The sequence below is a fragment of the Helianthus annuus genome, chromosome 8 (genome assembly GCF_002127325.2).
Source record: "Helianthus annuus cultivar XRQ/B chromosome 8, HanXRQr2.0-SUNRISE, whole genome shotgun sequence".
NCBI lineage: Eukaryota > Viridiplantae > Streptophyta > Magnoliopsida > Asterales > Asteraceae > Helianthus > Helianthus annuus.
The window spans coordinates 85,997,921-86,058,246 of record NC_035440.2 but is presented as its reverse complement, the minus strand read 5'-3'; the positions used below and the strand labels follow the sequence as shown (position 1 = coordinate 86,058,246).

Sequence of the window (60,326 nt, the reverse complement as noted above, 5' to 3'; positions counted from 1 at the left end):
GATTGTAAGTGTGAATATTGAAAGTTGAGCGATAAAAGTATAAAAAGTACAAAAATACAAAAGACAAAAAGGCAAAGGCAAAAAGAAAAAAAAAAAAAAAACTCAAGGCACTATTCACTCAAGTTGGTAATGGTAATTGTATTATATATTATATATATAACTAGTAAGATTACTCACACTACGTTGCAGAGATTCGATCGATATATGTTTTGGTTCAATGTAGCAATCGAAAGAAATATGCTCAAAAGAATATTTACACATGTTTTACATCCACTGAAAACCATAGAAATAAATTTAGGGGGTGTTTGGGGTTGAGTTTTGAAAATAGATTATGCGTTTTCAATAATCAGAATCAGATAATTAGCTGTAACAAAACGTGCTACAGAAAGATAGTGTTTGGATTTGATTATGTTGTTTGATATCACAATAATCAGATAATCAACATTGTTACTTGTAAATGGAAACGTGAATGTTATCTTAAATATAACTTTAATGAAAAATTATGTTAAAACGTAAACCGACTTAAATTTATGCTGACACATGCATACAAATAAGCACTTAAGAAAAAATTAATTTTTTTAAGTTAAAGAATGGTACAGCGTGTTACGGCGGTGTCGAAACATAAAGTGACTTGAATTTATATCGTCTAATGAAAACATATTATATTGTCTCGAGTCGTTTCCGAACAAAATTTACGTCAAAACGTAGATCAATTGAAAACATACATAAAAATAAGCATGGAAACGTATTATATTTGACCCGACCCATTTCCGGATAAAAAATACGTCAAAATATAGACTAACTGAAAACGTACACAATAATAAGCATAAGAACATATTATATTTGACCCAGCTCATTTCCGGGGAAAATTTACATCGAAACGTAAATCAACTTAAATTTATACCGACACATACATAAATATAAGCACGTAAATCTCGATTACAAAGTCTTTAAAATATTAAGGGGTTATAAATATTAAAGCTAAAAGTTGAAGGGTAAAAGTATAAAATATCCAAAAAAAAAAGACAAAAGGTCCAAAAAAATTTCTAAAAGCGGAAATACTTTTCACATAGTTTGTTAATCATATTATAATTAACTAGCGGTAAAACCCGTGTGCAAACATGGGTCGTTTCTTAGAAAACCATGCATAGTCCATATTGACAGAGAGTAAAAAAATAATTAATGCAGACTTATAAAAGAGATATACACTAATGGTCAATAGGCTTATTCAATAGCAATTCCATTATGTTGATAGCAAACTACTGTTGTCTATTAACTGTTAAAAAATTTCAGTTGCTTTCCAACAGACTTTCCTAAAAAATGTTATCCATTATCTCCAACAGAGCTTACCAGATGGATAGCTTAAAGTGAAACCACTGTTTTCAAAACCATCTGAGATACTATATTTTATTAACTTTAGATCGAAGACAATTCTTGCAATAAGAATGAGAAATATACGGTACTTGTAATTTAAATTCAAATAAAGTTAAAACCAATTTTTGCAAATAAAGTTGACCAATTCCATTGATGATTGCTTAAAGTGAAAGTACTGTTTTTAAAAACTCTGTTTGACCAAAGTCAAACCACTGTTGGCAAAACTATGATTCTTAGTGGTTCAAAATCTGTTTCACTTTTGGTCAACATCTGCTTATCTGTTGGTCAACATCTGTTTGATTTTTGGTTAACAACTGTTTGACTTTTGGTAAACATCTGTTAGACTTTCGGTCAACATCTCATTTAGAATTTTTACAGAGAGTAAAAAAATAATTAGTGCAGACTTATAAAATTGATATACACTAATGGTCAATAGATTTATTCAACAGTAATTCCATTATGTTGATAGGAACCTACTGTTATCTACTAACTTTTAAAAACTTCTGTTGCTTTACAACAGACTTTAATAAGAACTGTCATCCATTATCTCCAACAGTGCTTACCAGATGGATAGATAGGACATATACATATGAGTATTTCCATTATCTCCAACAGAGCTTGCTAGATGGATAGATAAACAGATATTAATAGAACATATACATATGTGTAGATATTGTACCAAAACGTGTTATCTATTATAGCTAAAAGACATCTATTATAGGTAAAAGACAACTATAGACATGCATCATCAGTTAATATATAACATACATATGAGTATTTCCATTGTACTATCCACAAAAAAAAGTAGCACCCACCCATTGACAATGAAACTTGTTTATAGACATAACTACGTATAGAACATGTCTAAGAAGCAAAATTAGTACCAGCAATGAACCAAATGTACAACCACAAACAATCATGACATGAAACTAAGAGGACTTTATCTTTGTCACGATGTGCACAACTTTTTTTAACTTCAGCAATTGAGTAGACTTGTGAAACTCTAACGAAAGTTCATCACCAAAAGCAATATTGCAAGATTTCAGATAAGAAGACCATCCAACAACAGCATAGTTGAATCCAGTATTGGTTTTTTGAGATGTTGTAAACAATTCCTGGACTTCACATTTAAGATTATGGATCTTGATAGGCTTAGGATTATCAGTATGCATATCCAACGTAGAAGATACATCTGATGGCAGTTGCTAAAAAACAGAAAATTGAACCATGAATTTTATAAATATTGATATATAACTGAAGTTATTGAAATAACGAAACAAAGCAATGACTGCAAAAGCTTACAAATCTGTCTTCAGCATGTGTGGTGAAGTGTAAGACTGATTCTGAAGTGGATGATACTAAACGAACCTTTCGAACTTTACATGGTCTATCAACACTTGAAGAAGCAGAAATATCACGAACAGGAAAATCTTTAGACTGTAGTTGACGATCGTTAACATCATCAGCTATTTTTACAGAATGATCTTCAGGCTACAACAAAATTTAAAAAAAAATCTTCTTATACTTACAATACAATAAAATATATGCGTAGAAAATTATAAATTTACAGCATTTTTAACATCTGACTATCAACCAGACACGCAATCTTTGAATCAAATAGCCCATCATCAGCAAACTATATTTATAAAAAGAATCATATATAAGAAACCATATTTTAAATCATAATAATATAAAAATATTACATGTGTATATATACATTAAAAATATCCTCAAAACTCATAAGCTGCTTAGGATTACCAACCAAAGCTCCAGCATCCTCATCATCCAAAGCAACTTCCCCGGAATCCAAAAGCTGTTTGTGTTTAACCTACAAAATGAGATTTCAACAGTTATTAGCATAATATAATAAAAGTCACTTATCACCGTCATGTAATCAAACAATGAATTATATCATCAAAATTTTATACCGCAGCCAATAAATCAAATCCGTCATCTCCATAAACTGAATCATCCAAAACAACTACATCAGCCTTCTTGAAAGAAACCTCAGTTCCAGTCTCGGAATGAAAAACGGAAAGCACAAATGTTTTAGATGCAATCATGGTGAAAACCAACCAAGATTCAACTGGTATGGGAACTTCTTCAATCAACTCTGACCATCCATCAGTAAATCCGCATCCATCAGTCCATCCTTTCATCATCACATTCCAAAACCTTTCGCCAACATAGATAGTTGCCATCCCATACTCGTAATTTTTACCATAGAATTGTTTCCAAAATTTGTCAGCAATTAGCTATAGAATAAGCAAAGGAATATTTAGCGCAGACTTGCAAATTTGATATGAACTATTGAGCAACAGAAGTTACAATGGATTAGTCAACAAAAGTTAAAATGAGAATTACTCAACAGGGTTAGTCAACAGTAGTTACAGTATTTACACACAACCTAACCACTGTTTGGCTATCAACTATTACAAACCTCTGTTGCTATCCAACAGAGGTTAGGTAACAACTGTCATCCATTATGTCCAGCAGATGTTGCAACGTGGACAGATCTTAAATATCATATGTTAGTCAACCGAGGTGTAACACCTCGAAATTTTGCGTCCAATAATGTATTGACACGTGTCATAAGTTCACACGTGGTAATAAATACTACAGAAGGACTAAGGTTGACAAACATAGAAAGTGTGTGAATTTAAGGATTCAAAATGTCAACAAGGGATAAATATACTTTACAGTAACCCTAAATAATGCTCGTACCTTCGAACGAATGAATCATGGATCATACGGAACGAAATGTGGAAGAAAGTGAGAGATTACAAACTACAGGGGTTAAATGTGTCAACATGTTTAAGTCATACCTCTGAGTGACCCTTTAACAAACCCGAGGCTTTGTAACGATAAAATATGCTCACTAGAATGCACGATATAAATTCCATCACGTTCCGTTATAAAATGAGAAAGTTATGATCAAATTCGTATGCGAGGGGTGAAAAGCGTCAAACATTGAAAATTATGACTTTTCGGGCAATAACAAACTAACCAAGGATTTATAGGATGGGTAAAAGTCGCGAGGCCCTTATACGTAAATAAGAGAGGCCCAAAATGCAAAGTTACCCCTTCGAAACGCCAAGAGCCGACGATAATAATTGAAAAAGATTTGAAAATCTTACAGCAGGCCTCAGGCGGGCCGCGTAAAGGTTGCAAAGGGCTTTACGCGGGCCGCGCTGACAGTGAAAGATATGGGCTCTGACAAAAGGATTCATACGGGCCGCATAAAGGTTAAGAGGACCCTTACGCGGGCCGCGTCAATGGCACAAATGCAGAAAACGTGGACAGAAGCACTGTTTGTTGTTTTAACCGACTTAGGAGCCATTATGAGCAGCATGGGCGCCCCCTAAACGACCCCTAGTACTCAGGGACACATGTTGATGATCAGGGAACCCTTGTAGACCTTGTTGTCATGACCTAATTCATCCAAGATTGCTATAAAAGGCCACTCATGTTGTAACAAATAATCACACCTCATTTCTTCTCTCCTGGAGCTTTCTGGAGCAGAAGAGTCATCTCTAAGCATCTCTGGTTGTTCACTAGACTTCAGTAAGTGTGCCTAACCCTTCTTAGTTAAGTTTTTGCTTTGTTATAGCTTAAAAGTCAATCCGTCGTAATTAACGATTGACTTAACGGTTAATCACAAATGGTCCAGTGATTAGTCGAATCAAAGGTAGTTACATGTTGGTAATTATGTGGGCATTAAACCCTTAAAAGGGCTCCCTCTGATTCCCACTTTAACTAGTCCAAATGTCGTGTCAAAGTTGCTTAGAAAAAGTCAACAGAATGCTAATTTTCGGTTTAATGCATAATTAACAATGTAGATGGCATGTAACCTGTTTTTAACACTCATATAACATGATAATAAGTATTATAACTGGTCTAGGCTTGTTTGATCCGACCATTTACTGTTTTGACCCGGTTCGGAACCGAAAGTCAAAACTTTGACTTTTGCTTTGACTTCAGTTCTGACCCAATTTGGTATGATTTAGATATGCCTTAGGACTCTCTTAGGACCAGGTTACATGATGGTATAACCCTCTGTGGCTGGTTCGTTGCTTGTCCGAGTCGTTTGCACATTTCCGTTATATGCTTAAAAGTTGACCATAATGCCCTTTTGCCTTTAAAACGAGAATTTCAGATATGTGAAAGGACAGTAACCTTAGTTACTGATTTCTAAACATATCCCTAAAATTTCATGTCAATCCGAGGTCTAGAATAGGAGTTACGCTAAATAGCGCAATTAAGAAAACTTTAATAATTAAACGGCGCAATTAGCATAAAGCCTATCTAAACCCAAATTTCGACACCAAACCTTTTACACCCTGATGTAATATAACATTTTGGGATTTTTAAAAGATTTTTAATTATTTTTAACCTGCGCATAACCTTCGGTTATGGCATTGATTCGGTAAATACCGAATGTACCCTTTTCGAACATAAAACGAGTTCTACATGGTATTTTGACCCGAATCTAGTTGCTACTGATTTTAAATAATAAATAAAGTATTTTGAACTTTATAACCTGTTCAGAAAACTCAGATTTCCTGTTAAACCCGGAAATCTCTTTTAAATGACCAAAATACCCCTACGGGGCGTATATTGGGATTAAACTCATTATGGGCATAATGGAAGGTATCCTACTGATACCTCAACCTCTTTAGAGCATATTGACTTAGGAAACCTGTGTAGGACTCTTACGGTTACCCGTTACGCCATTTACGCGTTCGGTCCGGTTTATGTAACTAGTTTACATAAATTAGCCGAAACGGGTCCAACCTTGATGTTTTTACCTCAAAATTCAGAATGTGTTTAGTTTACCCATAATATACAAGTCTCCGAACTTGTTGGGGCCAAACCACATTCCATTCCCAGTTTTCGCCTTTCATGCGATTAAACCGTATTTATCCTTTGAAACTAACCGGTCTAAGCTTAGGCTAAATTAAAGACCCGTTAGGATTCTAATAGGTTATTATAAACCTTCATTCCAGAATAGGAGACCAGTAAAAGATACTTGCATTTGCTTGTTGTGGTTATTACTTGCTCAGGTAAATACTTTTAACTTATTTCCCCTTATACGGGCTTGGGATATGGTATATAAAATACCGCTTGGTCGGGCAGTTGACCCTAACTCATTAGTAGTTGGGTATTATCAATGTGACCCGTTTAGAAATTTGTTTTGTCGGTTTTACGCCTTTGGGAGTTTAATGACCATGTCCCGGATATCCTTGGCATCATTTTACGAAATGGCCACGACCTTAACACGCGGGTGTAGGCGTACACCCGACAGTGTGTCCATACTTATAAAGGTATAACCGTTGGTTTTCCCGCCGCGATTTTATACTATGTGGTGTGTCAATTAACCTTAAACCCAGCACGAACCGGGCAACTGAACGCATAACGAACATGTAATTCTTTTACAAGATTAGATTTGATTAATTATCCCAAGTTATAAAAGTTTGTGCCTTGTGCATTTAAATCAATTTTATTAAACCTTTTACAAAAGTGTCGGTTGAATGTATTTACCAGTGTAAACTGACGTATTTTCCCCAAAAAGATTAAATGCAGGTTCTACACGAAATAGGCTGGCCACTCCTTAGCATCGTTAGAGTCTCGCAAGCTTGGGATGCCATTATCTGTTGAACATTATTTCCTATTTTTGATCCCCTGTGGATTATTTCGACAACTTGTGATACTTGGATATTACATATGATGGTTGAAATATATCTATCTTTATGCTTCCGCTGTGCATTTAAATATTGTGTGGTTTGACTATATTGTTGCCAACTACGTCACGGTAATCCCCCACCGGGCCCACCGGTGAAACGTGTGGAAATCGGGGTGTGACAGGTTGGTATCAGAGCCAACGTTGAGTGAATTAAACACTATCCTTATATGTTTAATCTCAATGACACAATTGCACATACTCGAGTCTAGACAAGAACATAGGACAAATTCGAATTGTTGTTCTAGTTTGTCTTTTATTGTTGTTGATTTAAAAAAAAAAATTTTAAGCAGGAAATATGCCACCAGCAATCAGAAGAGGAGGAAGAGGCAAAGGGCCGATCACTACCCACAATGATCACGAGGCCGGACCTTCACACATGCGAGCTCCTTCCAGCACAAGGAGTGAAGAACCTCAGAGGCGTAGGAGGAACCTCTTTGAGCCTGCTAGACGGTATACCTCGCACAGTTCGACACCTTCGTACCGTCACTCTTTTGGACCGAATTCGGAGAACGAGCCCAGTAACCCTCAACCTTCGTTCATACATCTCCAGCGTTCTGTTTCGCACCATTCTTATGGCGATCCCACTCCTTTCTTCCAAGGCCAGTTCAACCCAGCAGACTATGTCCAAGAACCAGTAGGTTTTAACCCGCTAGGACCAGAGGACCATTTCTCCGAGGACAATGCGATGGATATGGACGAGGACACGGATCCCATCGAACCTGCAAGAGGTACCCCCAACCATCCAATCGAGATCTCTGATGGGTCATCCTTCCACGGAACACCTTATCAGGGTCCCGACAGTTACCAGGCGAGGTTCAACCAGTGCGAGTGGTACTTTACACCCTCTCACCATTCTTCACCTCATCAGCAACAACAGCAGCAGCAGGATCCTTCCGAGGATTCACGTTTCGTGGCAGTTACACCACCGCCTCTGCCGCCACCAGTTCAACAAGCACCTCCGGATCCGCCAAGGCGTAGGAGATCAGGCGCGCGGATATCCGCACGAAGAGGGGATTTTCATTTTAGCACCCCTCGACACTCAAGTGGCAGTCATTTTCCGCCACTGCCAGAAGACCCACAAATGGGTGGAGTCTAGGGATGGGATTGGTACAGTACCCGTACTGTCACACCCCTAATTTCCACGTGTCACCGGTGGGCCCGGTGGGGAGTATCGTGACGTAATTGATATCATCATAGTCAAACAACACAACATATAAATGCACAGCGGAAGCAAAAGACAGATTTATTTCAACTGAATAAATTGTAATGTTTAAGTATCACAAAACAGTCGAAACAGATCCACAGGCGGATCAAATAAAAAGGAAACTGTTCAACAGACTTTGACATCTAAAGCTTGCGAGACTTGAGTAATGATGCCTGGAGTAGCCAGCCTATTTCGTCTAGTACCTGCACTTAGCCTTTTTGGAAAATACGTCAGTTTACACTGGTAAATATAACTTAACTGACTCATTTTGAAAAGAGTTTGAAAATTGATTTGAATGCACTTCGGCAAAAATATTTTTATACCTTGGGACAATTATTCAAAATAATCTTGTATACAGTTTTACTCATTTGTCGTCCATTAGGGCCGGTTGCAAGGGCGGACTTAAGTTAACTGACACGCCACAGGTATAATGCCCACAAGGTCGATTCCTTATAGTGGGATACCGGTTTTTACATAATGCATCTGTCAGGTGTATGCCTACACCCCGTGCTTAGGTCGTGGCCATTTCTTTGAATGATGCCAAGGATATCCGGGACATGGTCATTTAACCCCCAAGGGCCATACACCAAATAATACATATCAAACAGGTTATGTAAATACGTCAATCACAATACGATTTAAATGACTACATACACCCGAACAAGCGGTACTTTTATAGTACCGTATCCCAAGCCCGTATAGGGAAAATAAGTTAAGGGTATTTAACTGAGCAAAGTATAAATCAAAACAGCAAGTGCACGTAGCTTTTACTGGGCTCCTAATCTGGAACGAAGGTTTTTAATAACCTATTAGAATCCTAACGGGTCTTTAATTAAGCTTAGACTTAGACCGGTTAGTTTTCAAAAGGAAGACACGGTTCAAACGCATGATAAAGCGAAGACCAGTTTAGAATGTGGTTTTGACCCGACAAGCTTGTATACTTGTTTAATATGGGTAACTTAAACACATTCTGGATTTTGGGACAAAAATGATATGGTTTGACCCGTTTCGGCTAATATATGCAAACTAGTTACATAAGCTGATCCGAACGTGAAAAGTGCGTAACGAGTAACCAAATGAGTCATATACAAGTTTCCTAAGTTAATATGCCTTAAATATGTTGTGATATCAGAAAGATATCTTCTATTATGCTCTAAATGAATTTAAACTCAAATTATGCCCCGTAAGAGCATTTTGGTCATTTAAAAGGTTATAAAAGAGTTTAATTATAATTCTGAGTTTCGGGTCTGATGTAATTAATAAAAATACTTAATTTACTAAGTTATATCAGTAGGGTATCACCTATATGTGAAATTTATCATTTCTAACCATACTATGCACCAAAGGGCATTTTGGTAATTTCACCTAAGGTTTAAAGGTCAAAACTGGAAATCTGACTTCAAAACTTTTACTTACTGATAAAGTATAGAAATTTACTTAAAACATCAGTAGGTATCAAGTCTTGTATATCTAATATGGTTTTAATACATACTATGCGTTTAAAACGCTTAAAAACACTTAAAATGGCGATTTTGAGCTATTTCCGGGTTCTTAAAGGAAAACTGATATTTTTACTATTCCAGAAGGTTTAAAAATATTTTATTGATCATATTAGATCAGTAGAAAAAGGTTTGGTATCAAAAGGTTTGGTAAAACTCATTTTATAGCTTAAAAGGCAAAACCGACAACTACCGAGTTAAGCTTAGAACTCTAGGTTATGATCAGCCTAAAAATAAATAAAAATCTCCAAAAATCCCAAAATATTATTTTACATCAGTGGCTAAAAAGTTTGGTATCAAAAATTGGGTTTAGATAGGCTATATGCTAATTACGCCTTTTAATTACTAAAAAGCTTTCTAATTACGCTATTGAGCGTAACTCTTAATCTAGACCTCAAACTGATGTCAAATTTTCGGTACAAGTTTATAAATCAAACTATGCGACTTTCGGTCCCAAACCGAGCCTAAACTGAAAATTGTCGAGTTGAACATGTTTAGACATGTTCTTACATTAATTACCAAGTTATATAAATGACAAAACAGGTTGCATAGCCTTTACATTGCTAATTATGCATTTATTTGAAAATAGGCTTCCTGTTGACTTTTTATAATCAAGTTTGACTCGACAATTGACCTAGTTAGAGTGGGAATCAGAGAATACTCTTTTAAGGGTTTATTGCCCACATAATTACCAACTCATAGGTACTTTCAATTTGAATTTTGACTGGACAAATTAAGGTTAATGACGAAGTCAAACCTTAATTACGACGGATTGACTTTAAGCTAATAAACTAGGCTAAACCGAATTAAGGAAGGGTAAGGACACTTACAAAGGTCCTAAGCACGATTAATGATCACTAAGAAGAGGACTTGAGCTCCAGAAATCTTCAGAATTGAAGTTGTGAGAGTTTTCAAGTGGGTGTCAAATGTTGCAACAAGCATGCTCTTTTATAGGACTTTAGAACTCACAAGATCAATCCACCAAAGCCTATAGATGATCCTTGATCATTTACAAGTGTCCCTATGCTTGAAAAACCATTAAACAAGTCCCTAGAATTGAATACAAGGCTTCTAAGGCGGTGCAACCTGCTGAAACTCACATCTGTGCATAAATCTGTCCAGCTCAGGTCGTCGCGTAGCACTACGACAAAAGGGGAGTTGCTCGCGCTACGCTAGCAAGTAGGTAACCAGCCAAACAAGTTTCATCTAATTACATTTCAGCCCCTGGTCCTTCCAAACATGGTTTTAACTTTGTTTATTGCATTTTCAACCCTCTAACTTTACTTTTAAGGGCTCCAAGGCATAACCAAACACCGTTAAGTCCTCGGTTAACTTTGTGATCACCCGTAAGGCCTTATATTTCAACTTTGACGCTTTTAACCCTTCGTATACGAATATTGTCATAACTTTCTCATACTTTATCGAAACCTTGTGAAATTTTTATCACACATTCTCGTGAGTATAATTAACCATTACAAATCTACGGGTTTGCTAAAAGGTCACTCAGAGGTATACTTTAAACATGTTGACACATTTAACCCCTGTAGTTTGTAATTCCTCACTTTCTTTCACAATTAGCTTCGTATGATCCATGATTTATTCGTTTAAAGGTATAAACATCATGTAGGGCTCTTTAAGGATACATTTATCCATTGTTAACACTTTGAATCCTTTTACATACGTAGATTCTTTGTTTGTCAACTTTAGTCCCTCTAAAGTAATCTCTTACACGTTTAAAGTCCATGACACGTGTTGATATAATATTGGTCATGAATTTTCGAGGTGTTACATCCTCACCCCTTAAAAGAAATCTCGACCTCGAGATTTGCTAAAATGCTGGAAGTTCTTTTTGTCGCATAATGGACTTAACTTCTATAGTATATCTGGAGCCTCTCCAAGCTCCCAAGTTGACCTCTATAATAGGTATATGTATCCTTTTTGGAGCTTCTTAACCTGTCGATCCTTCATCGATACAGGTTTCTCATCATATCATAAATTTGCATATCATTATGTGATAATGCTTCTTGACTTATTGATGAAGCATATCCTTAAATCATTAGTGTGTAATACATGGCAATCTCCGCCAAGCTCTTTAAGTAGGTTTTAGCTTATAAGCTATTTAATCTTGATACATTCGATTCCTTCGAATGATTTTATATATTCAGAGCTTAACTAGCCTGATAATTAACAAATTGGCACACCCTTCCAGGGTGATATCTTTTGTTGAACCTTATTCCTTAACAAGAACTCAGGAGGTTCGCGACTTTCATTAGTCCTTGATTTTCTGCCAAATATTGGAAAATTTACAGATGATTATGGATTTGTTTGATCCTATTCGTTGTTTCCAAGGCAACTTTCAGATCTTGATAATTGGACTTACAAATCTTCTGTCTAACATTAGATGTTTAACATTCCATCTATACAAGGTCTCCCAAGGAGCAACCTTAATACTTATACATCAACTATTATAGAAAAGCTTATCTTAAGGTGAAATGGTTATTCCAATCACTGCTTAAAACTAATCTTAAGGGATAGCTAACCCTTGCCGTTAGTCGAACAAATCGACGATCCTGGGCAGCTAATGGAAATTCCTAATTGTTGCCTAATTAGGGTTGCGGTAATCAAATGCATAAGCAAAATGAACCGTCTTTCTTATTTGGCTATACCGAATTCTCAGAATATTGAGTTAGGCTATATGAATCCTCTATTTTAAAACTTACTTAATCAGGGTTTCGATTATTCCAATGATGGTACTAGCCGTCATGGAGATAATAATAATAATAATACAGCCCTAAATGGGATATAAATCTTAATTCTACTTGCCGCTCAGGAGGTAAACAGGGTAATCTTAGGAGAAGATAATCAAGATACAAGGAGGTTACATAGATTTTCCAAATCTCAAGCTCCAGTTTTTCCATCATTGCTTGTGTCAAATAAGTTACACATTTAGGTTACAAGTCCACGAATTCCTTAATCGGGAACATTTACTTGGAAACTTCCATTCTGGATATCTTCTTTGAATACCATTAGTTGACTTTAGTACCATATGACTATCGGGGTATCTTTGTGGTCCCATGCATTAAACCTCCATACTGATCAGGCATGGAAGCAATCTATGGAACATATTAAGATACACAAATCCTCATATGATGCTTTTTATCATACCGTATGGTATTCGTAATCGATAGAGATCAAAGAGATATCAACTATATATGCCGATGCACTTCCTCTAGAGAGAGGATACTTCTAGAATTCTACGATTGGATGTTTCTGACAGGAACAGAAGGAATGGTTCTTATGGGAAAATTTCTAAAAGTTTGCTAAGCTTATGGTTTTATGAGAGACTTAGCAGCATCTAAAACCAAACGTAACTAATAAAATCACAATAAGGGATTTATCTGATGTCATTATTAAGGTGAACTGCCTCTAATCATACATCAGGAGGGTTAAACGCCTCCATTCTTAAATCTTTTAAACTTAGCTGCAAAATCTTTGACAAATTCAGGGCAGTCTCAGCTTTGACTGGTTATTTATAAAACGTAAGTAGCTGAGGTAGATCCATAATGGATTTATAATAAGCAGGCTTTGAAACCTTAATGTGCCCTCTTATTGTCGTTACTAACCACCAATAGTTATTACATTAAGCTTAGATTTCTGGGTAAATTAAATAGAGCACTATCTCAGTCAATGAATCAACATTTGTAACATACTGTCGACATCCTAGAACTTTTATGGCGAGAGTCAGAAAATTTTTATTCCATTTTTTTTCCATTTTGATGCGAATAATAGGTCTTTCTAATAAGGTCCTTAAAACTTGGACCATCCCATAACGTATAAGTGGATCTTTCTTGTGGACTTCATTAATGTCCTTACTAATCAAGGGTATTGCCATTGAATGACTGTGACGCATACCTCACCGCGTCCTTTCCAACATAACCGCTGATACTCCTAATGGTTTCTACTTCATCTAACAATTTCCTGCAATTGATGGCCCCTATTTACTATTGAAGTCTCTTGACTTCCAAGAGACGAAGTACTTTTAAGTATATCCTAAAAAGGATGGGCTCCTTGCCATATATGCTTTTGCTGGGTTTATTCTTCGCATCTGAAGTATGAATAAAGTTCTTCTCATGAGCAGCGACATGTGTTTTAGAGCAAACAACATTCAGCTTCTTGAACCTTTTTATGACTTTTCTTATAGCCTTTCTAACAGCTGCGTTATTCACAGTTTTGGCGATTAACTCCCTTAACATTGAGGTTCATATTTGATGCACTATTAACATTTGTCGCATTTCTAGCATCGCGACTTTTGTTTGTCCCTTCTGAGTTCCATACTCATAGCTTTGGTATTAAATACCAAATTCAGCAGGTACATAGGCAATCCATACCATGTGTCTCCTTGAATTGTCAAAGGCTCACCATAAGGAGTCTTGTTAACTACTTGCTTCTTATTGCCCACAATATGGGCTTAGCTATAAGATGACCAATCCATTCCTATCACTATATCGAGTCCCTCTATTTCAACAGAAACAAGGACAGTGGAAGAGAATGGTTCCTAATGGATATAAAACATCCATCTAATATTGCTAAAGCAGTCTCTGAGGTAGCATTGGCCAATCCTACTTTATACTTAACGCTTAGAGTTTTGACAGGCAGATTTAAAGATTTACAAAATCCATTGTCTACGAAAGACTTATCTGAACCTGAATCAAATAATACTCTAGGATGAGCGTTATTGATAAAGAAAGTAACTGTTGTGACATTGTCATCCTGAATAGCCTCTTGAGCATCCATTTGAGAGTCTCCAGCTTTGGTCTTTTTATCCTCTCCAGGCTTCTTGGTTTTATTTGGGCAATTAGTTTTGATGTGCCCTATTTCATTACAACCATAGCAGGTTGTGTCCTTTATGTCCTGGCACTCCAAAGTCTTGTGCCTTTCCTTATTACAAATTCCACAAGGCTTAGCATGTGACTCCAAAGTGCATTTCCCTTTAGTTGCCTTCTTTGGGCAGCGGGTCTTTATGTGACCCTTCTCGCCACAACCATAGCAGGTGGCGTTCTTCAAGTCCTTGCATTCATGGGTCTTGTGATCCATCTCTTTACAGATGACACATCCCCTGGTTTGTTCATAGTAACATTTTCCGAAGTGCTTCTTCCCACAGGTTTTACATTTGGGTTTTGCCTCCTTTGGCTTGGACTGGTTACAGTTTGAACCGGTCTTACCCTTTTTATAACCTGTATTTGGGGTATTATCGCACTTTCACTCATTATCCTTAATGCTCGGTCCACGGCTTTGTTTACGGCTGTATCTAACATAGCCTGTAACTCGGTGCCCGTTAAATTCAGTCTTGCATCATTATTTTGATCAACTGGATGATTGTGAGCTTCAGATGAGTCAGCCATGGTGAAGCTTTTAAGGCTATAAACCGAGTAATAATAATTTGCTGAATTGTCGAACTTGATGATTAAATAGCCATGGTGTAAATCAACCATATAGGCCAATAGATAGTATTTAATTTATTTGATTATGTTTTGCCTAGGTTTTTAAATAAACCATCTTTGGCGTTTAAACGGAATATAATCCTTCATATTTATTAGACAGGGGATATAAGTCACGACTGTCAATGTCGTACCGACATTTTATATAGCACAAGGGCTTGTTCCAAAGGACTTTTCGATGGCACAGATGCCTTGTCACTAGGGAAATTTTAAAACATAATCAATGATTCCTTTGGATCGGAAAATTTCATAGTTCATTGTCTTGACAAGAAGTTATGAAATAAAACTATCTTTTTCATGTATACATCCTTGCTCGAAGGTATACATCCCAGATGGATGTTTAGATGTGTACATCATGTTCGACGTTTATTAGCCATGATTCCTATTGATCATTTAGGCTAAATAAGGGGTTTGAAAGTTCCTAATATAAATATGACAAGTGTGATTTTATCGCATCACTGTTGTCGGGAGTGTTAACACGTTTTCAGGTGTTAATAAGGATCTGAATCTCTTTTAAACAGGTTTTACCATCTTAGCCAGGTCTTTAATGACATTCAAGCTAGGTTATACCTTTTAAGATTCTTTTTAATACATATACTGGTAGAAAAGGAATGATATTTATTTTATTCAGGATTTTCATTATAACCCTAAATTTATAAGTTAATAATGGCACAAAAAGGCCTAGTCACGTAGACAAGTTTAGCTTATAAGCCTAGATTTTTATGGAATCGAGGCATTAAGGTTTGAATCAAAGTTCATTACCCTTTTCTTGACATGGAGTTGTAGGCTACCACTGTCTTTAGTCCTAGAGGACGTTAATTATAGCCCGTAGGCACTTCATCCTTAAGGGATGATTATTTTAAATAAGGAAATTTAGAATAACCCTTTTTAATAATGACTTATGTGATTTTATCGAATCACATTTTGTCAAGCACGTTAATATGCTTTCAGATGTTAACAAGGTTTTGAATCTTTTGAATAGGTTATACTATCTTGGCCATGTCTGCAAATGACATTTAGGCTAGGTTTTACCATCTTGACCATATCTGCAATGACATTTAGGCTAGGTTCTACCATCTTGACCTTGTCTGCAAATGACATTTAGGCTAGGTTTTACCATCTTGACCATGTCTGCAATGACATTTAGGCTAGGTTTTACCATCTTGGCCATGTCTGCAATGATATTTAGGCTAAGTTTTACCTTTAAGATTCTTTTAATATTAAACGCAGAGCAATCCTAATTTGAGATGTTAACAAGGATCTGAATCTAATTGAGGAACTACCATCTCGGCCCTGTCTTATAACGACATTTGAGCTAGGTCTTGTCCTTTTTAGATTTTGCCATTTTATCACAATGGTAGATCTTATAATAGGAATGTTATTTTAAATCTAACCATTCCTTTAAAATTTTAAACAAGTACATGGTTGCCCTAAACGGGACTTCTAACTGAAACGATTTACCCATGCAAGGGCAAATCAGAAAATAACAAAGGAAACAAATAAAGGACAAAATAAAACAGCTTACGATTAGTCCTAAGTTCTTTGTCTAGAATCGAGAATCAAAGAATGTGCAATTGTGTAACTGAGATTAAACACAAAAGGCTAGTGTTTAATTCACTCAGTGTTGGCTCTGATACCAACCTGTCACACCCCTAATTTCCACGTGTCACCGGTGGGCCCGGTGGGGAGTATCGTGACGTAATTGATATCATCATAGTCAAACAACACAACATATAAATGCACAGCGGAAGCAAAAGACAGATTTATTTCAACTGAATAAATTGTAATGTTTAAGTATCACAAAACAGTCGAAACAGATCCACAGGCGGATCAAATAAAAAGGAAACTGTTCAACAGACTTTGACATCTAAAGCTTGCGAGACTTGAGTAATGATGCCTGGAGTAGCCAACCTATTTCGTCTAGTACCTGCACTTAGCCTTTTTGGAAAATACGTCAGTTTACACTGGTAAATACAACTTAACTGACTCATTTTGAAAAGAGTTTGAAAATTGATTTGAATGCACTTCGGCAAAAATATTTTTATAACTTGGGACAATTATTCAAAATAATCTTGTATACAGTTTTACTCATTTGTCGTCCATTAGGGCCGGTTGCAAGGGCGGACTTAAGTTAACTGACACGCCACAGGTATAATGCCCACAAGGTCGATTCCTTATAGTGTGATACCGGTTTTTACATAATGCATCTGTCAGGTGTACGCCTACACCCCGTGCTTAGGTCGTGGCCATTTCTTTGAATGATGCCAAGGATATCCGGGACATGGTCATTTAACCCCCAAGGGCCATACACCAAATAATACATATCAAACAGATTATGTAAATACATCAATCACAATACGATTTAAATGACTACATACACCCGAACAAGCGGTACTTTTATAGTACCGTATCCCAAGCCCGTATAGGGAAAATAAGTTAAGGGTATTTACCTGAGCAAAGTATAAATCAAAACAGCAAGTGCACGTAGCTTTTACTGGGCTCCTAATCTGGAACGAAGGTTTTTAATAACCTATTAGAATCCTAACGGGTCTTTAATTAAGCTTAGACTTAGACCGGTTAGTTTTCAAAAGGAAGACACGGTTCAAACGCATGATAAAGCGAAGACCGGTTTAGAATGTGGTTTTGACCCGACAAGCTTGCATACTTGTTTAATATGGGTAACTTAAACACATTCTGGATTTTGAGACAAAAATGATATGGTTTGACCCGTTTCGGCTAATATATGCAAACTAGTTACATAAGCCGATCCGAACGTGAAAAGTGCGTAACGAGTAACCAAATGAGTCATATACAAGTTTCCTAAGTTAATATGCCTTAAATATATTGTGATATCAGAAAGATATCTTCTATTATGCCCCAAATGAATTTAAACTCAAATTATGCCCCGTAAGAGCATTTTGGTCATTTAAAAGGTTATAAAAGAGTTTAATTATAATTCTGAATTTCGGGTCTGATGTAATTAGTAAAATACTTAATTTACTAAGTTATATCAGTAGGGTATCACCTATATGTGAATTTATCATTTCTAACCATACTATGCACCGAAAGGGCATTTTGGTAATTTCACCTAAGGTTTAAAGGTCAAAACTGGAAATCTGACTTCAAAACTTTTACTTACTGATAAAGTATAGAAATTTACTTAAAACATCAGTAGGTATCAAGTCTTATATATCTAATATGGTTTTAATACATACTATGCGTTTAAAACGCTTAAAAACACTTAAAATGGCGATTTTTAGCTATTTCCGGGTTCTTAATGGAAAGCTGATATTTTTACTATTCCAGAAGGCTTAAAAATATTCTATTTATCATATTAGATCAGTAGAAAAAGGTTTGGTATCAAAAGGTTTGGTAAAATTCATTTTATAGCTTAAAAGGGCAAAACCGACAACTACCGAGTTAAGCTTAGAACTCTAGGTTATGATCAGCCCAAAAATAAATAAAAATCTCCAAAAATCCCAAAATATTATTTTACATCAGTGGGTAAAAAGTTTGGTATCAAAAATTGGGTTTAGATAGGCTATATGCTAATTACGCCTTTTAATTACTAAAAAGCTTTCTAATTACGCTATTGAGCGTAACTCTTAATCTAGACCTCAAACTGATGTCAAATTTTGGGTACAAGTTTATAAATCAGTACCTAAGGTTTATACTCTTTTACATTTTCAAAATTCATGTTTTAAGGTCATATGGGCATAATGGTCAACATTTAGGCATTTAACGGAAATATGCATATGAATCGGATAACTAACGAACCAAGTTGTATAATCTCAGAGGGTTATACTTATAGGTAACTTGGTCCTATTAAAGCTCTAAGGCATTCCTAAACCATGCTTAAACGGGTCAGAACTGAAAGTCAAAGCATAAGTCAAACTATGCGACTTTCGGTCCCAAACCGAGCCTAAACTGAAAATTGTCGAGTTGAACATGTTTAGACATGTTCTTACATTAATTACCAAGTTATATAAATGACAAAACAGGTTGCATAGCCTTTACATTGCTAATTATGCATTTATTTGAAAATAGGCTACCTGTTGACTTTTTATAATCAAGTTTGACTCGACAATTGACCTAGTTAGAGTGGGAATCAGAGAATACCCTTTTAAGGGTTTATTGCCCACGTAATTACCAACTCATAGGTACTTTCAATTTGAATTTTGACTGGACAAATTAAGGTTAATGACGAAGTCAAACCTTAATTACGACGGATTGACTTTAAGCTAATAAACTAGGCTAAACCGAATTAAGGAAGGGTAAGGACACTTACAAAGGTCCTAAGCACGATTAATGATCACTAAGAAGAGGACTTGAGCTCCAGAAATCTTCAGAATTGAAGTTGTGAGAGTTTTCAAGTGGGTGTCAAATGTTGTAACAAGCATGCTCTTTTATAGGACTTTAGAACTCACAAGATCAATCCACCAAAGCCTATAGATGATCCTTGATCATTTACAAGTATCCCTATGCTCGAAAAACCATCAAACAAGTCCCTAGAATTGAATACAAGGCTTCTAAGGCGGTGCAACCTGCTGAAACTCGCATATGTGCATAAATCTGTCCAGCTCAGGTCGTCGCGTAGCACTACGACAAAAGGGGAGTTGCTCGCGCTACGCTAGCAAGTAGGTAACCAGCCAAACAAGTTTCGTCTAATTACATTTCAGCCCCTGGTCCTTCCAAACATGGTTTTAACTTTGTTTATTGCATTTTCAACCCTCTAACTTTACTTTTAAGGGCTCCAATGCATAACCAAACACCGTTAAGTCCTCGGTTAACTTTGTGATCACCCGTAAGGCCTTATATTTCAACGTTGACGCTTTTAACTGTAACACCCTAACACGCTTTAACTGAAAAGACGCAGTGGGAAATTCGTACCATAAAATTTCTTTCGTTAAAAACATTTTGACCTACTTGCAAGTTCATTATAAAATACCTTCTTACAATATAGGTATCTTTTGTACACATTTACAAAATAAAAGCATAGCTTATAACTATCATTTTACATAATCAAGGATCCCCGTACAATCTATCTTGTGACTCGGTCTTTGATCGCTACACCTCATGATGCTAATCTGTTCTTCGTACAACCTGCACCCACCACATACATTCACAGCATTAGCATACTTCATATACAAAGAAGGTTCTTAATCATATAGTCTCGTTACGTTCTATCCATATATTCCTTTCATCCCGTTTTCTTTCTAGATCTTGTCATTCCATCCAGACGTCTAATCCTTGACGAACTTCAATATAGTACCTGCACTATGTTTCATTCTCAATGCACACTGTTAATAACGTCAATACTTAAATGTATTGAAACTACGTAAACATTACATACATGACGGTGTACTTATATTCCTACTCACATACATACCTACATACATACATAACTAGATACAAACATACCTTCCCGCATACATACGTGCATACATAACTACATACAAACATACATTCATAAAACAGATCATAACTACACATGTGCGTACCTTCGCTCACACGTACACGTACTTACATAATTACATAAATATATTCATACATACATACTACCTCATATTCATGATTACTTATTATCTTAAACGTATTGGGAAGAAGTTAAATCTATACACACGTACCCACCTACATAGTTCATTACCCCGCATACTCGCTCCCACTTCCTGATCTTACCCACACCTCATAAACGCTCTTTTAATGCTCTTCGGGTATGTTTCGGACCTAAAGAATGAGTTCCGAACTCACCCGTAACTTATCAAGCCTTTCGGTAGGGTTGAGGAACATTATAAGGACTTAACAAGGCTTGGAATGGGTCCACGGGACCCGAACTCGAAGAGAAAACAAAAATTTACTTTTGCATCTGACCTCCACCATAAGCTACGGTGGCTACCGTAGCTTACGGTGGCCCTCAAAACCCCACGGCAGCCTTAACCTGCCTTACGGCAGAAATAACATCCCCAGCACCCACCGTAGCTTACGGTGGGCACCGTAAGCTACGGTGATGCCCAGTTCAGCCCCCATTTTAAATACTAAAATTTGCATATCTGGCTCGTTTTGCATCCGTTTCACTTGAAACTTGTTCCTAAACATTCGTAAAACAATTCCTTACATATTAGACTAAGAATCCTTATCCCGGGTCCTTATTCATTAACAATTTTATTACCGTTACCTCACTATTTCTTAATTATTCGACCCGTTTGATCCCACAACGTACCCTCGACTATCTAGATCAATACTTATCCCAATACCAACAATCATTTCACACCTTACATGACTTCACCTCATTTATAAACGAGAATGTTTTATGCATACTAGGAAGTGAGTTGGATGTCACATACCTTGAGCGTCCAAGTTCAAGCATAGGTTCCATGCTTCCTCTTGACCCGTTAGCCTCCATACTTGAGCCCGTAGACATGCTATCCATCCTTTCATAACCATACATTGATACCCTTGTTAGTAAACAAGGCCACACATAGCATCAATCACGATAAATCTATGCTCAACAATTTACTTTCATTAGTGGATTTCTTGCAACTCATAGCATAGATTAACAATGAGATCCTTTTTACTCGCATAATATAAACATGCCATTACATATCTCGCTATGAATATACCGTACATCACTTTGACTTCCTAAACCGTACATTTATGATAAGAGATCCACCTTACAACATTCCTACCATTGTTGACTTTCCATAAAGTCAACCATCAAGCATTTCAATTTCCAACTTAGACACACATTCATTCACGAATTAACATGTTAGACCATCGTCATTATGCCATCTACGCTTCATACTCATTTTGTAGGACATATTTGGTCGCATAATCAAATAGTTACATATACACATATACATACCATTCCGTTCATAACATCTTCATAGTTATCGCCAATATCATTTAAGTTTACTCTTTTCTAGGATTCTCATTCATTCCATAACTATTCTTAAGCCGAAACTAATATAATCAAACAATCCATATAGATTCATCACATCATTCAAGCGTATAGTACGGATTTTACATATTATTGTCGTTTAGGCATTTCATCAAACACCTTGTGTGCGTACTAACATCTAAGCTTAATGTACAACTAATTCATGCATATCCTTCTAACCTCATACATAATTCACCAAAATCCCTCCTCCTAATCATCATGAATCATTTCTACATAATCATTAAACATACTAGTATCACATTTCTTTCAATTCCTCTAACAAGAATCTATCATGCATGCCAAAATACATCAATATTAAGCAAGAATTGGACATGGGTGATCATTCAAGTTGTCATCATCACCATAACCAAATGGGTTTCACATATAAACATCAAATTAACCCAAACCATGCCTAATTCATGTTCCAAATGAGGATTCTAACACATACTCATACTGAATTTCATAGAATTTCAAACTTTACAACATAACCCACTTCGGGCATGATCATAAATCTAACTTTCAAGACATACCTCGCGATCCCCTTGTGAAGGTGATCAATAATCCGTGCTCGGTTAAGAGTTTAAGCTTCATTTAACCTTTCAATTTGATGATTTCTTGATTAGGGTTCTTGAGCTCTCATGGAGCTTCCTGGCTCTTCCAGAACACACGTACGTGTGTGTGTTTGTGTGTACATTTCATACATATAACCTCATCTTTCATTTTACCTCCTTTTAGTCCCTCATGTTTGATAGTTAAACATAATTGGCACCATTTTCATATTTCCTTAGCTTTTACCTTTCCCTTAACTAGGTTAATTAGCCTAGTTACTTATTTCATAATTTATTCTAGAGGAACATACAAAATATAAACATTCGGTTTTTGGGGTGTTACAAATCTACCCCCCTTAAATGAGGTTTCGTCCCCGAAACCTTTCTCATTTTTATCATACACTTATTATCCTTTCTCCCTACATCATCAACACGACCACTAGCCCACCTCAATGACAGTCTTCTATTCTCCAGAACTTGTCCCGGAGTTCTTATTAGTGTTGCTTTCACTAAAAGTGCTAGCTTCTAACGTACTTCTTAGTTAGTGGTTTATTCATCATTCCAATACTAATTCATCATGTGTATCATATATCTTTTTGTTCATCTCCATATTCTTATTATTTTCGTCAACTATACATCCTTATTTCGTAATTTATACACACACATATATGTCTAACTTTGACTGGTACCTCATCATGATAGGTAACTATCTATCCTTGATTCGTAAATCATTCATATAACTGACTTATTCCTAATAAGCTCTTACTATCCATACCATACTTTCACATAACATTCTCATTTCCTTGACCCGTTCGTAACAGGTCAATATTCATACTTATTCGAACTTGTAATAACACTTATATTCATATGATCTGTTTCTAACGGGTCTAATACCTTTATCCCATCCCTTAAAATTACATTCTATATGTATATCATATAACATTTAGTTCTTGTTTTGTTATCACAACAAAACTATTAGTTCATAGTCACCTATACATGCTTTAACCACAAGGTTAACATCATTCTATGTTTCTATATTTGCTTGTATCATGCATACCCTTACATTACTTTCAAATTATCCCATTCATCTTATGTTACAACTTCTCTTAATTCCTGCATTACTTAATCTACTCAAGTAAACATGCCGTACAAATTCATCATACAAAAGTGTGATAAATACTCAAAATTTCCCACTCAAACTTTTGAAATTTACTTTTATTGACATACTTTCTTCTTATGTCAATTTTTTTTTAAATTAAACCTTACATACCATAACATACATACCCTGTCAGTCATTTAGTAGGTCTTTCTCAACCTACCAATTCATACCTATCCAACATGAATTACACCTTTTACTAACCTCGATTTCGTTGCATAATTCGATAGTCCGCAAACCAGGTCTATCCGTTTCTTCACGAGTACTCGCCATACTCGGCCAGATTTCCTTCATTCGTGTAGTGTGCTTCCGCTCGTGCACATCCTTCCACCAATTCGATTGGTTTCTAAGAATTCTAACATCACCACCTACAAAATTGGCGGTTAGCATATCTTACTCAAATACTGAGTCTACTAGGTGATTAGTCACCTATAATTCTTTTACATATTTCCTGCATACATGCTATAACATATCTTACATTCCGTTTCTTACACGCGATTCTTTCTTTTTAGTTACTTATTTGGTCAGCCTTTGCAGTTTGACCCTTTTAAGGTTAAACTGAATTTTCTTACTTATCATAGATGCATTGAGGTACACATTCGTACTTCCTTCCATTCATGCTTACTTACAAAGAAATCCATTACATCATTTTTATATTCTTAACAAACTTTCCCTTCTTGTTCATACTTAATCCATTGTCTGGGTCATAGCCCGTCATTCATTCTGACTCCTAAGAGTCGATTTCTAGAACATCTACACATAACAGGTTTAAAACTTCTTTCGTTCATTTTAAAACTTAGCTTTGCGTGCCCATTACGATCATTCCTTTGTTCATTTACTTTACATTTATTCATAGAACTCGTTTGACATAACTACGGTCAATTATTGACACAATTCTGATGTGGGTAAATTTTATCCTTTATATGTTTTAAATCTGTCCTGCGGTTTCTAACCTACCATTCATACATTTTCTTCTTTCTATGATTTGAATCTGTCTCGCAGATTCAAGCATGTCATTCCTGCATTTCATTCCTTGAATCCGTCTTGCGGATTCAAACATTCCATTCGAGCCTTTCATTTCTTGAATCCGTCTCACGGATTCAAACATTCCATTCATATCTTTCATTCCTTACACGTGTTGAATCCGTCTCGCGGATTCAACAGATCATTCATACTTTCATTCCTGAAAGTCTTACATTTCCCTTCACCCCCACGCCCACCTACTACCTAATTCTAACGGACATACCTGTAACAATTATCACGGTCTCACGAACGTCATATGTTTCTTGTGTACTGGCCAGGTACACAATCCACATACTGGTTTCGTGTCTTCGTGTAATCGCCACCTTATGTCTGCAGAATTAAGTTTCGGTACGCGTAACATTTCAAAACTTCCTTACTCTGTCATTATTATATTTCATTTAAATTTTTCTTCCGCTTGCTTAATTATACCATTTCATGCACCCATAAGCTAAATCTACGTACCTCGGTCACTATGTCATATTACATACCTTGGTGCCAGCGCTAGACCGCATTTACAATTCATCCTTTCCAAGCAATCATGCTGACCTTACACATAACATACTGTTAGTTATCTTCAAATACATACTTAAGCACATACTTACCTTGGCTTCTGCCCTTAGATCTTGATCGAGTCTTAGATTGTGCGGGTCCTTGGTCACGAGAGCACACCGGTTTGAGTTCAAGTATTTACCTCCTTCTACTTGATTCTCTCAAACCCGGGCTCTGATACCAACTTGTAACACCCTAACACGCTTTAACTGAAAAGACGCAGTGGGAAATTCGTACCATAAAATTTCTTTCGTTAAAAACATTTTGACCTACTTGCAAGTTCATTATAAAATACCTTCTTACAATATAGGTATCTTTTGTACACATTTACAAAATAAAAGCATAGCTTATAACTATCATTTTACATAATCAAGGATCCCCGTACAATCTATCTTGTGACTCGGTCTTTGATCGCTACACCTCATGATGGTAATCTGTTCTTCGTACAACCTGCACCCACCACATACATTCACAACATTAGCATACATCATATACAAAGAAGGTTCTTAATCATATAGTCTCGTTACGTTCTATCCATATATTCCTTTCATCCCGTTATCTTTCTAGATCTTGTCATTCCATCCAGACGTCTAATCCTTGACGAACTTCAATATAGTACCTGCACTATGTTTCATTCTCGATGCACACTGTTAATAACGTCAATACTTAAATGTATTGAAACTACGTAAACATTACATACATGACGGTGTACTTATATTCCTACTCACATACATACCTACATACATACATAACTAGATACAAACATACCTTCCCGCATACATACGTGCATACATAACTACATACAAACATACATTCATAAAACAGATCATAACTACACATGTGCGTACCTTCGCTCACACGTACACGTACTTACATAATTACATAAATACATTCATACATACATACAACCTCATATTCATGATTACTTATTATCTTAAACGTATTGGGAAGAAGTTAAATCTATACACACGTACCCACTTACTTAGTTCATTACCCCGCATACTCGCTCCCACTTCCTGATCTTACCCACACCTCATAAACGCTCTTTTAATGCTCTTCGGGTATGTTTCGGACCTTAAGAATGAGTTCCGAACTCACCCGTAACTTATCAAGCCTTTCGGTAGGGTTGAGGAACATTATAAGGACTTAACAAGGCTTGGAATGGGTCCACGGGACCCGAATTCGAAGAGAAAACAAAGAAATCCACAAATTTACTTTTGCATCTGACCTCCACCGTAAGCTACGGTGGCTACCGTAGCTTACGGTGGCCCTCAAAACCCTACGGCAGCCTTAACCTGCCTTACGGCAGAAATAACATCCCCAGCACCCACCGTAGCTTACGGTGGGCACCGTAAGCTACGGTGATGCCCAGTTCAGCCCCCATTTTAAATACTAAAATTTGCATATCTGGCTCGTTTTGCATCCGTTTCACTTGAAACTTGTTCCTAAACATCCGTAAAACAATTCCTTACATATTAGACTAAGAATCCTTATCCCGGGTCCTTATTCATTAACAATTTTATTACCGTTACCTCACTATTTCTTAATTATTTGACCCGTTTGATCCCACAACGTACCCTCGACTATCTAGATCAATACTTATCCCAATACCAACAATCATTTCACACCTTACATGACTTCACCTCATTTATAAACGAGAATGTTTTATGCATACTAGGAAGTGAGTTGGATGTCACATACCTTGAGCGTCCAAGTTCAAGCATAGGTTCCATGCTTCCTCTTGACCCGTTAGCCTCCATACTTGAGCCCGTAGACATGCTATCCATCCTTTCATAACCATACATTGATACCCTTGTTAGTAAACAAGGCCACACATAGCATCAATCACGATAAATCTATGCTCAACAATTTACTTTCATTAGTGGATTTCTTGCAACTCATAGCATAGATTAACAATGAGATCCTTTTTACTCGCATAATATAAACATGCCATTACATATCTAGCTATGAATATACCGTACATCACTTTGACTTCCTAAACCGTACATTTATGATAAGAGATCCACCTTACAACATTCCTACCATTGTTGACTTTCCATAAAGTCAACCATCAAGCATTTCAATTTCCAACTTAGACACACATTCATTCACGAATTAACATGTTAGACCATCGTCATTATGCCATCTACGCTTCATACTCATTTTGTAGGACATATTTGGTCGCATAATCAAATAGTTACATATACACATATACATACCATTCCGTTCATAACATCTTCATAGTTATCGCCAATATCATTTAAGTTTACTCTTTTCTAGGATTCTCATTCGTTCCATAACTATTCTTAAGCCGAAACTAATATAATCAAACAATCCATATAGATTCATTACATCATTCAAGCGTATAGTACGGATTTTACATATTATTGTCGTTTAGGCATTTCATCAAACACCTTGTGTGCGTACTAACATCTAAGCTTAATGTACAACTAATTCATGCATATCCTTCTAACCTCATACATAATTCACCAAAATCCCTCCTCCTAATCATCATGAATCATTTCTACATAATCATTAAACATACTAGTATCACATTTCTTTCAATTCCTCTAACAAGAATCTATCATGCATGCCAAAATACATCAATATTAAGCAAGAATTGGACATGGGTGATCATTCAAGTTGTCATCATCACCATAACCAAATGGGTTTCACATATAAACATCAAATTAACCCAAACCATGCCTAATTCATGTTCCAAATGAGGATTCTAACACATACTCATACTGAATTTCATAGAATTTCAAACTTTACAACATAACCCACTTCGGGCATGATCATAAATCTAACTTTCAAGACATACCTCGCGATCCTCTTGTGAAGGTGATCAATAATCCGTGCTCGGTTAAGAGTTTAAGCTTCATTTAACCTTTCAATTTGATGATTTCTTGATTAGGGTTCTTGAGCTCTCATGGAGCTTCCTGGCTCTTCCAGAACACACGTACGTGTGTGTGTTTGTGTGTACATTTCATACATATAACCTCATCTTTCATTTTACCTCCTTTTAGTCCCTCATGTTTGATAGTTAAACATAATTGGCACCATTTTCATATTTCCTTAGCTTTTACCTTTCCCTTAACTAGGTTAATTAGCCTAGTTACTTATTTCATAATTTATTCTAGAGGAACATACAAAATATAAACATTCGGTTTTTGGGGTGTTACAAATCTACCCCCCCTTAAATGAGGTTTCGTCCCCGAAACCTTTCTCATTTTTATCATACACTTATTATCCTTTCTCCCTGCATCATCAACACGACCACTAGCCAAACTCAATGACAGTCTTCTATTCTCCAGAACTTGTCCCGGAGTTCTTATTAGTGTTGCTTTCACTAAAAGTGCTAGCTTCTAACGTACTTCTTAGTTAGTGGTTTATTCATCATTCCAATACTAATTCATCATGTGTATCATATATCTTTTTGTTCATCTCCATATTCTTATTATTTTCGTCAACTATACATCCTTATTTCGTAATTTATACACACACATATATGTCTAACTTTGACTGGTACCTCATCATGATAGGTAACTATCTATCCTTGATTCGTAAATCATTCATATAACTGACTTATTCCTAATAAGCTCTTACTATCCATACCATACTTTCACATAACATTCTCATTTCCTTGACCCGTTCGTAACAGGTCAATATTCATACTTATTCGAACTTGTAATAACACTTATATTCATATGATCCGTTTCTAACGGGTCTAATACCTTTATCCCATCCCTTAAAATTACATTCTATATGTATATCATATAACATTTAGTTCTTGTTTTGTTATCACAACAAAACTATTAGTTCATAGTCACCTATACATGCTTTAACCACAAGGTTAACATCATTCTATGTTTCTATATTTGCTTGTATCATGCATACCCTTACATTACTTTCAAATTATCCCATTCATCTTATGTTACAACTTCTCTTAATTCCTGCATTACTTAATCTACTCAAGTAAACATGCCGTACAAATTCATCATACAAAAGTGTGATAAATACTCAAAATTTCCCACTCAAACTTTTGAAATTTACTTTTATTGACATACTTTCTTCTTATGTCAATTTTTTTTAAATTAAACCTTACATACCATAACATACATACCCTATCAGTCATTTAGTAGGTCTTTCTCAACCTACCAATTCATACCTATCCAACATGAATTACACCTTTTACTAACCTCGATTTCGTTGCATAATTCGATAGTACGCAAACCAGGTCTATCCGTTTCTTCACGAGTACTCGCCATACTCGGCCAGATTTCCTTCATTCGTGTAGTGTGCTTCCGCTCGTGCACATCCTTCCACCAATTCGATTGGTTTCTAAGAATTCTAACATCACCACCTACAAAATTGGCGGTTAGCATATCTTACTCAAATACTGAGTCTACTAGGTGATTAGTCACCTATAATTCTTTTACATATTTCCTGCATACATGCTATAACATATCTTACATTCCGTTTCTTACACGCGATTCTTTCTTTTTAGTTACTTATTTGGTCAGCCTTTGCAGTTTGACCCTTTTAAGGTTAAACTGAATTTTCTTACTTATCATAGATGCATTGAGGTACACATTCGTACTTCCTTCCATTCATGCTTACTTACAAAGACATCCATTACATCATTTTTATATTCTTAACAAACTTTCCCTTCTTGTTCATACTTAATCCATTGTCTGGGTCATAGCCCGTCATTCATTCTGACTCCTAAGAGTCGATTTCTAGAACATCTACACATAACGGGTTTAAAACTTCTTTCGTTCATTTTAAAAATTAGCTTTGCGTGCCCATTACGATCATTCCTTTGTTCATTTACTTTACATTTATTCATAGAACTCGTTTGACATAACTACGGTCAATTATTGACACAATTCTGATGTGGGTAAATTTTATCCTTTATATGTTTTAAATCTGTCCTGCGGTTTCTAACCTACCATTCATACATTTTCTTCTTTCTATGATTTGAATCTGTCTCGCAGATTCAAGCATGTCATTCCTGCATTTCATTCCTTGAATCCGTCTTGCGAATTCAAACATTCCATTCGAGCCTTTCATTTCTTGAATCCGTCTCACGGATTCAAACATTCCATTCATATCTTTCATTCCTTACACGTGTTGAATCCGTCTCGCGGATTCAACAGATCATTCATACTTTCATTCCTGAAAGTCTTACATTTCCCTTCACCCCCACGCCCACCTACTACCTAATTCTAACGGACATACCTGTAACAATTATCACGGTCTCACGAACGTCATACGTTTCTTGTGTACTGGCCAGGTACACAATCCACATACTGGTTTCGTGTCTTCGTGTAATCGCCACCTTATGTCTGCAGAATTAAGTTTCGGTACGCGTAACATTTCAAAACTTCCTTACTCTGTCATTATTATATTTCATTTAAATTTTTCTTCCGCTTGCTTAATTATACCATTTCATGCACCCATAAGCTAAATCTACGTACCTCGGTCACTATGTCATATTACATACCTTGGTGCCAGCGCTAGACCGCATTTACAATTCATCCTTTCCAAGCAATCATGCTGACCTTACACATAACATACTGTTAGTTATCTTCAAATACATACTTAAGCACATACTTACCTTGGCTTCTGCCCTTAGATCTTGATCGAGTCTTAGATTGTGCGGGTCCTTGGTCACGAGAGCACACCGGTTTGAGTTCAAGTATTTACCTCCTTCTACTTGATTCTCTCAAACCCGGGCTCTGATACCAACTTGTAACACCCTAACACGCTTTAACTGAAAAGACGCAGCGGGAAATTCGTACCATAAAATTTCTTTCGTTAAAAACATTTTGACCTACTTGCAAGTTCATTACAAAATACCTTCTTACAATATAGGTATCTTTTGTACACATTTACAAAATAAAAGCATAGCTTATAACTATCATTTTACATAATCAAGGATCCCCGTACAATCTATCTTGTGACTCGGTCTTTGATCGCTACACCTCATGATGGTAATCTGTTCTTCGTACAACCTGCACCCACCACATACATTCACAACATTAGCATACATCATATACAAAGAAGGTTCTTAATCATATAGTCTCGTTACGTTCTATCCATATATTCCTTTCATCCCGTTATCTTTCTAGATCTTGTCATTCCATCCAGACGTCTAATCCTTGACGAACTTCAATATAGTACCTGCACTATGTTTCATTCTCGATGCACAACATTAGCATACATCATATACAAAGAAGGTACTTATATTCCTACTCACATACATACCTACATACATACATAACTAGATACAAACATACCTTCCCGCATACATACGTGCATACATAACTACATACAAACATACATTCATAAAACAGATCATAACTACACATGTGCGTACCTTCGCTCACACGTACACGTACTTACATAATTACATAAATACATTCATACATACATACTACCTTATATTCATGATTACTTATTATCTTAAACGTATTGGGAAGAAGTTAAATCTATACACACGTACCCACTTACTTAGTTCATTACCCCGCATACTCGCTCCCACTTCCTGATCTTACCCACACCTCATAAACGCTCTTTTAATGCTCTTCGGGTATGTTTCGGACCTTAAGAATGAGTTCCGAACTCACCCGTAACTTATCAAGCCTTTCGGTAGGGTTGAGGAACATTATAAGGACTTAACAAGGCTTGGAATGGGTCCACGGGACCCGAATTCGAAGAGAAAACAAAGAAATCCACAAATTTACTTTTGCATCTGACCTCCACCGTAAGCTACGGTGGCTACCGTAGCTTACGGTGGCCCTCAAAACCCTACGGCAGCCTTAACCTGCCTTACGGCAGAAATAACATCCCCAGCACCCACCGTAGCTTACGGTGGGCACCGTAAGCTACGGTGATGCCCAGTTCAGCCCCTATTTTAAATACTAAAATTTGCATATCTGGCTCGTTTTGCATCCGTTTCACTTGAAACTTGTTCCTAAACATTCGTAAAACAATTCCTTACATATTAGACTAAGAATCCTTATCCCGGGTCCTTATTCATTAACAATTTTATTACCGTTACCTCACTATTTCTTAATTATTCGACCCGTTTGATCGCACAACGTACCCTCGACTATCTAGATCAATACTTATCCCAATACCAACAATCATTTCACACCTTACATGACTTCACCTCATTTATAAACGAGAATGTTTTATGCATACTAGGAAGTGAGTTGGATGCCACATACCTTGAGCGTCCAAGTTCAAGCATAGGTTCCATGCTTCCTCTTGACCCGTTAGCCTCCATACTTGAGCCCGTAGACATGCTATCCATCCTTTCATAACCATACATTGATACCCTTGTTAGTAAACAAGGCCACACATAGCATCAATCACGATAAATCTATGCTCAACAATTTACTTTCATTAGTGGATTTCTTGCAACTCATAGCATAGATTAACAATGAGATCCTTTTTACTCGCATAATATAAACATGCCATTACATATCTCGCTATGAATATACCGTACATCACTTTGACTTCCTAAACCGTACATTTATGATAAGAGATCCACCTTACAACATTCCTACCATTGTTGACTTTCCATAAAGTCAACCATCAAGCATTTCAATTTCCAACTTAGACACACATTCATTCACGAATTAACATGTTAGACCATCGTCATTATGCCATCTACGCTTCATACTCATTTTGTAGGACATATTTGGTCGCATAATCAAATAGTTACATATACACATATACATACCATTCCGTTCATAACATCTTCATAGTTATCGCCAATATCATTTAAGTTTACTCTTTTCTAGGATTCTCATTCGTTCCATAACTATTCTTAAGCCGAAACTAATATAATCAAACAATCCATATAGATTCATCACATCATTCAAGCGTATAGTACGGATTTTACATATTATTGTCGTTTAGGCATTTCATCAAACACCTTGTGTGCGTACTAACATCTAAGCTTAATGTACAACTAATTCATGCATATCCTTCTAACCTCATACATAATTCACCAAAATCCCTCCTCCTAATCATCATGAATCATTTCTACATAATCATTAAACATACTAGTATCACATTTCTTTGAATTCCTCTAACAAGAATCTATCATGCATGCCAAAATACATCAATATTAATCAAGAATTGGACATGGGTGATCATTCAAGTTGTCATCATCACCATAACCAAATGGGTTTCACATATAAACATCAAATTAACCCAAACCATGCCTAATTCATGTTCCAAATGAGGATTCTAACACATACTCATACTGAATTTCATAGAATTTCAAACTTTACAACATAACCCACTTCGGGCATGATCATAAATCTAACTTTCAAGACATACCTCGCGATCCCCTTGTGAAGGTGATCAATAATCCGTGCTCGGTTAAGAGTTTAAGCTTCATTTAACCTTTCAATTTGATGATTTCTTGATTAGGGTTCTTGAGCTCTCATGGAGCTTCCTGGCTCTTCCAGAACACACGTACGTGTGTGTGTTTGTGTGTACATTTCATACATATAACCCCATCTTTCATTTTACCTCCTTTTAGTCCCTCATGTTTGATAGTTAAACATAATTGGCACCATTTTCATATTTCCTTAGCTTTTACCTTTCCCTTAACTAGGTTAATTAGCCTAGTTACTTATTTCATAATTTATTCTAGAGGAACATACAAAATATAAACATTCGGTTTTTGGGGTGTTACATTAACCCTTCGTATACGAATATTGTCATAACTTTCTCATACTTTATCGAAACCTTGTGAAATTTTTATCACACATTCTCGTGAGTATAATTAACCATTACAAATCTTCGGGTTTGCTAAAAGGTCACTCAGAGGTATACTTTAAACATGTTGACACATTTAACCCCTTTAGTTTGTAATTCCTCACTTTCTTTCACAATTAGCTTCGTATGATCCATGATTTATTCGTTTAAAGGTATAAACATCATGTAGGGCTCTATAAGGATACATTTATCCATTGTTAACACTTTGAATCCTTTTACATACGTAGATTCTTTGTTTGTCAACTTTAGTCCCTCTAAAGTAATCTCTTACACGTTTAAAGTCCATGACACGTGTCGATATAATATTGATCATGAATTTTCGAGGTGTTACACGTACCTATACCCGTACCAGTACCGAAAATACCGGTACCGAAATTGAACAAAACTAGGTACCAAATACCGTACCAAATATATAGGTACGGTACGGGTACGAGTACGGGTACTGGTACGGGTATTTTCGGTACAGTACCCGCTTGGTACCATTTTGTTTTTATGTACTTTTTGAGCACTTGTACGAGTACTAAATAATTGACATGAGTACCAATATAGTACGAGTACCAAATAGGTAAAATTGGTGCAAGTACCAATACGATACGGGTACCATATAGGTAAAATCAATACGAGTACACTATAAATACCATAATATGAAATAAAACATAATACAAAAAACTTTTAAAGGTATACATAGAATTCGGTACCAGTACCCGTTTTTACCCGTACCCGTACCAATACCGAAAGTACCGAATACCAAAATCAATAAAACTGGGTACCGATACATGTACCAAATACCTAAAATTAGGGCTGTAAACGAACCGAACGAACACGAACAAGGCTATGTTCGTGTTCGTTCGTTAAGGAAATTTAGATGTTCGTGAACTGTTCGCGAACACATGACGAACAGAAGTTTGTGTCCGTGTTCGTTCGTTAAGGAATTTTGGTTGTTCGCGAACAGTTCGTGAACACTAACCACGAATGCAAACGAACACAAATGAACTTTAATTTTGAAAATTAAATAGGCACCGTTAATTTTAAACATTGTACACAACGAAAGTAGCTAAATATAACCATCTAAAGATTGAAGGGATGGATAATATTGGGTTCAACCGATTGGAGATAAACTGAATGAAGGAGCGTGATATCAAAAGAGGGAGAGGGCCAGAAAGAGGGAAATAATAGATGTGGGGAAAGAAAAAAATTAATAAAACAGTAAAAACTTTTAGAAAAATAAACATAAAAAACCGAACACGAACGAACATATTACCGAACGTTCACGAACCTAGTCGAACGAATGAGACCTTTGTTCGTGTTCGTTCGTTAAGCTTATCGAACGAAATTTTTTGTTCGTGTTCGTTCGTTAAGCTTATCGAACGAACATAAACGAACTTCCCGCCGAATGGTTCACGAACTGTTCGCTGAACGTTCGGTTCGTTTACAGCCCTACCTAAAATCGGTACGGGTACGGTACGGGTACGAGTACGGGTATTTGGGAAAAATAGCCCATCCCTAGGGTGGACCTTCGAGTCACCCAGCAGAGGTGAATTCTGCACCAGTTGCACCACCTCCGCCACCATTCGGCTATGATAACCCGATACCTGCGTACGCCGGTTCCACAGCGTACAACCCGTTTGAGCAGCCAGCTCACACTCACTACAACTATATGGGTGGCGACCCATACATAGAAGCGGCGGCAAACTACCACGCCCTTCACCCTGAGGTACCTTATGAAACACCTTGGGGAATGGGATACTCAACTCATGGGTATCCAATACCCGATAGAACTCCGGCTCAGCACTTATCGCAGCAGCCGCGTTTTTCCCCACCAGAACAGGAAGAAATCATCCACCGTTTAAACAGAGTGGAACGAGACTTTGAGCAAGAACGTAAGAACAATCGTGGATTCCTCAAGGGCTTAGCAAACCTGCTAAAGGGGAAGAAGAAGCGAGATCATTAGTCTCTAGATGTACTATTGTATTTCCTATTTTAATCAAGTCCCTGTGTGGACATTTATCTGTTTTAATCCCTGCGTGGACATTTATTGTGTGTTTAGTCCCTGCGTGGGATTGCCTTTCAGTCCCTGTGCGGACATCTATCCTTGTATTTGGTCCCTGCGAGGACTTGTTTTCTGTATAACCTTTACGTAGGTATTTCGTCTTTAAAAGTCCCGTTTAGGGCAGTGTGTAACTTTTTATATATATTGGAATGTTAAGTTATAAATTTCATCTCCGTCATTATATGCATAGTTATATGAAATAAATAAAAAAATCATTCCTTTTAAATTAATCTGCCTACCAGTTATTAAATAAGGAATCTTAATGGTGAAACCTAGCCTGGTGTCATTATAAGACCCGGCCAAGATGGTAAGACCTGATTAAAAGATTCAGATTCTGGTTAACCTCTGTAAACATGTTAACCTTCCTGGTAGACGTGATTTGTTAAAATCACACGTGTCATTTTACACAAGGATCCTTCTAAGGATCCCCAAAATCTAAATTAATGATTTATAAATCATGGGTTTACCTCATCAAGTAGATGATCACTTATCAAACATCCATTAGTGATGTAGTGCCTACGGGCTATACTCATTGTCATATAAGACAAAAGACAGTTGTAGTCTATGACTCCTTGTCAGAAAGGTAAGGGACTATGTCCAAACCTGCATGCCTTGATTCTCTGAAATCCTGGCTTATAATATAAAAATATCCCTGTGACTAGGCTTCTGTGCCACTAACAATATTATTTGTAATTAGGATAAGTATATTAAAATCCTAAATAAATGTGAGTAACAAATTAACCAGATATGGTCTATGTTTACCATGGTTGATGAATTACCCAATGAGGGTAATTCCATAATAAACTCCCGAATAAGACTTATGTTATTATCTTTTGTAGCAGATCAAGATTTCAATGGCTGACTCAGGCGAAAATAACAGTCATCCAATCGAGAATGAGAATGATAACGCCCAAGTTAATATAACGGGTGCTGAATTAAAAGCGTTAGTAGACAACGTTGTTAAAGAGGCCTTAGAATGGCAGTATGAAGAATACAGCGAGTCTCGAAGTAGGACCCAATCTGCACCACACTCTAAACCAAGAACCCATTCTGAATCTCATAGCAAACCACCCTCTAAACCTAAGAAAGATGATGATCGGGATTCATCAAATGAGAATAGTGTCCGTCCCAAGAAAATAGTGTTCGATGATGCACCTCGCGCCAAGGGTTGCACATATAAGTATTTTGTTTCCTGCAAGCCCCGAGATTTTACTGGGGAAAAAGGCGTTGTGGATTGCATGACCTGGTTGGACGAAATGGACACTGTTGTGGACATAAGTGGTTGTGCTGAGAGGGATGTGGTGAAGTTTGTATCCCAGTCATTTAAGGGTGAAGCCCTAGCATGGTGGAGATCATTGGTTCAAGCCTCAGGAAAGGTTGCTTTGTACAGCATGTCATGGGAGCAATTTGTTGCTCTCATCAAAGAAAACTACTGCCCTCAACACGAGGTCGAGAAGATAGAATCTGATTTCCTATCACTGGTCATGAAGAACTTGGATTGCCAGGCATATCTTACAAGTTTCAACACCCTGTCCAGGTTGGTTTCGTACCTTGTGACCCCGGAACCCAAAAGGATCGCGCGTTTCATTGGGGGTCTGGCCCCAGAAATCAAAGCGAGCGTGAAGGCCTCACGGCCCGCTACATTTAGATCCGTAGCAGATATATCTCTATCTCTCACACTGGACGCAGTGAGACAGAGATCATTGAGAAATGCTGACACTGAGAAAAGAAAACGTGAAGATGATAATTCACGTAGGTCAAGCAAGAAGCATAAGGGGAACCGTGACCACAAGAAGGGGTCTGAGACCAAGAAGAATGACCAACAGTCGGGCGATAAGCCCAAGTGCAATGTTTGCAAGAAGCACCATTTCGGGAGGTGCAGGTATGAACAGAAATCCCAGCTGAAAGCATGTGGGATTTGCAAGTCCTCTGAGCATAGGACTCTTAAGTGCAAGAAATTAAAGGATGCAACTTGTTATAGTTGCAATGAAAAAGGGCGCATCAAGACTAACTGCCCAAAGATAGTGAAGAAGGCTGAAGAAGGGAAAAAGCCCAATGCCAGGGTCTTTCAGATGAATGTTCAAGAGGCTATCCAGAACGACAACGTCATAACTGGTACGTTTCTCATTAATGATGTATTCGCAAGAGTATTATTTGATTCTGGAGCAGATAACTCCTTTGTGGATAGTAAGTTTTGTGAGTTGTTAAAATTGCCTGTGAAAGCCTTGAATGTGAATTATGAGGTAGAGTTAGCGGATGGGACTATGGAAACAGTCTCAACTGTGTTAGATGGATGTGTCATATCCATTAGGAACCACTCTTTTCCTTTATCCCTGTTACCCTTTAAACTAGCTGGTTTCGACATAGTGTTGGGTATGGATCGGTTATCGCATAACCAAGCTCAGATTGTGTGCAACAAGAAACAAGTGGTAGTCAAGACTCCGTCTGGAGAACCACTTACCATTCAGGGAGATACTCGGCATGGATTGCCTGCGCAAGTGTCTATGCTAAAGGCATCCAGATGTTTGAAGAAGGGATGTGTCATTTATATGGCACAGGTGACCATTGGTGAGGAGAAACCCAAGATTGGAGACATTCCAGTCATCTCTGACTACCCTGAAGTTTTCCCGGAAGAACTGCCTGGTTTGCCACCAGATAGGCAAGTGGAATTCAGTATCGACATCATTCCAGGAGCAGCGCCTATTACAAGAGCACCTTATAGATTGGCACCGACATAAATGAAAGAATTGAGGATGCAGCTGGATGATCTGCTAGCCAAAGGTTTTGTTAGACCTAGTTCGTCTCCTTGGGGAGCACCAATCTTGTTTGTCAAAAAGAAAGATGGTTCGATACGTCTATGCATCGATTACCGTGAGCTTAACAAGGTTACTATCAAGAATAGGTATCCTTTGCCCAGGATCGACGATCTGTTCGATCAGTTGCAAGGAGCAAGCTACTTTTCCAAGATTGATCTAAGGTCAGGCTACCATCAATTGAAGGTCAAGGACGAAGATGTGCACAAGACTGCATTTAGGACTCGTTATGGTCATTTCGAGTTCCTAGTGATGCCTTTTGGGCTCACTAATGCACCTGCCGCATTCATGGATCTCATGAATCGCGTTTGTAAGCCTTACTTGGATAAATTTGTCATTGTCTTCATCGATGACATCCTCATATACTCAAAAAGTCAAGCTGACCACGAGAAGCATCTTCGATGTATTCTTAAACTGCTTCATCAAGAAAAGCTTTATGCCAAATTCTCTAAATGTGAATTTTGGTACGAGAAGTCCAATTCCTTGGACATGTAGTCAGTGAGCATGGTATCCAAGTGGATCCTGCCAAGGTTGAAGCCGTCATGAATTGGCAGGAGCCGAATACGCCTACGGAGATTCGCAGTTTCCTAGGTCTAGCAGGATACTACAGGCGCTTCATCGAAAATTTCTCAAGGATTGCTGCACCCCTAACTTCTTTAACTAGAAAGAATATAAAGTTTAACTGGGGCCCTAAGCAACAAGAAGCTTTTGATATCCTTAAGCAGAAGCTGAGCAATGCTCCTGTGTTGACATTGCCGGACGGAATGGAAGAATTTGTAGTATACTGTGATGCATCACACACCGGGATGGGATGTGTGCTTATACAGAAAGGCAAGGCCATTGCCTATGCTTCACGTCAATTGAAAGTGCATGAAAAGAATTACACCACCCATGACTTGGAGTTGGGTGCCGTTGTATTTGCACTAAAGCTATGGAGGCACTATTTGTATGGCATTAAATTCGTGATCTATTCTGATCACAAGAGCCTCCAGCACCTGTTCAATCAGAAAAATTTGAATATGAGGCAGCGACGTTGGATGGAGACTCTGAACGATTATGACTGTGAAATAAGATACCATCCAGGCAAGGCCAACGTAGTCGCAGATGCCTTGAGTAGAAAAGAAAGAGCAAAACCGATAAGGATCAATGCCAAAAGCATTGAAATCAAGAACAGTCTGAATGAAAGATTGTTAGCTGCACAGAAGGAAGCTGTGTCAGAAGCTAACTATCCTAACGAAAAGCTAGGAGTAACTGAAGAACAGTTATCCTATGGCAAAGACGGAATTCTGAGATTAAATGGAAGGATATGGGTTCCTGTTTATAGGGGACTACGAGACGTCATCCTTCAGGAAGCCCACAGTTCCCGATATTCCGTTCATCCTGGAGCGGACAAGATGTACCAGGATTTGAAGGCAAACTTTTGGTGGATAGGCTTGAAAAAGTCTATAGCCACCTATGTAGCAAAGTGTTTGACTTGTGCGCAAGTCAAAGCCGAGCATCAAAAGCCGTCAGGCTTGCTGCAACAGCCTGAACTTCCCGAGTGGAAGTGGGAAATGGTGACGATGGATTTCATCACCAAGTTGCCAAGGACAAGGAAGGGAAATTATACGATATGGGTAATAGTTGATAGACTGACTAAGTCAGCACATTTCCTACCCATTAAAGAGACTTATAGCTCTGACATGTTGGCACAATTGTACGTCGACAAGATTGTATCTCTGCACGGAGTACCCGTGGCTATTATTTCGGATAGGGATACCAGATACACGTCTCACTTTTAGAAAAGTTTCCAACAGTCTTTGGATACGCGCTTAAACTTTAGTATGGCTTACCACCCTCAGACGGACGGACAGAGTGAGCATACAATCCAGACGTTGGAAGACGTGCTTCGTGCATGTGTAATCGATTTAGGTGGTAGTTGGGATAACCACCTACCATTAGTCGAGTTCTCATATAACAACAGCTACCATACGAGCATCAAGGTTGCGCCTTTCGAAGCCTTGTATGGTAGAAAGTGTAGAACGCCCGTTTGTTGGGCAGAAGTTGGAAATGTCCAGATGACAGGACCTGATATAATTTTTGAAACGACGGAAAAGATTGTCCAGATTCGCGACCGATTGAAAGTTGCCCGAGATAGGCAGAAAAGTTACGCAGATCTGAAGCGTAAACCTTTCAACTTTGAAGTAGGTGACAAGGTATTGCTTAAAGTATCACCCTGGAAGGGGGTGATGCGATTCGGTAAGAAAGGCAAGTTAAGCCCGAGATACATTGGACCCTTCGAGATAATCGAACGTGTCGGATCGGTTGCCTACAAGTTAAACTTACCGGAAGAGCTCAGTGGTATCCACAATGTGTTGCACATCTGCAACCTAAAGAAGTGTTTCGCTGATGAATCACTGGTTATACCACATACAGATGTACACATCGATGAGAGCTTAAAGTTTGTTGAAAAACCGTTGTCGATCGAGGATCAACAGGTTAAGAAGCTTCGAAGGAAGTATATACCGATTGTAAAGGTAAAATGGGATGCCCGTAGAGGTCCCGAGTATACATGGGAGGTAGAGTCCACGATGAAAGAAAAGTACCCTTAATTGTTTCAATAAATCTCGAGGTCGAGATTTCTTTTAAGGGGGTGAGGATGTAACACCTCGAAAATTTGTGTCCAATAATGTATTGACACGTGTCATAAGTTCACACGTGGTAATAAATACTACAGAAGGACTAAGGTTGACAAACATAGAAAGTATGTGAATTTAAGGATTCAAAATGTCAACAAGGGATAAATATACTTTACAGTAACCCTAAATAATGCTCGTACCTTCGAACGAATGAATCATGGATCATACGGAACGAAATGTGGAAGAAAGTGAGAGATTACAAACTACTGGGGTTAAATGTGTCAACATGTTTAAGTCATACCTCTGAGTGACCCTTTAACAAACCCGAGGCTTTGTAACGATAAAATATGCTCACTAGAATGCACGATATAAATTCCATCACGTTCCGTTATAAAATGAGAAAGTTATGATCAAATTCGTATGCGAGGGGTGAAAAGCGTCAAACATTGAAAATTATGACTTTTCGGGCAATAACAAACTAACCAAGGATTTATAGGATGGGTAAAAGTCGCGAGGCCCTTATACGTAAATAAGAGAGGCCCAAAATGCAAAGTTACCCCTTTGAAACGCCAAGAGCCGACGGTAATAATTGAAAAAGATTTGAAAATCTTACAGCAGGCCTCAGGCGGGCCGCATAAAGGTTGCAAAGGGCTTTACGTGGGCCGCGCTGACAGTGAAAGATATAGGCTCTGACAAAAGGATTCATACGGGCCGCGTAAAGGTTAAGAGGACCCTTACGCGGGCCGCGTCAATGGCACAGATGTAGAAAACGTGGACAGAAGCACTGTTTGCTGTTTTAACCGACTTAGGGGCCATTATGAGCAGCATGGGCGCCCCCTAAACGACCCCTAGCACTCAGGGACACATGTTGATGATCAGGGAACCCTTGTAGACCTTGTTGTCATGACCTAATTCATCCAAGATTGCTATAAAAGGCCACTCATGTTGTAACAAATAATCATACCTCATTTCTTCACTCCTGGAGCTTTCTAGAGCACAAGAGTCCTCTCTAAGCATCTCTGGTTGTTCACTAGACTTCAATAAGTGTGCCTAACCCATCTTAGTTAAGTTTTTGCTTAGTTATAGCTTAAAAGTCAATCCGTCGTAATTAACGATTGACTTAACGGTTAATCACAAATGGTCCAGTGATTAGTCGAATCAAAGGTAGTTACATGTTGGTAATTATGTGGGCATTAAACCCTTAAAAGGGCTCCCTCTGATTCCCACTTTAACTAGTCCAAATGTCGGGTCAAAGTTGCTTAGAAAAAGTCAACAGAATGCTAATTTTCGATTTAATGCATAATTAACAATGTAGATGGCATGTAACCTGTTTTATCACTCATATAACATGATAATAAGTATTATAACTGGTCTAGGCTTGTTTGATCCGACCATTTACTGTTTTGACCCGGTTCGGAACCGAAAGTCGCAAAACTTTGACTTTTGCTTTGACTTCAGTTCTGACCCGATTTGGTATGATTTAGATATGCCTTAGGACTCTCTTAGGACCAGGTTACATGATGGTATAACCCTCTGTGGCTGGTTCGTTGCTTGTCCGAGTCATTTGCACATTTCCGTTATATGCTTAAAAGTTGACCATAATGCCCTTTTGCCTTTAAAACGAGAATTTTGGATATGTGAAAGGACAGTAACCTTAGTTACTGATTTCTAAACATATCCCTAAAATTTCATGTCAATCCGAGGTTTAGAATAGGAGTTATGCTAAATAGCGCAATTAAGAAAACTTTAATAATTAAACGGCGCAATTAGCATAAAGCCTATCTAAACCCAAATTTCGAAACCAAACCTTTTACACCCTGATGTAATATAATATTTTGGGATTTTAATAGATTTTTAATTATTTTTAACCTTCGCATAACCTTCGGTTATGGCATTGATTCGGTAAATACCGAATGTACCCTTTTCGAACATAAAACGAGTTCTACATGGTATTTTGACCCGAATCCAGTTGCTACTGATTTTAAATAATAAATAAAGTATTTTTAACTTTATAACCTGTTCAGAAAACTCAGATTTCCTGTTAAACCTGGAAATCTCTTTTAAATGACCAAAATACCCCTACGGGGCGTATATTGGGATTAAACTCATTATGGGCATAATGGAAGGTATCCTACTGATACCTCAACCTCTTTAGAGCATATTGACTTAGGAAACCTGTGTAGGACTCTTACGGTTACCCGTTAAGCCATTTACGCGTTCGGTCCGGTTTATGTAACTAGTTTACATAAATTAGCCGAAACGGGTCCAACCTTGATGTTTTTACCTCAAAATTCAGAATGTGTTTAGTTTACCCATAATATACAAGTCTCCGAACTTGTTGGGGCCAAACCACATTCCATTCTCGGTTTTCGCCTTTCATGCGATTAAACCGTATTTATCCTTTGAAACTAACCGGTCTAAGCTTAGGCTAAATTAAAGACCCGTTAGGATTCTAATAGGTTATTATAAACCTTCGTTCCAGAATAGGAGAACAGTAAAAGATACTTGCATTTGCTTGTTGTGGTTATTACTTGCTCAGGTAAATACTTTTAACTTATTTCCCCTTATACGGGCTTGGGATATGGTATATAAAATACCGCTTGGTCGGGCAGTTGACCCTAACTCATTAGTAGTTGGGTATTATCAATGTGACCTGTTTAGAAATTTGTTTTGTTGGTTTTACGCCTTTGGGAGTTTAATGACCATGTCCCGGATATCCTTGGCATCATTTTACGAAATGGCCACGACCTTGACACGCGGGTGTAGGCGTACACCCGACAGTGTGTCCATACTTATAAAGGTTTAACCGTTGGTTTTCCCGCCGCGGTTTTATACTATGTGGTGTGTCAATTAACCTTAAACCCGGCACGAACCGGGCAACTGAACGCATAACGAACATGTAATTCTTTTACAAGATTAGATTTGATTAATTATCCCAAGTTATAAAAGTTTGTGCCTTGTGCATTTAAATCAATTTTATTAAACCTTTTACAAAAGTGTCGGTTGAATGTATTTACCAGTGTAAACTGGCGTATTTTCCCCAAAAAGATTAAATGCAGGTTCTACACGAAATAGGCTGGCCATTCCTTAGCATCGTTAGAGTCTCGCAAGCTTGGGATGCCATTATCTGTTGAACATTATTTCCTATTTTTGATCCCCTGTGGATTATTTCGACTACTTGTGATACTTGGATATTACATATGATGGTTGAAATATATCTATCTTTATGCTTCCGCTGTGCATTTAAATATTGTGTGGTTTGACTATATTGTTGCCAACGACGTCACGGTAATCCCCCACCGGGCCCACCGGTGAAACGTGTGGAAATCGGGTTGTGACACGAGGTTAAAAGACTTAGTCAACAGAAGTTAAAAAGGTTAGTCAACAGATGTTAAGATTATAAGGAAACAGACGTTAAAAGGGCAAATAGATGTTAGCAAGCTGTTGAGATAGCATAAAATATTTAGAGTAAGTAACGAAATAATATATCGTTACTTACAGTCATTACAACTTCAGGGCTAATATTTGCTGAAATGAAAGAGTTCTCGTACACTTTTTCTTTAAAACATGAGACAACGAACGACAAATGTCCAATAGCTTTCACCAATACAGCATCTTTCGTTTTCAAACAACAATCTCTAACAAACTTTGTCCATCCATCTGTAAATATACAATGATCATCTCTCTTCTTTACTCGTACTAACCATGATTTGTCACCATCAACTAACTTTACGAGTCGCCCATACGGGACCTCCTTGCCCCACAACAGAGTCTGAAAATCAAGTGGTATATTCTGCAACAGTATTTAACAAACATCTTACATCAAGAATTAACGTAGATTCCTAATAGTAGCAAGAAAGTTAAAAAACATACCAAAAATATAATATCATCTTCATTAAGGAATTGTAAAAAGGATGGTGTTTGATTAGATAGTTTCATATCTGCAAATAAACAATTTAAATTTACAAGTTATTATAAAAATCAAGTGTTATATTCACACACTTAAGGTATTATAAAAACAAAGCACAAAACGAAAATCATCATCTCTCACAACAATTAAGCAAATGAGCGTTTTAGAAAATTATATAGTTGATTTATCAATCGTAATGTAGAAGACAACATCACGAAGATGCATGCACAAATTGTGACAGAGAATGCTATCAGTAACTTCATTTAAGTTAATGCAGTATTTAATCAATAAAAATACACCTGATTACAGAAACTATTATTTGCTTCAAGAGAGAATATGAAACGCCGTCAGTGACAAACACATACTCATAACATCAAATAATAATTAATCTAACATATATAATACAAACAATAAATTCAAAAAAAAACAATACTTGATTTTATAGCATGTAATATATAATATGGAATAGAACCTTACCGATTTTGATAAGAAAGTTATTTGAGAAAACTTTCGAATATCTTTTCTGGAGCTTATATTCAATAATGGAGTTGAAAAGTATATTAAATGGAGTTAATACAGATGTTACATTTACACTGGTTGGTTGACATTAAATTTTGTAAAATTTATACTTTACCCCCTTTTACATTGAAATATCGCAATTTTTAGACAACAATAACTACTGTTTGAATATAAATTTATATTGGTAAATACGAAAAACTTATCTATTAATTTAATATATTTATATTTATATAATTAAAAATAGTTTTTAAATCCCGATATTAAAGATTATTATAAGTTAAATAAATAAACAATTAGAAGTTAATAGATAAATATCTTATTTTCAACAATCCCAATACAATCTCACATCTTCTTCTCCGGGGAAAAAACTCTACAATTTCTTCCTCCTCAGACTTGACGACTTTGAATTTTGAAGTTTTAGATCAGGTATTTTTTTTGTTCTCTTGTGTATTTTATAGGTATGCTTTAACATGTTCCTTTCAATTTCCTCATTTCAAATTATATAAACATCAAAATCATAATCTACTGATGTTAAAATAGATAAACTTATATGAACTTATTTTCTTGATTTTATAATAAGATTTATATCAACCTATTTAGTTACATTTTGATTCATTCCATTTAAGTACACAGTGTTAGATTCATATTGTTGGTTGTAGGACCATATTGAAATACACAACATATAAGTTTGGTCATAGACAGTGTTGGATATTTTTTTATACCTTAAATAGAATGCTTTTCAGATACAATTGATTTTATATTATAGTATTTAACTGTTATTGTATTTTTTTACTTTCAGATGGAGTTTATGATAATTATCAACGTCTCTCAATTGGCAGACCTAAATGAGGGATTGGTAAGCTATATTCTTAGAACAAATTAGCTCAAATCACAATTGTATGCTAAAAATTGTATTTATATAATTAAAGATATATTAAATATTGTGTATTTTATATACATAGATACGTCCAAAGATAATGGCTAACCAATTACCAAAAAAGTGTGAAGTGATAAAGTTGGTTGATTATACGGGGTTTAAGTATAAGATTGCAGTACAGAGCATCGGTCATAAAAGTAAGAGGATAAACGGGCCAGAATGGACCCGGTTCGTTGAAACTTATAGAAATAACAACATAGACAAGCTGTGTTTAAAAAAATTGAAGCAAGCAAAATTTGAGATAAATGTTTTGGACAATGAGGGATTGGAGATTAGAAAAGATGGATCGAACAGAGATTATGTTCATGGATGCTTGATACAGGCTGAAGAAGAAACATACTGCAAGCAGGTTAAAAATTCCTACTTATTTTTATATATTGCCAGCGTATCTTTTGAACTGTTACCAAAACTTCTAATTTATATTTTGTATCCTATATAAAATCTAATATGACATTTCTAAAATTTATGAAAATTATAGCATTTACCACACGATTTGCTGAAGCTGTTGTCGCAAAGGAGATTAAAAACTGATAACTTGGTTGCCAAAGTACATGGACCAAAGCAGAGTAGTAAAGTTGATGTCCATTATGTTTTCTCTCCTGAAAACAAAAAGGGATTAGCTGCTGGTTTTATGGGACCAGGATGGACAACTTTTTGCTTCGAAAATGATATTGAGGAAAGCTGCCAACTGCTGTTTCAATGGATGGGAAGTACTCCTAAAGACGACTTTAACTTTACTGTGAAGGTTTTTAACAAAGATGGGATTGCACTTCACGGAGAGACAAAACATCACTGCAGCCGTACCAATCACCAACACCGCAAAAGGCGTCCACATTATAAAAAACAGTTTGAATACCATGTTTTACAGACACACAGCTTGGTATTTACATATCCACTTTTAATATAGTTGATTTTACTTATAATCTTGGATCTATCTGTTATTACTTAAAGTATATGCTATTTTGAATGAATAACTAAAGGAAAAATTTTCCTTTACATGCAATACTGAGGAACTTTGTTCGAGAACACCAGCTAAATGATTACCGTAAAGCTGTGTTGTCATTTGTTCATGTGAAGTTTTTGGTACAGCTGGTTGTTAGGAGAGATCCTAGAACACCTGACGACAACAACCATCTAGTGATGCATACAGACTGGCAGCGTATCATGGATGAAACGGGAATATCTGTGGGGAAAAAGCTGAGGTTTGAGATAGTCGAAGAAAAAAGTGTAAGAGGAGATAAAATACACTTTGAAGTTTGTTGACATGATCTTTGAACACCTTTTCAGCCTTGTATAATTTATGTTTTAGTTTACATGTTTGATGGACAAATTTCTTGTTTGGAAACTAACTTAGGAATGAAGTTATGTAGTCTTAGTATATACTTTCAAAACTGTGGTTTTACCTTTTTATATTTTTTAAGTAAAAATTACTATAGTTTGCATCTAAACATTACTATTTTCAATTACATTACCCGGTCAATCAACAAAAAGAAATATAACACTCAAAATTAATAAAATAGTATACAAATTGGAATTACAAATAACAGTATTTTAAAAACTGCTCCTACCAAAGGGACAAACTCAACATCTGTTTCACTAAACTTTACAAACCAAAACATCTGTTGAAGACAATCACTGTTAAAAGAAAAGTCTGTTACTTAAACGAAACAACCTCAGCACATGAGGCAAACAAACTCTGATGATGAACCGAAAGGTCTGTTAACACAAAGACTGCTGAAGCAAAAGTCTGCTAAAGAGAAGCTCTGCTGATGAAGCAAAATGTATAATGAACCTAAGTTCTGTTGTGCACCAACAGATATTAGACAATTCAACAAAAGATCTATAATATAAGATCTTTAACAGATGATGATCAACAGCTCATAAGGTCTGTTGAAGCACGCTATAATAGTGCTTAGTCTTTAACAGATCTTTAACAGTACTTAAGGGTTAACAGATGTTAGCACGTTATAGCACGCTATAACCTCTGCTGATAAAGCAAAATGTATGATGAACCTAAGTTCTGCTATGCACCAACAGATATTACACAATTGAACAAAAGATTTATAATATAAGATGTTTAACGGATGATGATCAACAGCTCATATAGTCTGTTGAATCACCCTATAACAGTGCTTAACCTTTAACAGATCTTTAACACTGCTTAGGGGTTAACAGATGTTAGCATACTATAACAGTGCTTAGCCTCTAACAGATGTTAACGTATCTCAGACCCCAACAGTTTTCAGACTAAACAATTGATCAAATTTTCATTCATCAATCTTACAATAATATACAACCCTACTACTTATCCAGTCCATCAATATCACCAAACATGTATAATAAAGGTTAACCTTACTTGATATTCAACCAATAGACATTACATAACATATTCATCATTGTAGCTATTACAAACAAAACTTTTAACCACGGTTTGTTAAAACAACAGTTAACAGACATAAATAAAAACCACAAGGATTCTTCAAAAATAAGTGGTTCCTACTTATCTCTCATAACAATTGTTTTTTCATAAGCATCTAATAGTTAACCTTAGTCAGCTTCTTCCGGGTTCTTCTCACATTAGTGGATAGCTCACCAACGTTGGCAACATCAGCATCTTGAGCCATCCGCTTTCCATTCGGACTTGATCCAGAATCCTTTTCAACTTCAACGACTGAAGAGTCGGCCGTAACAGAGACAACATCCTTCCAACAGATCACAAAACAACTATTGATCTCATTTAATAAAATAATGAACTCTTTTTAAACGTACTAAACATACTTTAAAAATAAATACTCACCCTTGAAGTTCGTTCATCAGACACCTGAGAAGAGTCTGAAAGGTTAACGTCTTTAACGTCAGCTACCTCTTGAGTAACCTAAAGGATCATAATATATGATATCATATAAAAAAGTACACAATCTAGTGTTTAAAACTCAAAAGAAAAATAAATAGATTGAAAGAGTAATTTTATATGCTACCTAATCAGTATTTTCATCACCATTACCATCTCCACCAACCAACTCAGCAATTATTACTGGATCCTCGGTTGTTTTTTGCACAGTATAAGCACGATAGTCATTTTTAAGATTGAACTCTGAAACATCAATCTTAAAAGCAACCTTCTTATCAACCAATCGAAATATCTCATGAGGGAATCCAGTATCATTGGCCTTAACCTGCCTCTCTCTTATGTCACTCGCTGCTAATCCAAGAAACTTCTGAACATTTCTATCAAACATAACAAAAGAAACACTACCACTCTCATCCTGCACCCGCACTTGCACCTTGAACCTAAAATATAGACAACTAACTAAGTAAACTGCAAAACTATATTCAAATATGAGTCTTAGAATGTTACTTATATAAATATAACTCTAAATAATCATCATTGCTTACTTTGTGGTGATCGATGTACATTCAGTATGACATCTGATACAAACCAGAGAAGTCGCAGGCAATCGAAGAATATCATCTGAAACATTCTCAACATTCTGCAAGTATTCACTTTTACCCATCACCTTCTTGAAACACTTACGACAGGCAGCATAAAACCAACCATACTCTTCTTGCACAATCTTAATTGTCGCAACCACAACACAAGACACTTCCTGTAAAAACCCAACACACTTCATATAAAAACACGCAGGTGACAAACCAAAAAAATAACCAAACTATATACAAAGAAGTGAAATCTCTTCTATCTCGCTAATCTCGTCAACTGTTTCTTAACACCTTCAGTTACAAATTCTTTATGTAATGGAAAAATACTCTGAGACGATAGTATCGTCTGAGAAGTAGAACTACTCCCTTGTCCGAACTTCAATATATGCCTTTTGAATACCACAAATGATTAGAATTAGTATACAAATGACATGAAACCAAGTATTTGACTTTACCATCTATATATAATAGAAATTATGTTAACAATTACCTCCTCCTTAGCTCATCAACTTCATCAATTTCTTGATTCAGAAAAATTCGTGTTGCAAACTTGTCACTTTGAACAGTATATTCACCTACACGGAAAAGTATATAGATATTTAATGTATACCTGTCTTTATATTGCCAGAAATAAACAGTATAGTTATGATTTGCAGAAAGTAACAAAAATACCTTTCCATTCCTTACACTTTCCATGCTGTATAACGGCCATCACATGCTCATGAGGTGGGACTTTAGAAATGAAGTCCTTAATCTGCAGAGCATAATCATTTCACATAGTACACCGCAAAACCTTACCACTACATGAAAAGAATATTCATATCAAAACAACATTGAATGAATAAAAACAGAAAATAAATCAGGAAAACTATAACATTTAGTAAAGTAGCAAATGGTTTCAATTTCAATACTATATTCACTAAGAATAAACTGTAGACCTCATTTATTACCATGATTCAGCATTACATACAAACAATATAAACCTCATTTATTACCATTACATGATCCCACATTAAATACAAACATTCTTCATCTTATTTATTAACATCATTAAATACATTTTATGATCACTACATGACTGAACATATAAACAACAACTTACTCCAAATCTCCAATATCGAAATTCAACTTCTTAGTCTCCTTTGGAGGTCGATCAAAGATTTCAAGATCTCCACAAGAAATCACAGATCTAGCAACATCTACATGATCACATTATACAAGAATATAAGTAAAAGTCTCTAATATTATACGAGCAAGACATGATTACAAAAATATACATTACCAACACTCAAAGCGTTTAACGCCTCTCCTTGAAGAATATCTTCATAAGCTCTGAAATTGAAACCATACTCAACATCTTGCCAATCTCTCACACGAGTAACAGTTGTGAATCTATAAAAGTTGATTTTATAAGGCTGCAATACTACTTTATATAAATCTTTATTCTCACCAACACCAAACTTCGAAAGAATCACAACAGCATCTTCTTGCAGCTGCCCATCAAAAACAGGTATCAGATGACTCTTAATACCTCCTTGAATCTTAGCACCCTGAAGGACATTTAAAGAAATTATGTTTTTAGCATACAACACTACATTTTCTAAAATAAAACGGAAAAGCAGAGATATAAATTACCTTCTCATCAATGAAGATGATCTCCATTTTGTAACCCTGATTCCATTTTCGTATAATTCTCGCCTTCATGTTCCACATATCCTTAGCAGGATTCAAATCGTTAACAAAACTAATATTATTACTGTCAACTGATATTGACATGCTTCTAATTCAGAATTCGGGTTGTGATTAAATTTCAAATTTCAAAATCAGAGAAGAAATATGAAGAGGGAAATGAGAAGAAAAGCCTTATATAAGAAGCATGATTGACAGGAGTTTGAATCTGAGTGACATGCATTAATTGCTAATTATTTATTCTCATGCATATTTAAATTTGAATTTCCCAGTAATTAGCGTTAAACATCCGTTGATCTAAAAGTATTACGGAAGATAACAACATCTGCTGCTGCTAAGTATACATTTTCCAAAGGAACCAGCTGCTACTTTCTCGTAGATGGGCAGTGGTTGCACTTTAGAATTAGAATGTGGGCCAGACCTTTAAAATTTGAAAATACACAAGGCAGTGGTTTGATGTGGGCCAACTTTGAATTTTAAAGTCATTTAATATTAGGCTTTATGATGTAATAATGAGATAGGAAAAGCCTTGTTGGACACCCTCTCATGCTGACACATCAGTTTTTCTTATGTCACTTGGATTTCTCCTTTTATAGAAAGTATAGATGTGATGAATAGGTACGTTAAAGACCTTTACTCGTCATTTTATGTTTAAAACTGTTTATTTTATGAGTTATTTACAAGTTTTGTCCTTTATCTATACATCTTTTTTCAGGCGCTGTCCTTTGACGCGAAAGTTGACAAGTTTTGTACTTAATGTTTCAAAATCTTGCACGGTATGTCCTTTTAGCCTAACCCAGTTAAAATTTTTGGTTAAACCAAGTCATGTGCCTTTGCACATAAGGGTATTCTTGTCATTTCACCTTCCTGAGGACTATTTGGTAAATAAATTATATCATGGGGTTATTTGCGTAAAAATAAAAAAATAAAGTATATAAATAAATAAAACATCTTTCTTTTTCTAAACTTCCTTTCTCTCTATCTCCTCTCTCTCTACCTCTTGGTTCTCTCTCTCTCTCTACCTATCTGTTATCATTTCTAAAGATGGTATGAATACCATCAAGTTGAAATCGACATGGAAAAACCTAAGGTGACTGTGGGAAATGATCCGGATTTGACGGGTTCCAGGTCGACATGGAAAAATGTGGATTTATGTTGTTTCCAGGTTGTTGGGTCTAGGGTTTAGCGGTGGGGGTGGTTATGGTGGATGACGGTGGATAGGGTGGTGAGTTTAACGGTGATGGTTGTTGATTTGTGGTTGTTTGCAAGGTTGGGGTTAGGGTTCCGGTGGAGGTGGTGATGGTGGTGGTAGTCTAGTAGAGAGAGGGTGGTTGTGGTCAATGTTTTAAAAACCGGTAGTTACGGTCGGTTATACCGGTATTACCGTTTCCAGATGTAAATCTGGTACGAAACACCCCGGTAAATAAGTGAATCGGCATAAGGTTTGTACCGGCGGTAAAATCCGGTATACCGGTTTGAAACGTAATACCGGTACTGACCCAGGGTTATTTTAGTTTGAGTTGTTACTTATTTTTATTATATATGTTACTTATCTTACGTAATTTTTATATATTGTGATTGTTAGTAACTAAAGTTCTTATTTAATATTGTATGAAACGAAAATAGTTATCCTCTAGTTGATGAGAATGACGATAATAGTGAATTTCATATTTTATGCGAACATGAACATGATGTATTCAACACTCAAATGGCTTAAACATATCGTACGCCTCATTTAAAAGAGCTTGTTGGAAAATTGAATGATTTTCGATTATCTTTTGAATATTTATTTATTATGGATTTACTTTTGATCATCTTTTAATATGTAATTATGCATTTTTAGATTAACTTTTGAGTTGATGTTGTAATTTATGAAATTATAGAGTTAGGTAGTTAACCTGGTTGAACCACTCGGTACAACCTGGTTCAACCGGTTGAACCATTTTTTAACCTAATCCAGTTTGATTTAAAAACTGGTTTTTAAAACATTGGTTGTGGTGGTGATTTGGGTGCGGTGATGATGGTGGGTAAAGTCAGAGATAGAGAGTTGAGAGAGAGTGGTAAAGAGAGAGAGAGATTTGTATATATATTTTGTTTATTTTTTTAAGTAGTATTAAAAAATGAGTAATAAGACCAAATTACCCTTTTGTAATATAATTTATCAAAAAAAAATTAATTGAGTTAGGCTTAAAGGATATAACGTTTAAGATTTTGAAACACTAAATACAACCATTGTCAACTTTTACGCCAAATGACAGTGTCGGAAAAATGATGTATAGATAAAGGATAAAACTTGTAATTTACTTTTTTTATTAGGCTGTTCAAACTTAAAAGACATTTACTCGTCATTTTATGTTCAAGGCTATTAACTACTAGATGAATTGGTATGTTAAAGACATTTACTCGTCATTTTATGTTTAAAACTATTTTTTAGTAGCTATTAACTACTATAATAACAATAATAATAATTAATATTAAGTGGTGTGATATAATTATATAAAGACCCTACTGTTTAATGCGTTGTGAAGAATAGGGTTTGTAAATTATCATTATTTTTTTCTACTTGTATTTTGTTTAAGAATCGGGTTTGTAATTTATTATTATTTTTTCCACTTGAATTTTGTTTTTTTTTATTAAATTTGTTATTTTGTTTTTATAATTAGATTTGAACATTATTGTTCTTCTCTTGTAACTTTTAAGAACATTGTTTGTATATTTCTATAGCTTTTAAGATTTTTTTATAAAATTGTGAATATGTCCTTATGATATGCTATTTTCATCTAAATTTCAGTATAATTTTTTAAACCAAGTTGTGAGGTAGGATAAATTTGTAAAATAGTAACCAAGCTTTATGATTATTTTAATGAGGTTATTAACAATTTTTTTTTTCTAATTAGATCACTCAAGTTTACTTTCATTTTCCAATCATCTATATTTTATCTGAATTACAATGGTAATGGTATCAACACTATCAGAATCGTTACCGATATTCGTTCTACATGTTTTCAAGTTTGATGAAAAACACCTGACGATGTCCTTTATAGCATATCACTACTTTATTTTTTGATTTTATCTTTCCTTTGCGATACCAAGTGTCGATATCGTATAGATATCGTAATAAACCGAACTGATACTGACAAAATCCACACCTCTTGATAAAATTTACTAATTTTCTATAGGAATATTAGAATTTAATAATCACAGCTCTCAATAGTCACAACTTAAAAAATAACCCCTGACAGTCTCAACTATTAACATTGCTTCTAATAGACCCTGACTAACAGAACTGAGAACACTAACACCATTAAACTTCGGTTGCCGAAAAAACGTTTTTGGCCAAAAAAACTCTTTTTTTGTCGAAAAACTCTTTTTTTTTTGTCGGAAAACTCATTTTTGGTCGGAAAACTCAACCTCTTTGTAACCTTATTACGAACATTTTAGGAATCTTTTTCTAGTAAAGGTCATAATTATTAAGGCGGTTGGAAAACTTAACTTTTTGGCCAGAAAACTCAACATTTTCGTCGCAAATCTCTTTGTAACTTTACATCAGACCTTAGACCTTTATGAAGCTTTTTTCGGAGACCGAAGACTAACGACGTTAAGGTTCTGTTAGTCAGAGTTCATTAAAGACTAATATGTTAATAGTTAAGACTATTAGTGGTTATTTTTAAATTATTAAAACCCAATATTGCTTTTCTAAACTGTTGTATTTGTGGACTTGTGATGAATGTTATGAGTGGAAGAAGACACTTAAAAGTACAAAGAGTACCGGCCCCAAGATTAAGAGTTGTTGGTGGAAGGATTTGTCACATAATTCTCTTTCAGTCATGCACGTTGTGGTTGGTTGGGGACGGCGACCTCCATTTTCATATGCTTATCCTATTTTGACTTATCGTTTCAACAAATAAAAAATATTGACGTATTTATTTAAATTTAAATGCTTATTATTCTTTTTCAAATCCATTTTTATTTTTATTCCGTAATTCGGTTCATAGCATTATAGCCTAGTGACATCTTAAGAGTGAAGACTTAGGGACCCTTAGGTTCTGGGTTCGATTCCCCCAATGAGGGTTTTCTCAGATTTATTGGTTTTCTTCCTGAATTGGTGTATATGCATTGTTGCCTAGTGGAGATCTATATGATTGTATGCAGGGCCGGCCCAAAGGGTGTGCAGGGTGGGCCACCGAACAGGGCCCAAAACCTTTTAGGGCCCAAAAAAATCTCGTTTTTTTATATACATATATAGAAACCCAATTAATTTCAATGTTTTAATGTAGCTGACTTGGTTGGACGCCCGTTTGGTTTTACCTGAAACTCAAGATCGAAACCTGTCCTAGTCAACTTTTAATTTTTGAAACAGCATCGATATTTTTTGTTTGCATTGCTTTTGGGCCCATCTGCCTAGTTTTCCTTTTACCTTTCATTTGGCCCACCAAAGCTAAGGACTCTGATAAAATCTTTTAAATTGTAGGTCTAGTAAATATTATAATTAATAGTTATTTTGTTTAATGTTATATGGTAGAATTTTTTAAGTTTCTCTTTAAGTCTTTTAACATTTTGACATTTTATTTATTAAGTAGATTTTTTTAAGTTTCTCTTAATTTTCTTTAACAATTTATTTATTTTAAGCTCATTAAACATTAAAATTTATTTTAAATTAAGCTCATTCTCTTTTATTTAATATACTCATTAGTAAAGTTTGAAACTATATAAAACTAGTCCAATAGTTTAATTAAAGTTTAAACCTAACTAAAGCTTAAACCCTTTCAAAATTCGCTCAATAGGGGCCCGTATTTTTCCACTCGCACAGGGCCTAAATTTTTTTGAGGATTTTCGGAGACGGCCCTGATTGTATGGTTCGGTTGGTGACACGATAATACTTCAGTGGTCCGTTGGTGATCCAAATTTATTGTTAAAAAAAAAACTCAAGTCTGAGAATCACATATATATTTTTAAACGGCGATATTATAATAACCTTACTTTTAAATTACACCAAATTAATTCTAATATACTTATATACCACATACCAGAATTTGAACCCTTTTCTACTTCTCAAAAGCTGGAACGGCAAGAATCATATATCTGGTTTAGTTAGGCTTGCAATCTTATTTATATATATATATATATAGCGACATGGTGAGGTTCCTGTAAAAAAAGACATTTTTTGTGAGAAGTGTGAGAATACATAGAAATTGACATGTAGACATCATGTTGTTTTTGACTTATGCATGATATTTTAGATTGTTTAGGCAAGAAAAACACCAAACATAACAATTTAAAACACAATGCAATGTATTATGGGCATGAAAATTAAAAAACAACAAAAACACATTGCTTGACACTTAAAACACACTACTTAATGTTCTTGGCATAGTGTTTTAATTTTTAAGCCTAGAATTCATTACATTGTGTCTTAAATTGTTATGTTGGTGTTTTTCTTGCCAAAACAACTCAAAACATTATGCCTAAGTCCAAAACATAATGCCTACATGTAAATTTTTATGGCTTCTCACACTTCTCACGAAAAGTATCATTTTTACAGAATCCTAAGACTATAACGATATATATTTAACTGATTAAATATGTATTTACATATTAAAAGCTACTATAACAAAATTTACTATATATTATAAGAGTTAACTGCCATTTTCGTCCCTGTGGTTTGGTCACTTTGGCCATTTCAGTCCATTTTTCAAAAACGCGCCATTTTCGTCCCCCACGTTCTGGAAAGGTGTCATTTCAGTCCAAAAATCATAACCCAGTTAAGTCAGTTAGTAAATAAGGACTGATTGTGTAAATTTGTAACATAAAGGACCATTTAAGTAAATATTAAACACCACCACCACTAGCCCTGCCACCACCACCACTCCGCTGCCACCACCACCACCGCCACCACCACCACAGCCCTGCCACCACCACCACTCCGCTGCCACCACCGCCACCGCCACCACAGCCCTGCCACCACCACCACAGCCCTGCCACCACAGCCCTGCCACCACCGCCACAGCCCTGCCACCACCGCCACCACAGCCCTGCCACCACCACCACTCTGCTGCCACCACCACTCTCACAGATGTCAACAGTGTCATCTCCCCCAAATCGGTCAACAGAAGGTCAAACAGGAAAGTCAATGGCTCAAATTAACGACCAAAATCAGGTTATATTCCAATTAACCTGGTGCAAACATTGTACAAGTATAAACGAATGAACCGGAACAAGAAAAACGAACCGTTAACGGCTGGAACGACGTGTTGACTGATTCCGGCCACTGTGAAGATTCCGGCGAAGTTGCAGGTTCGGTTCCGGCTAAAATCGATGTGTTTGAGCATTGTGAGGGGTGTAAAATGTTTGTGGGGATCTAAGGAACTTCAGATGTCCGTTCAATTCGACCCAGATCGACAGAAACAGAGAGTGTGTGGTGGTGGTGATGGCAGTGGTGGTGGTGGCAGCGGAGTGGTGGTGATGGCAGGGCTGTGGTAGCTGTTATGAATCTGAAGTGTTTCCGGAACCTGCAACTTCATGTATCCGTCATCGAAACTTGCAACTTCACTTCTCCGTCATCTTACCATCATCTCCGTTCACCTCCATCTTCCGTTTTGAAACCTCCATCTTCACCATTTCAATTCTTTCAGTCATGGTAGCAGGTCGGGTTATGTATGGAATGGTGGTTCGAAGAACTGTTGATGATGATCAACGTGATGATTGACGATGATGATGAACTCTTGATCGCACAAGCCAAAGATAATCGCACAAGATCCCGTAGTCGCGGTGGTGGCGGTGGCGGCAGTGGCTGTGGTGGCGGTGTGGCTGTGGTGGCGGTGGTGGCAGTGGCTGTGGTGGCGGTGGTGGCTGTGGTGGCGGTGGTGGCGGGGTGGCTGTGGTGGCGGTGTGGCTGTGGTGGCGGTGTGGCGGCGGTGGTGGTGGTGGTGGCAGCGGAGTGGTGGTGGTGGCAGGGCTAGTGGTGGTGGTGTTACAAATTTACACAATCAGTCCTTTATGTTACAAATTTACACAATCAGTCCTTATTTACTAACTGACTTAACTGGGTTATGATTTTTGGACTGAAATGGCACCTTTCCAGAACGTGGGGTATGAAAATGGCGCATTTTTGAAAAATGGACTGAAATGGCCAAAGTGACCAAACCACAGGGACGAAAATGGCAGTTAACTCATATTATTATTATAATTATAATCTATAGCATATATGTGATTAAAACATAAGTATATTTACAAAAGCTAAGTTCAAGCTTGAGAATTTTATTACGAGTTGAATTTGATCTTTAGACGTAGAGGACGTAGAGTTCGAAGCATTTGAACTCAAACTTGATTACTCTCATCGGAATGGACCAGGCCTGAAGTTTCTGAGCTCTCGGTTCTGACCCAGCTCCTTGCGCGACTCCAGCCTTCTCACGATCCTGACAAATGAACTTGGACTGAAGCTTCCAGCGGCATCTTCTCTGTTTCTTCTATAAAAGCAATCCCTTTCAATGCTTCGAACCAATCTGTTTTGCAAGAGCCTATTTTCCACTAGAATAACAAGGTGCCTAAGAAAGTAAATGTATTTGCTTGGAGGGCTACTCAAAACCGAATCGCCGCTCTAGCTGAGCTCACAAAAAGAAATATTAATGTTGGTCCCATCTCTTGCAAACTTTTCCCGGATTCTAACCTCTTGCATTTGGGTGTCCAAATTTGGCACAACATCTCTTCTTGGTGCAACATTGTGCCTATGATTGCCTTCACGGTAAACGACCTCCTTTCAATTCACGAAGCTTACAGTTTGGGACGACGAAAAAGGGAGATTCTTCAAGGCATTATCCTTATGGCATGCTAGTGTATTTGGAAGACAAGAAACGGATGGTTTTTTCGGGGAACAAAAAGGAGTATAAATCTAGTTATGGGGGATATAAAAGCGTTAAGTTTCTTTTGGAAATGACCTAGCATGGAGGGATTGGGTTCGTTGTCCTTTGTAATTTGTTTTTCACTTTGTTTTTTCTAGCTTCTTGCTAGCTTTGT

At 36.5% G+C, this 60,326-nt stretch overlaps 3 long non-coding RNA genes across 3 annotated transcripts; all 3 read right to left on the bottom strand.

The window, feature by feature from the left end:
- Positions 1-25,811: 25,811 nt before the first annotated feature.
- Positions 25,812-27,269, bottom strand: LOC110871287. Its single transcript, XR_002553621.2, has 2 exons — positions 27,233-27,269; positions 25,812-25,981 (listed from the first exon to the last, which is right to left on the bottom strand). It is a non-coding gene; the product is annotated as an uncharacterized LOC110871287 (long non-coding RNA).
- Positions 27,270-50,924: 23,655 nt separating this feature from the next.
- Positions 50,925-51,359, bottom strand: LOC110870294. The gene is made up of 3 exons (XR_004865323.1): positions 51,297-51,359; positions 51,115-51,199; positions 50,925-51,013 (listed from the first exon to the last, which is right to left on the bottom strand). It is a non-coding gene; the product is annotated as an uncharacterized LOC110870294 (long non-coding RNA).
- A 547-nt stretch (positions 51,360-51,906) lies between these two features.
- Positions 51,907-52,363, bottom strand: LOC118481296. The gene is made up of 3 exons (XR_004865322.1): positions 52,260-52,363; positions 52,075-52,174; positions 51,907-51,956 (listed from the first exon to the last, which is right to left on the bottom strand). It is a non-coding gene; the product is annotated as an uncharacterized LOC118481296 (long non-coding RNA).
- Between the last annotated feature and the right edge of the window lie 7,963 nt (positions 52,364-60,326).